A 72,089-nucleotide genomic window follows, 5' to 3' on the forward strand; every position below is an offset into this window, starting at 1 on the left:
TGATCGAGAACACTGGCGTTGGCGTGTCTATCCTCCCAGGGCATTTGCAGGATCTTGCAGAGACATTGTTGGTGGTATTTCTCCAGCGATTTGAGATGTCTGCTTTATATGGTCCATGTCTCTGAGCCATACAGGAGGGCATATATATAACTCCAGTCCTGTAGACCATAAACTTGGTACCAGATTTGAGGATCTGATCCTCGAACACTCTCTTCCTCGGGTGACCAAAGGCTGCACTGGCGCACTGGAGGCACTGTTGGACCTCGTTGTCGATGTCTGCCTTTGCTGATAGTAGGCTTCCGAGGTATGGAAAGTGGTCCACGTTGTCCAAGGCCACACCATGGATTTTGATGACCGGGGGGCAGTGCTGTGTGGCAGGGTCAGGTTGGTGGAGGAACTTTGTCTTACGGATGTTTAGTGCAAGGTTACATACATAATCATGTGTATTGGTTATGCAGTTACAAAGGAGTATATTTTATTCAAGAAAAATAACAAATAAATTGTCTGTGTTTGAACCCATTGATCCTACATGTCGGGGCTGGTGTGTGGGGTCAGATTCACCTCTGACCTTCTGAGCAGTTCGAATCGCTCCCACTCACTGGGTTCTGGACTCTGGATTTATTTGGGGGATGTGATAAAGTGCAAGAGACAACTGGTTTGGTGCAAAAGAACTTCGATTTTATTAAAGGCAAGAAAATACAATGTCAAACTTATAATCACTCAAGTAAAGAACAGTACATCACACATTCAAAGTGGGTTACAGTGAATAATACACCTCCCACCTCCCAATGCCTAACACTGACTAGGTTAAACTCCAGGGCAAACAGGGACTATGCTCACCAATCCTTTACTGGTAGTTGGTGGTGGTTCGCGATTTCGGGATTCACTGGATTCTGTAGGTTCTGCTTGCCGTACCCCGAATGTCGTGGAAGACTTCTTACTGTGCAATCTTCAGTTGGATGGTGTCTGCTGATGCGGTAGGGTGCGTTTTGGACTTATGGGGTAAGTACCCACTTTCTTTCGTTAGAAATAGGTTCAAAGTCTCTTTAGGTAATGTTTTCACCTGCTGGTAGTCAGGCCTAGGTTGTAGAGTGGAAACTTTTGATTCTTCGGTTTCTTCCTTGCGGAGTTTTGTTTCGAGGTTGGTCGATTGCGGTGTTTTTGGTGGTACCACGTTGGCTGTGGTCGGTTGCTGCCGTGATGGTGATGTTCTTCCTTCCTTTTCAGTTGTAGAACATCAAGGCTGAAGAGGCTTGTTAAAATTGCTGTGGTGGTCTCTCTCCTTTCCCCCTCTGATGCATAACATAGCATACCATAGCACTGCATACCCTTTGTTAAAGCAGGGCCCAGTTATGCCTTTGCAGCTGTTCTAATCTTCACGTTAAACAAGTCCTGAGTCTTTGTTTAATTTTGGTGGGCTTGATATTTCTTTGTCATATTTTGGCGGGCCCATTAAATGTTAACTTGTCTCAGATGTGTCGATCTTTTAAATCTGTTTTCTTGATGGAAATATTAGCTTTGGTATTTGCAATGTCTGTCTGTGCTTGGGTTTTCCATGTGGGCTGGATGTGCCATTGTTATTCTGTATATGCTGGAATGGTTTTCCAGGTCAGGATGATGGTTAGCTATCTCTGGGTTAATTGTTGCTATGTTAATGTCTCCTGGGGAGAAGGGTTTTAGAGTATCCACAATTCTCCAGACAATTTGCTTTAGCTTCAATATCCCAGACCGCTTCAATACTCAAACTGGCTTCTTTGAAGGATAGTTCCTTTAGTTTTTAGCCCTGCCCACACAGACCCAATCTGCCTTGTTACATCCCAAATTCGATTAAAGTTTGTAGTTTCTTCCATGTGCACTTTAGGATCTCAAACTTTCTGGTAGATAGTTCCAAATTAAATTTCCTTTCCAATGAGTCCAAACATTGGGCGGGGGGGTCGGTGGGGTGGGGCGTGGGGACAGTGGTTCTCCCACAAATTTTGCAACTCTACAGTCCCCTCTGTGACACTCTACATACTTGATTGTCATGCTAGGTGAGCAAAATTCCTGATTTCCTCAGAGTCAACCTTCCCTGTATTTATCTAGCTAAACCTTTAACATGCACCCCCTTTGAAGTGCAATGCAGTTTATAGGCAAATACAGTCATTCCAATTCTGTTACAGCATAGAGGGGATCCAACACCCCTCCATCACTCCGTTTTTACAGTAAAGATAAAGGTACATAGTCAAACACATTTTTACAGCACTCTCTCTCTGCGTTTTTACAGCAGGTAAAAATTAAAACAAATCAAACATGGTAGTATGGTGTTACCCCTCCCTGTGCGATCCCCAAGTTTGGCCAGGGAGCGTGCAGCACCCTTTGGTGCCTGACCTGATGGCCTCTGCATTTCACTCGGCAAGTGAGACACCATAAGAATAATCGTGAGTTGACAGACAACCAAAACATGGGAAGCTATTCTGATCCCGGCAGGAACTTTTATATTCCTGAAAATATCCCACCAAGGTGGAATTGTGATCTCTAGAATCTTTCTCCCTATCTCAATTGTTTTCTGTTCCAGAGTGTAGAAATATTGTTGTGAGATTACTACAGCTGCTAGCAGAGCGGTAAGATGTTCGGGTAGAGGGGGAATTTCATAGCCAAAATGTGTAACATAATCCTGCAGGTTTGTGATGTTTTCTCTCACAGTGAGGTGAACATTGGAGGGTTCAGGAATGGGGACAATCCATTCCTGGGCCACTTGAACTGATGCCTCAGGTTTAAACCAAAAACTGCTGTCACTCACCAGACACCAGAAGTGTCCATGCTGGTCGTGGGTCACACTGGTGGTGACACAATATGTCCCACCTGCGATGTATGTTACCTGTGGAGGAACATGGTCTTGCGCCATTACCTCCATGGTACAGTTGATAGGCTGTGCGCCAGCAGCTTTAAACCCGCACTGTGGCTTAGAATAGGCATTCAAATGCTGGGGACATAGTATTATGTGTGCACCCTGGCTCCAGTAACTGGAGAGGTCAGTACCCGTCATAGCGTGCTCCCACTTTATGACATACGGTGGACCGCTGTAAAACGAATGTGTGCATCCCCTTGAATGACTCCAATGTTCTCCACCCATGACCTGCATCCTTAGTACTATCCCCATGATGGTATGATTAGAACGCCCGCAATCTACTGGGACAGGATAGGTTTCAGAAGCTAGGCGGAGCTGGCATGGGCTTAGTGAATTACTGTACGGTGGAGGGCTGTGAGGTGCTTGTTACTGATCCAGAAGGGGACTAAACCTTGTTTTAAATCCTCCAGGTTGTTGCAGCCCTCGCCCAACAACCATGCCCCATACAGCATGTACAACTCGTTCTGGTTGGCCTGGCCTTGAAGCGTTCCTATCCTCCCGTATTAGTGCATTCACTGTCTGTGCATGTTTTTCCAGCTCAGCCACAATTTATTTTAAATGGACCGCCATAGCCTGGTCCTGTTGTATCTCTGAGCCTACTGCTGTGTTTTCCTGTTTCAGGATCTTTCTCAGTTGGTTCTTTCGACCATTTATCTGCGTTTGCAGTTCTATATCATCTAGGCTATTTATCACAGAGGATCCTGTATTATAGGCAGTAACAATGTCATTCAAGGTTCTCCTTCTAGGTCTCCCCATACCCATGGTGTCCCGAGCGTATAGGGTGTATAGATTTGCTTTGTCTATGTTCCCAAAGTCTAACTCGTAAAATTTCTTCAACATTTCTCGAAGTAGGACCTGGTATAGCAGCTCTGTTTCCTTCGGGCACCATGCAGGTAAGGTTTAAGATAACTGAAGCTACTGCATAGTGTACCCCCTGGTATAACACCTTTTCAGTCGGTACCAATACTAATCCGTTCCCTGGTCCCTTGGTGGTGGTAAGACACCTTTCTATTATTGTTCGCACTGGCAGGGTTGTGGGCAGGGGTTTCTTAATGTGTGCTCTAAGTTCAGTGGCATTAATTGGGAGTGAGGAATGTGGGACTGCACACCTTTGTAGACTGGAATTCCACCCCATCCCTTCCCCATCATCTTGCCATTGCCTGGCGATGGCGATTGATATGCCTACAGGACAGATCTCCTCTGACCCCCACATGCAAACATAAATTCCCTGTTCAGACTCCCACCACTTATTCCAACACACCTTTACTCCTCCCCGTGTCCCTGTGATGGTATGGTACATATCGTTACCGAGTCTTTCCCAGTCAGATTCCTGGTCCACCGCATCCTTGCTCAGCTTCCTGAGCCACCACCATCTACCCAGGGGAATCTGCCCTTTACAAGTCAAACACACACGTTTTCCCTGTGCAGCAACGACCCATATCCTGGGGCATGGAACGGAGACTTCCCCATAGGTAAACCCTTCCTGGCTGGAGTAGCGAGTGGAATTAGACCCCAGCCACCCTGGCCACCTCCTTTCGTGCGCATAAACGGCGAGCTCTTCCACACTCGGGGTGTCACCCCCGACAATTACGATTGGGGCTTTCTCTCCCGAACACCCATAAATGAAAGATTCTTCCACCTCTCCTTGGCCGCCGCTGCTCATCCTTATCAAGGCAAGCAAGAACAGGACCCTTCTCATGTTGTTCTCCTTCCTGTCGGGGCACATAGAACAGATTGTCCAGCCCTGAGAAATGCTCTCTGGCTTGACAAAAGGTGATCGAGTTCCAATTTGGGCTCATTTCTTCTCGGAGAACACAATTATGTCTTTAATCAACTGGCTGTCTTTTCCCGTTCCCGTAGGAACTAATGTCTGTTATCAACTTTTGTCTCATCTTACTCTTATCGTTCTTGTAGTGCCTCTTTTACTGACTACAAGATCGGGTCTTTTCCTTTCCCCAATAACTAGTATATATGTCACTATTTAGTCACCGACTGTTGGCTGAAACTCTTACATTCTATATTCATCTAAACATTCTTATCCTATTCTAATCATTTCACTCCTTCCATGTGTGTGGTTTCTTTTCAGTCGTAGTGACCTGAAATCATTACACGCATAATCTACACTACGCTAGATTCTTACTAAACATACTTTAACTCATATTGTGCTATTTTTGTACATCTGCTACCCGTCTCTGGGTGGCCAGGTTAATTCCTGTCCTTCTTCTTTCTTCTCTGGCCTCTGGGTTTCTAGCGGGGCCGTTAGTAAGTTGGCCTGTACCACAGGACCCGGAGTGTCCTGAGCGGAGGTGGGTCTGAGTCCCAAACTATTGGGGGAACGTCCCCGCTGGTGCTACAGCACACCACTCCTTTGGGGGTGGCTGCTCGGTCCATTTTGTCCCCTGCAGGTTCTGCCTGGTCGAGGACTGCGGGCTGGGGTCTCCCAATTGGTGGCTGGTCCACCACTATCTCTCCTGGGGGTCCCTTGTCGCCCGAGGCTACCGGCTGGGGGTCCCTGCTCACAGGCTGGTCCCTGATCTTAGGTACCCCTTTGTGGCTGGTCACTCTCCCGGGGCTGAACCACTTAAATTGGGGTGCTGTTGACCATGGTGTCTCAGGCCGTGGCGTGCGGAGAGTCCTGCTCAGGGTTCTGACTACTGGGGGTGCGTCCGAGTCCCAAATGATTGGGGGATAGCTCTTCCAGTGACACAGTCCACCACCTCTCTCGATGCAGTCTGTGGGTCTGCCACGTCCCCTGTGGGATTTCCACAGTCGGGGGCTGCTGGCTGAGGATCCCTGTCTTTAGCATGGTTCCCTGTTTCTGGCTGTCCTTTAAGCTTAGCTGCTATCCCGGGGTTGAAAAGTTTGCACTGATTTATGTGGAACCACTTTGTATGGCGGGGCATTTTCACAGCATAGACCATGAGGCTTACTTTGTTGACAATGTGGTACGGTCCCTTGTACAATGCCTCAAAAATCCCTACTCGAGCATAGTTCCTTACTATGACCTGGTCCCCTATCTCCCATACGTGGTGTTTGCGGGGTTCTAACAGCAGTCGGTTGCTCCGATGCTGATTTCCCATGTTGTTAGCAGCCTGCCAGTGAATCTGTTTAAGGTGTTCAACCAGATTTCTGACAAAACTGTCCCGGTTCGCTTCCCTAAGCTGACCTTCCGTGAGTACCGGGGCTAATACATGGGTGGGGGTTCGCATGGCTCTGCTGGTCATGAGCTTGTACGGGGAGTACCCCGTGCTCTTTGACTGGCTGGCTTGGATCCCCATGAGGACCAGTGGTAGGACCTCTACCCACCTCTTGGGTGAGTCCCCTGTCTCTTTACGCAACCTTTCTTTTATTGTACGGTTTAAATGCTCCACAGGCCCGGATGACTGCAGGTTTTGGGCGACATGCCATTTCCCTTTGATGCCGAGCACTTAAGGGTCTCCTGCATGACCTGCCCGGTGAAGTGACTCACCTGGTGGGACTTCACGTACTGTGGTAGTCCCCATCGGGAGAACACTTCCCTGACCAGGATCCTAGCTGTTTCCAGAGCAGTAACTGTTCAGCACCCATTTGGTGAATACATCCACCAATACTAGGCAGTACTTATAGCCTCCCTGGGCAGTGGGTAGGGGCCCGATGAATTCAACCTGGCTCGACTGCCGGGGTCCCTCTACCCTCCTGATATGTCCCATAGACACCTTTCTTTTCTGGCGGTCAGGGTTGTTGGCAGCGCACACCAGACAGCTGGCGCAGAACTCGTGGACGTCTTCCCTGAGACCCGGCCACCACCCTGCCTGCTCCACCCGTTGCCAAGTGGTCTCAGGCCCGGGGTGTCCTGCTCCTGGATCCCCGTGGGCCAGCTGGAGGAATTCTCTCTGGTGTTGTTGCGGCACTACCCATTGCTGCCTCCTGAACAGCATGCCTTCTTTAATGGCAATAGCTGCGGAGCTGTACAAGCCATCTACCCTTTCCCCTTTAGTTAGCATGTTCAGGACAGTTTTGAGGACGGGGTCTCGGGTCTGAACCGTTTTCAGATCTGGGGGCGATGCCACCCCTGCCCTCCCTGTCGTCCCAATCCTGCCCCTGACTGCTGCTATGGATCCCAGAGCTTGCCCGTGCGGGCACCCTGCTTGGCCAACATGTCAGCCTGCTGGTTTCCCTCGCTACAGGGTTCAGTGGTGGAATGTGCCTTCACTTTATGTATATAGACCTTTCCTTCCTCCCCCACGGCTGTCACGATCTTTTCAAGTAAAGGCTTAATTGCTAGGGGTCTTCCATCTGCAGATGTGTATCTGAGACGGGACCATATAGCCAGGTACTCCGTACACGAATTGCATGTGAACATACTGTCCAAGCAAATCGTGTATGGGGTAGGGAATTCTTCGGGGTGTGTGACCTTGTCCACCACCACTGACAGTTCAGCAGGGTGCTGGGCACTCATAGTACTGGGGAGTTTAATCGCCAGGACAATGCCTGCCTTGGGGTCATAAACTCCGCAGCCTGTGAGTCGTTTGCCTGCAGATACCGTGCTTGAACCATCCACATAGATCTCTCGACTGTGGGGTGTAACCCAGCCCGAAAGCCGATGTTAATTTCTCATACCACTTCTACGGAACACTGGTGGGCTGTCCCTGGATAGATCGTGTTGGCTGCGAGCCTTGGCTCGCAGAGACCCTTTACCCTTAGGTCCATCTGAGAGAGGAGAAGGGTCCAGCGAGCAATGCGGGCACTGCTCACCGTCCCGTCCTTGATTCTCCCGTGCAGGAGCATTTGGGTGGGCGTATGGTGGGTAAGGAGTGTGAGAGGAGACCCCCCTGTGAAGATCACAGCCCAGTGAGTGGCTAGGATGTGCCTCTCACAGTTGGAGTATCCCTTCTCCGCATCTGTGAGTATCCTGGAGGAGTAGACCACTGGCCTCAGCCGGCCGTGCCGCTCCTGGAGCAGTACTGCGCTCAGACTGTCTCCGCAGGCTGCTACCTCCAGGAAGAACTTTTTTCCCCCATCAATAACCCCTAGATCTGACGCAGTCTGCAGGTCTTTCTTGAGTTGGATAAATGCTGCCTCGCAACCTTCGTCTCAATCCCACTCCATTCCCTTGTGTAGGAGTCGGAGCAGGGGGACTGCTGTGGCTGCATAATCCTCAATGAAATCTCTGCAATACCCGGTTAGCCCTAGAAAAGATCTTACTCCTGTTACTGTGTTGGGGGCTGGTAACTTCTGCACTGTTTCCCTTCTAGCTTTGTCAATGGTCCTTTCCCCAGAGCGCACAGCCAGTCCCAGGAATTTTACTTCCTTCTAGCCGATCTGTGCCTTCTTGGGATTCACTTTAAACTCTTCTTCTTTCAGCAGCTCCAGCAGTTCAGCCAGCAATGGGCCATGCTCCTCCCCCTTATCGGTGACTAGGAGCAGGTCGTCCACATACTGTACCAGCTGCTGGGGTCTACTGAAGTTCGTTAAACAGTTGGCCATACATTGGTGGAAAATGCTAGGGCTGTTATGGAAGCCTTGAGGGAGACAGTTCCAAGTGTATTGCTGTCCTTTAAAGCTAAAAGCAAACTTGTACTGATCTTCTCTTCTTAAAGGTATGGACCAAATCTCGTTGGAAATATCCAGCACCGTGAAGGTGGTCGCGGAGGCTGGGATACTTCCAATGAGGTCAGCGAATGCAGCAACTGTGGGTGCACAGGCGGCGATGTTACAGTTAAGTACTCGATACTCCACCGTGGCTCTCCAGGAGTTGTCCGGTTTCTTAACCGGCCACAATGGAGAGTTCACATGGGTAGCTATTGGTCTCAATACCCCCTGCTTAACCAAAGAACCCAAGGCTGTTTCCATGTCTGCCTCCACCTCCCTGGGAAAGTTATACTGTTTCTGCGGTCGGGTCATGGGGTCCCCACCTATGCTAACCTCGACCCCGTTTATCCTCCCGCAGTCGTGTTTGTGAATGGCAAAAGCTGCGAGGTTTTCCCTCACATACTCTTGGTACTCCATCGGAGTGTTAATGACCAGTGATTCAAGGTCGTAACCCTCCTTTGGCTTCATGGTGCACACTGTCCCTTTTCCCCATTTTCCTGGGATAACCATCACCTCACTCTCCTGTCCCGTACATACTGCCCCCCAAAGAAGTGGTTTCTTAAATCCACTAGGATCCTGTGGCCTAGAATGAAGTCAGCCCCCAGGGTTCCCCTCCCTTCCTGTTCCCACTTCATCAGGACACAAGTCCACTTAGTGTGGAGTGTTCCCAAATGAATAGAGAGCGGAACGGAGAATGAGCCAGCCTGCTCGGCACCTGTGAAACCCACCAAGCTGTAGGGGACCCCGCTAGACAGCGGTGAGGTGGCTGCATAAATGAGGGTGCTTGATGCACCGATATCCAGCAGATAAATCCCTTTCACCTTTTCCACTTCCATCTGAACGGTCGGACTCCCCCACGCATCGTACTCGAGGGAACACAGGTGAACAGGCTGCGTCTGTCCTAGTCACTGTTTTGGCTGGGATGGGGCAGATAGGATTTCAGTACCGGTGGCGGGGACTACCCTCCCAGGGCCATCTAGCATTGGTCGGAGCGCAGTCATGAATGTATCAAATGTGTGGGGAGAGATTGGCTTCTCGGTCTTGATCATTTGGGCAGCGGCTGGAGAATTTTTCCCTGCACTACTCTTCCATGGATTTCTACAATCCTTTCTCCAGTGCCCACTCTTTCCGAACCCAAAACAGGTAAGTTTTCTATCGGAGGGGTTACCCCCCCTCCTGGCACCATTCCCTCTTATCCTGACAAGGTCTGATCTCATGGACCCTTCCCTTGGGTGGGTGCTCTTTCGTCCCACTGCCGTTCCTGTAGGTTAGGATCAGTTGCCTGACCGCTCCCTGTTTGGTGGCCTGGGGATCTCTCAGGTCAAACCAGGCCTCAGCCTTTGCTCTTATTTGTGGCAAACCGTTTGCCACCAGGCATCGGAGCCAGTGAGCTCTCTCGTCCCGGCTTAGGTGATCCCGGTTGAGGTCCCCACCACAGGCGCTCTGGTACACAGGCCACAGTATGTCTGCGAAAGCCTATGGAGTTTCCCCTGTGAGCTGCACTATTTTCTCTGGAGAAGGGACTCCCGTTATTACAGCCCATGGCTTTTAGAATGTCTTCCTGGGCGGCGGCACATGTCCTCTGACCCATTTTGCTCTCGGCAGAGAGGGACTGGTACAGCTTGCCGTCCAGTGAGAGGAGAAGAATTTTTGCTACCTCGGCATCATCACACCCATTAATATCCCCTGCCTGTTCCACTTCCATAAAGAGGACCAAGGGGTCTCCCTTTGGAGTGAGCTTTCCTAGGTGACTTATTATAGCCCTACGCTGTTGAGTAGTCTGGGGGAACAAAAATTGACTTTCCAGGGGCCCCTGACCCCCAGCACTGGTGGGCGGCCCCGGCTCTGGCTCTTCCTGCTCTGGCTTGCCCACCCCTCCCTGCTGCCAAACCGAGCTGAACCTCGGCGCCACAGGTGGTGGCCCGTTATCCCTGTCCGCCCCGCAACTCGTTTGCCACTCCTGCTGCTGAACCGGTGTAGTCACCGGTGCCACAGGTGGTGATGGAACAGTTTCCTCCTTCTCTTCTAGGTTTACCCGGGCCGTACCCGGGTTTATGAGGCATACCATGCCTTTTACCTTGGACAGAGCAAGGGTTAAACTCTTCATTTGTTGCTGGCAGGGACCCTGGTCTCCCGACTCAAACCCATTAGTGCTGGCTACTTTATAAGCTGCCTGTACATCCCTTAACTTCTCCTCCAGCTCTTTTACTTGAAGGATAAGGCAAGTGTTTTCCTCCCGCAGTATCTTTTCATTATTCCTAACCTTGGTAACCTGACACTGAAAATAATCCTTGCTGTTCTTAAACCTTTCCATTAGCTGCGCCGTTCCATGTTTTAGCTTACGGAGTTCTCCCCATAACATTTCTCCTGCCATAGCCCTTTCATGTGATGTCTTTGCACATTCCCATAGTTCTGCCTGTAGTGATTCAATGATTTTATCTCGGAGTTGGACCTGTCGCTGTAGACAGACCAACCAAATTGCCTTTTCTACCGATTCTTTATCCTCCTTGCTTGCTGTCCACTGGGCCGCAGCATCTCCCGGACGCTCAGCGCGCAACAGACCAAGCACCCATTCTTTAGTGACATTCACTTTCTTATACACATAGGAGGAATTATTCTCTTCCATCTTGGTTCTTTCTTCCAAAACAGCACTCTCTGCATGACATCCCTTATACCAGAGTCCTGCCGCGGTTGTATTTCTGTAGGGGGTGGTGTGTGGGGTCAGGTTCATCTCTGACCTTCTGAGCAGTTCGAATCGCTCGCATTCCCTTGGGTTCTAGACTCTGGATTTATTTGGGAGATGTGATAAAATGCAAGAGACAACTGGTTTGGTGCAAAAGAACTTTGATTTTATTAAAGGCAAGAAAATACAATGTCAAACTTATAATCACTCAAGTAAAGAATAGTACATCACACATCCAAAGGGGGTTACAGTGAATAATACACCTCCCACCTCCCAATGCCTAACACTGACTAGATTAAGCTCCAGGGCAAACAGGGACTATGCTCACCAATCCTTTACTGGTAGTTGGTTCACAATTTCGGGGTTCGCTGGATTCTGTACATTCTGCTTGCTGTACCCCAAACATCATAGACGACTTCTTACTGCACAATCTTCAGTTAGGTGGTGTCTGCTGATGCGGTAGGGTGCGTTTTGGATTTATGGGGTAAGTACCCACTTTCTTTCGTTAGAAATAGGTTCAAAGTCTCTCTAGGTAATGTTTTTCATCTGTTGGTAGTCAGGCCTAGGTTGTAGAGCGGAAACTTTTGATTCTTCGGTTTCTTCCTTGCGGAGTTTTGATTTGAAGTTGGTCGATCGCGGTGCTTTTGGTGGTACCACGTTGGCTGTGGTCAGTTGCTGCCGCGATGGTGATGTTCTTCCTTCCTTTTCGGTTGCAGGATGTCGAGGCTGAAGAGGCTTGTTAAAATTGATGCGGAGGTTTCCCTCCTTTCCCCCTCTGATGCATAGCATAGCATACCATAGCATTGCATACCCTTTGTTAAAGCAGGGCCCAGTTATACCTTTGGAGCTGTTCTAATCTTTGCGTCAAATCAGCCCTGAGTCTTTGTTTAATTTTGGTGGGCTTGATATTTCTTTGTCATATTTTGGCGGGCCCATTAAATGTTAACCTGTCTCAGATGTGTCGATCTTTTAATTCTGTTTTCTTGATGGATATATTAGCTTTGGTATTTGCAATGTCTGTCTGTGCTTGGGGTTTTCCATGTGGGCTGGATGTGCCATTGTTATTATATATGTGCTGGAATGGTTTTCCAGGTCAGGATGATGGTTAGCTATCTCTGGGTTAATTGTTGCTATGTTAATGTCTCCTGGGGAGAAGGGTTTTTGAGTATCCACAATTCTCCAGACAATTTGCTTTAACTTCAATACCCCAGTCAGCTTCAATACTCAAACTGACTTCTTTGAAGGATAGTTCCTTTAGTTCCTAGCCCTGCCCACACAGACCCAATCTGCCTTGTAAAATCCAAAATTCGATTAAAGTTCGTAGTTTCTTCTATGTGCACATTAGGATCTCAAACTTCCTGGTAGATAGTTCCAAATTAATTTTCCTTTCCAATGAGTCCAAACATTGGGCGGGGGTGGTTCTCCCATGAATTTTGCAACTCTACATACAACAGCCTCGTTCGTCCATTCTCATCTTTTTATTTTCCACTTTTATATTTGCACTAATGAATATCTCATGGCATTGCTCACTGAGATTTGGATGGTATGCTATTTTGTTAAGACAAGTGTGTTGTAATATGTAACTTACGACATATTATTCTCTTTCAGATTTCCAGTGATATTGCAAACAAAATATATTGGGCGGAATGTGCGGTCAACAACAAAGTGAAGGCATTCGCTGCTGGCCCTGAAGTACACTCGGCTCAAGGATCTCGCAACCTCTGTGTCGAGAAGTTTGCATTTTTTCACCTTCAATTCAATTCAATGGACTGTAATGGAGATCACCTTGTTCGAACTATTGTGATGTCAACAGGCTGTCTAAGCAGCCAATCCAAAGGTAGAATTCTCACAGACAGCGAACAAGGTAGTGAGTAAGCCCTTAAAGTTCTAACTTTTTAAAATATTTAGAGAGAGCAAAAGAAAAATTGGGGCCCTCACATGGGGAAAAGGCAAACCTGAAATAAAGATGGTTGAACTGAAAACATTTTTTTTTAATTTTTGAAAACTTCTTAAAAGTTTAAATTTTTACTAAAATGGACAAATTTCGCACTGCACAAAATTAAAATGAATTTCCAGACCCTTAATTTTTTTTAGCGGTCAATATGCTGTTAAAATCTCAGTTGCACCTAATCCCTTTGGATCTAACTTTTAGTTGGGTATTTAACAGCGTACTTCCTGCGGAAAAGCCAAAGTTTTTAGCAGTTGAAATGATTTACGAGAAGGTTGTATAGTGGGGTGGGGAGTGGGTGGGAGCGGGGGTGCGTGGGTGGGGTGGTTGCTCAATGCAGCCAGTTTCGGATCTATCATTGACAGACCTCAACTTTAGAATTTCCACATGCGCCTGTGTGTACGCCTATTCCCAAAGTTGCGGTCCATTTCAAAGGCGGAATGATGGCGAAAGCTAATTGCCATCATCTCGACTGCAAATTCCAGGCCAATATGCCTTGGATTCTCCTCCAAGCAGACTTCTCCCAATCTCTTCAGCCAAGCCACAACCTCAACCCAATATTCTTGGGTTGCAGTCATTTGCTATGTAGGGTGGGTTCCCAGTAGGACTGCCCACCCTGCAGATTATAGAAATTCTGCTGTGTTGCAGTGGAACTGCCACTGCAATACTTGATGAGCTGGGAGAGGGTGAAAGAGGCAGATGTGCACCGAAGATCACTGTGATTATTTCCATTGTGTCCTGGTGCCTCTGTGCATGCGCCACCATTGGTACTGTGCATGCACACTCAATCTGGTCACACATGCGCAGTACCAAAGCATAAAATCCAACCCTATGATTACTTTCCAGCAGGCAGATCCAATTACACATTCCAGACAAACTGTTGGGTGTGTCTTGTCCTCCCAGGGGACCAATCAGAGATCTGGTCTTGTCCTCCAACGGGATCAATCGGAAATCTGGTGTTTCAGATAAATATGTCCCCGAAGATTGGAACAAGTGTCTGATTGAAGACCTCGCTGAGACTGGGGCCTTCAGCATGTTTGGGCTGGGGTAATGGAGGGTGAGAAGGATAATACAAGGCCTTCTCTCTCTGTAATGTATGCACCTGTGAGTATGCTCACAGGTTTGCAGAGCTGTTTGCCTTTCCACGTTGTCATCCTCATCTGCCGTCCAGACACGCCATGGCGCACCATCTTGCTGTTCGGAGGAGGCGGGGGACCCCAATGGAGTGCACTCTAAGCGGGGGTCCTCCCACTATTTATTGGGGACATGGCCTGGAGGGTGGTGCATGGAGCAGTCCCGTGCAATACATTTTTAAGCCGGTTCGTGGGCTCCCCAGCCGGCTGCAATTTCTGCGGTCTGGAGGAGTCCGTGTTCCATGTTTTTACGGAATGTACGAGGTTGCAGCCCCTGTTCCATTACTAAAAGGGGCTGCTCCTGAAATTCTGGTTGCACTTCAGTCCCACGGTCCTGATCTTTGGGCACCCTGTGCGGAGGGGAGCGGGTAGGTCCGAAGACCTCCTCGTAGGACTGCTCCTGGGCACGGCTAAGGGTGCCATCAGCCGGTCCAGGCAGCGGGCGTTCGAGGCGGTCGTTCAGCATGACTGGCTGCCTCTCTTCCGCGCATACATCCGAGCCAGGGTGTCCTTGGAGATGGAGCACGCGGTGTCCACCGGTACGCTTGCGGCCTTCCACGAGAGGTGGGCACCGGAGGGACTGGAGTGCATCAACACTCCCGGCAACCAAATTTTAATTTGATTTTATATGTTTTAAAGTTTAATTTGTTTTGCTTACGGTTTTAGTGTCCCCCTCCCCTTTTATAGGGGGCACTTGTAAAAAAATGTATGCTTTTAGTGCCCAAAAAAACCCCCAAAAAAACCACAAATAGCATAAAAAACCCCCACCAAAATCCCCCCAAAAAAGGGCCTTGATAAGTGTTTGAAGTGTCCCTCAGATTGGGGGGCACTTGATTTAACTGTTTAATTTTGTTTTCCAAAAGAGTTGTAGAGCTGTTGACTCTCCACATTGCCATCCTCGTTTGTCGTCCGGACACGCCATGGCGCACCATCTTGCCATCCGGAGGAGGTGGGGCTCCCCAATGGAGTGCACTGTACGCGGGAGTCCTCCCACTATTTATTGGGGACTTGGCCTGGAGGATGGTGCACGGAGCAGGCCCGTGCAACAAGTTTTTAAGTCGGTTCACGGGCTCCCAGGCCACCTGCAATTTCTGCAGTCTGCAAGAGTCCGTGTTCCATGTTTTTACAGAATGCGCTAGGTTGCAGCCCCTATTCCACTATTTGAAGGGGCTGTTCTGCAAATTCTGGTTGCACTTCAGTCCCACACTCCTGATCTTTGGGCACCCTGTGCGGAGGGGAGCGGGTAGGTCTGAGGGCCTCCTCTTAGGACTGCTCCTGGGCACGGCCAAGGGTGCCATCAGCCGGTCCAGACAGCGGGCAGTTGAGGGGGTCATTCAGCCCAACTGCCTGCCTCTCTTTTGCAGTTACATCCGAGCCAAGGTGTCCCTGGAGATGGAGCACAAGGTGTCCACCGGTACGCTCGTGGCCTTCCACAAGAGGTGGGCGCCGGTGGAACTGGAGTGCATCATCACCCCCGGCAACCAAATTTTAATTTGATTTGATATGTTTTAAAGTTTAATTGGTTTATTGTGCCGGGTTTTAGTGTCCCCGCACAACCCCCCCCCACTTTTAGCCAGGGGGCATTTGTATAATTTGTGTGCTTTTATTGCCCTAAAAAAAAACACACAAAAAAGGCATTTGAAATGTGTTTGGAGTGTCCCCCCTTTTAATCAGGGGGCACTTGATTTAATGATTATTTTGTTTTGCAATGAAAAGAGTTGTAGAGCTGTTGACTCTCCATGTTGCCATCCTCATCTGCCGTCCGGACACGCCATGGCGCACCACCTTGCCATCCAGAGGAGGCCGGGGTCCCCAATGGAGTGCACTCTACGCGGGAGTCCTCCCACTATTTATTGAGGGGTGGAGGGTGGAGCATGGAGCAGTCTCATGCAACAAGTTTTTACGTCGGTTCACGGGCTCCCAGGCCACCTGCAATTTCTGCGGTCTGGAAGAGTCAGTGTTCCATGTTGTTACGGAATGCGCAAGGTTGCAACCCCTATTCCATTATTTGAAGGGGCTGCTCCTCAAATTCTGGTTGCACTTCAGTCCCAGAATCCTGATCTTTGGGCACCCTGTGCGGAGGGGAGCGGGTAGGTCCGAGGGCCTCCTCGTAGGACTGCTCTTGGGCAATGGATGAGAGGGGATCTCATAGAAACGTATAAGATTCTGACGGGACTGGACAGGTTAGATGCGGGAAGATTGTTCCCGATGTTGGGAAAGTCAAGAACCAGGGGACACAGTCTTAGCATAAGGGGTAGGCCATTTAGGACTGAGATGAGGAGAAAATTCTTCACTCAGAGAGTTGTTAACCTGTGGAATTCCCTGCCGCAGAGAGTTGTTGAAGGCAGTTGTTAGATCTCTTAATTTTCAATGAAATACGAACTCCGATTGTAGTTTTAACATAACTTTTATTCTGGCAGCTGCAACAAGCTCTTGGCTTTAAGCCAAGCCTTTGTTCTTCTGAGAATGCATGGCCAAAATGGCTGTTTTTATACCTGATCCGTTTACAAAAAAGAACGCGCCTTCTTTGACCTTATTGGCTCAATTGATATTCTGTTAACCTTTCATTGGGTCACTCCCAAAGGTCCTAAAATGTCAAGTTGTTTGATGACTTAATGCAACATGCTCCCACTCATGTAGCAGCTCTGACTTGGGGTCTGTGAATTCTCACAGCCTGTCTGAATGCAGCCTATTTGAATTCTTTATCAATCCCCCCTTTGATTCTTTCACAAACTGAATCATATAACATCAGCTATCACTGGTTAAACATTCTACAAAATAATTTCATACATGTTAATAGAGTTTCCTTCTAAAATTTGTTGATGTGTTTCACCACATGTCCGGACTCGTAGCTTCCACACAAATTTACACCAACCCGAATTCCATCGTGGCCACAATGGAAGTCTGGTTTTAGTAGGTTCATTAACCTTATTCCAATTTAATCCAAATCAATATCTTAATTCAACCAGTAAACAAACTTCCCTTAAGCATAACACACCCCTGTGCCACGTACAGATGGTCTGCTGGTACCTGCAAGGTGTCTCACCTGCGGGACAGCGGCTACAGCCGCCTGGTTGCAACAACATTTAATCAACATAAACAAACAATATAAAAGTAAAATAACTACAATGAATAGAATTAAACCTTCTACCAATGAAGTTCCTATTGAACCTAAGCCATTCAGTGGCTCTGCTCCACAAAGTGAATGATGGGGGTTGCTTAAGTTTTTCTACCTACTTTTGACTATGCACCGCTAAGTGGGTAATTTCTTCGGAGCTATCTGGGATATACGTGCAACATTCAGTTCTGAGTAGGGCACAAGTACCTCCCTTTTCAGCCAGGACGTAGTCAAGGGCCAGTCTATTCTGTAGGGCTACTGTGCGGATTGCTACCATTTCTGCATTGATTTTAACTAGGGCCTCTGAGGTATCATTGGCTACCCATTCCACAACGGATGCCATATTAATGGATTCCCTTGCCAATCTGGCATTCCCATACCTGGGGATCAGAATGGCAAAGAATCTCTCTGTTTCTGTGATAGCTCTCTTCGGACGGTGTAAATGTTCCGACAGTGACTTTATATGATACATATATGACACAATGTAGGATAAATAGCAGGATTCCATCCAATTCTGGGGCAGCCAAGGGTAGGCCTTGTGGCCACACACCCAATTGGTGCCATTATAGGCAATGAATGTTAGCTGTTTCTTTGTCAGCAACACTCCGGGGCCTGTCCAGGCTTTTCCATCTGTTTTATTCAGAATCCCCGTTACGTTAAAAACTCCCACATCGGCCCAGTTTGGATGGTTCCGTGGCTTGATTATATTATAATTCCGGGAGCAGTTACCATACCCCATATTTTGGCCTCCTTTGATGTTTCTAATCAGACAGACCGATTCCCCCGGTCTTCCTATTCCCGTTGTATTAGTGATAACAAAAAATGGGGGCCGTTTGGAATTATTGTATCACGGTTGGTATCCCCCTTCAAAGGTAGTCAGATTGTAACCTGCTGACTTCCATTTACGTGCCCAGTTTTCTGTATCCTGAAACGCATTGCCTGTTTTGTTTTGATTAATTATCCACTCAGCCATTTCCGAGATATTCAAGGGAACTGGCCTCAAGGGAATCCCTCCCTTTGAGTGAATAGGAATATGCGCACACACCCAACAACTGGAAATGTTACCTTGTTTGGCATAAATGTATGACATATATAAAAAGGTATTTACAGGTAATTACTCTACTATTTCCCTTTGGTGCAGAGGTTCGCCTAGTAAGAAGTCGGCATATGCCGAGAATACCTACAGTCAGTAATACAGTAAATTTATACATTTTGGCAAAAAGTAATTGTCCTTATTAGATTTCAGCTTCAGTTACGGGTGCTCGTTTAACGTGTGAAGCGTGGATCCAGGCTTTCTTTCCTTGGACTTTAACAGCTGCCTGGGTGGTCAATAACACTTGGTAAGGTCCCTCCCACTTGGCACCCAAAGGTTCTTTATGCAACTTTTTCACATACACCCAGACACCCGGGATAATGTCGTATCCTCCTTCGGGTGGATTACCCTAAGCTGCCGAAACCTGTCGGGAAACAGAACTGATAGCATTAGTTAGGTCCTGACAGTATGATAACAAAGTGTCACTCATCAAGTGAACATCAGCTTTCCGTAAATCGATAGTTCCTGGCAGCGACATGGGTCTTCCTGTTACAATTTCAAATGGGCTTAGACCTGTAGTTCTGTTTGAGGTTGGCCTAATACTACATAGCACTATTGGTAGTGCCTGGGGCCATGGTGTTCCTTCTTGGTGATATTTAGCAAGCTGTTGTTTCAGAGTTCGATTCATTCACTCTACTTGTCTGGATGATAAGGACAGTGTAAATCCCACGTAATGTTCAGTAACCTACAGACTTCTTGGCAGACAGCACCTGTGAAGTGTGTTCCCTGATCTGAGTCAATGCTACTCGGGACTCCCCATTGGGGAATGTAATCCTTACACAAGACCTTTACAGTGTGATTGGCTGTGACTCTTTTAGTTGGGACAGCTTCTACCCATCTGGAGAATTTGTAGACCATGACAAGAATGTTAGTGTATCCTTGGCATGAAGGAAGAGATATATATTCAACCTGCAGATGCTGGAATGGTCCGACAGTTGGGGCATTACCGTGATGGGTCCAGAATTATTTTTCTGGCAAGCCACACAGCGGTCTGCTACCAGCTGGGCATGTTTTTTAAATCCCCGACCCCACCAGCTTTTCTGGAACTATGCCGTCATCTGTTGTGAGGCCAAGTGTCCCCACGAGTGGATCTGTTGGGCTAAAAAAGGCATAAGCGTTTGTGGCGCGACTGGCTTGTCGGTAACTCTTTGTCTCCAGACACCATCTTCACACAGTTTCATTTCTGCCTCAATCCATGTCCATTTTTCCTCTCGGGAGCACTCGCCTTGCATTGTTTGAAGGTCTCGTGTCAGAGTCCTGAGTGCTTTCAATCTGCACATCTGTGTTGGTTCTTCTGGGGGAGCGCTCTGTGAGGCGGCATCTTTAGCTGCCTGGTCAGCTAGGGAATTTTCCTGTGCTTCCATGGTATTTTCCTTAGTATGGGCCTTACACTTCAGGATGGACACTTCCTGAGATAATTGTTTGGCCTCTAGTAAGTCTCGGACTTCTCTTCCATTTCGGATAGGTGTACCAGCAGCAGTGAGGAATCCTCTTTTCCGCCATAACAGACCAAAGTCGTGAGCGACTCCAAAAGCATAACACGAATCTGTGTAGACATTAGCTGTCTGTCCTTCTTTCTCATGGTCAAACAGGGTAAATGGCTTACCACTGTCGGGGATTCCAAGAGCCGGTGCCGAACACAAAGCCTTTTTCAAACTCAGGAAGGCCTCTTGCTGTTCCTTAGTGAGGGTGATGGCTTCTTTAGAGGCACGTTCCCCTTTAAAATATCATTCAATGGCTGAGCAAGCTGTGTGAAGGAGTCAATCCAATTTCTGTTAAAGTTACACAATCCCCCCAAAAATCTTAGTTCCTGAATAGTGGTGGGTTTTTTAGCAGCCTGAATGGCTGCAGTTCTATCCTGGGTAAGTTCTCTCTTTCCTTGTGAAATCTTTTGTCCCAGGTATACAACCTCTTCTTGGGATATTTGTGCTTTGTTGATGCTGGCTTTATGTCCTTTCAGCCGAAGGTGGTCCAGCAAAGCTCGTAAATCTTGTTCATGTTGTTCTTCCGTGTTTGAAGCTAGCAGGATATCGTCTACATATTGGATAACTGTGGATGACAGGGGAGATAATTCTCGCAAATGGCTTTGTAAAGCCATGTGGAATACCGTAGGGCTGTTGTGGAAACCCTGCGGTAACCGGGTCCAAGTATACTGTTGTCCTTGGACCGTGAAAGCAAACCACTGTCAAACCTCTGTGCCAGAGGCACCGACCAAAATCCGTTGGCCATATCTATAACCGAGAAATATTTATGTTCCGGTTTGAGGGCATTAAAAATGGTGGAGAGATCTGCGACCAAAGGAGCTTTTTGATCAATACACTGGTTAGCTTTCCTATAATCGACAGTCAAACACCAAGTCTCATTAGATTTCTGTACCGGCCACATGGGGCTATTGAAGGAGCTATGCGTTTTAATAAGCACCCCTTGTTTCTCCAATTGCTGAATAACCGGTAAGATTCCCGCGATGGCAGTTGGACTGATGGGATACTGTTTAGTGCATGGAGGCTTGGTCCCGGTAAATGCCGCAGGCTCCACCTGGAGTAGGCCACAATCGTTCTTATCTTTAGCCCATATCGGGTGTTCCTTCAATTCTTCTTTCTTCAAAGTTCTAATTGACCATGTCACCCGACCATCCTCGAAATGCAACGATGAATCTACTTGGATTAGAACGTCCATTCCCAAATGGGGTTGATTTACTGGGCCTATCCAGACAGGCGTGGTTAGTTCATGTGGACCCTGTCCTATAAGTACTGGTGTTGTCCTTTTAATTTCCATTTTATGGCCCCCAACTCCATAGGCTGTACGTGCCCTACCATCCAACAGCAAAAAGTCTTCATATTGTAGGGGTAAGCATGTTAATTCTGCCCCTGTGTCTAAAAGACAGTCCACATCCTTATCGCCCACCCTCACAGTTATATATAGCCCATCTCCCCTCTGTTGTATTAGTGCGAGGAGGGGGGCCAGGGTGGGCTCTAATCGTTTTTTGCTATCCCAAGTAACTCCTTCTGTTGTTATATTGTCAGTAACTTAAATGCTTCTATGAGGTCATTATCTTGTGACAAGCCTGGTTTGTTGGTTGAATTGTATCCCTGGCTGAGTCCTCTTCCCCGGCCGTGACCTTGCTGTTTTGCCCTGCACATCTTGCCCCATGACCTTCTTTCCCACAATAATAACATTTTCTGGGTAATTTTCCGAATGACCATTTATCGGAATCCTGGGATTTCTATCCCATGGCCTGTACAACTTGGACTTTAGCTCCCAAATCCCGATCTAATTGGTTACATCGATCCACCAGTGCTGCAAAGGTAGTTCCTCTACCTTCCCAGTCCGGTAACACTACCTCAAGCATTTTGGACAGTTCTGGCTTTAGACCTGCCACGAAAGCTGCTTTCAGGGGTCCAAACACTTGTTTATCCATTTCCTCATCCGTATTATTCATACCCGAATGTTCTAGCCACGTGCATCTAAACCGCTTGTCATACTCCAGGACCTCCTCTGTTCCTTTCTGTTGGCAGGCTGCAATTTTTCCCCAGTCTGTCTTAGCTGGACTGAAGGCTTGCAGCCAGTGTTTAATCGCCTCCCATCCTGCGTTTAATTCTTGCTCATCCTGCCCCAAAGCTTCTTCTACCTTGTCATGCAATTTTCTTCCTTGTGTTTTTGGCACCATTATGGTCAAAATTTGCACTCCGTCCCAGGGATGAAGTTGATATATATTTCTTAAGCGGTCCAATTGGTCTCACGTTTTCACTCCCCCTTTCTTTGATTGGGCAACTCGTTGGACCATTTATGAATTTTCTCTGGGTCTGCCGGATCATGAACTAAATATTTTTTATACAGCCTTTTCTTCGTTGTTTTGGTTCCGCCCTCATCCACAGTCTCTTCTGATTTGACTACAACTCGTCTTTTTTTAAACGGGGCAAAGCGAACCCCTTGTTCTTCATCCTCCGACCCTGTATCATCGGAGGATTCCGAATCCGTATCTATTCCTCGGTCGTGTCCTCGGGTTTGCGCTTTTAATTTATCCAAACAAGGGTAACCTGGGAATTGACCGATACATTTTCCTTTTCCAATTACTGTCTCTTGACCTAATGATTTTTTCATTCTTTAATTTCACCTTTAAGATCTCTAACTTCCGCTTCCGACTTTTCAAATTCAAGTCTTTTCTGTCGCAGCTGTGCACAAACTGTTTGCAATTGGTCCTTTGTACTGGTCAGGTCCCTATCATGTTGGGAACACGTTATAATTTCATTCCGTTGTCGGATCTGTCTCATAACGGCTAGGGACCATCTGATTCACTCTTTATTTTTCATACGGGTCGTTTTTCCCCAGACCCTTTTAATCTCGTCCAAGGACCATTGTCCTTTGGAGGTTCCGTACTTTTGTTCGATCTTAATACAGGTTTTAGATAAGTCGAATTGTTGCTCTATGTATTCTTTCAACTGTTGGAGGATTTCATCTATCGAAACCTCAGGTGGTGCCTGCCCACCTTTTACAGTTGTAGGCAATTCTTTGCTCTTATCTCCTGCTGCCATAATACTTATTTCTTTACTGGGATCTCGAGTCGTAGGCTTTCCAGCCGATCAGTGGGTCGGTGATTAACTAACTAACACACCGCCGAAGTTAGACGTCTATGGGACCTCGAGCCGATAACCAACCGGAGGGTTCGCAAACCGGAGGCTTTCGGAATCGCGTAGAAGGAGAGGCGAATTTAGACTTTTGACCGAGGACTTTTATAAATAGGAGTCCTTACCTCAGTATATAGGTCCGATGTCCAAAATTCAGTTTCTTTCCTTAGCGATTGTGTTCGTGACGCCAAAATTGTTAGATCTCTTAATTTCCAATGAAATACGAACTCCGGTTGTAGTTTTAACATAACTTTTATTCTGGCAGCTGCAACAATCTCTTGGCTTTAAGCCAGGCCTTTGTCCTTCTGAGAACGCATGGCCAAAATGGCTGTTCTTATACCTGATCCGTTTACAAAAAAGAACGCGCCTTCTTTGACCTTATTGGCTCAATTGATATTATTCTGTTAACCTTTAATTGGCTCGCTACCAAAGGTCCTAAAATGTCAAGTTGATTGATGACTTAATGCAACATGCTCCCACTCACGTTGCAGCTCTGACTTGGGGTCTGTGAATTCTCACAGCCTGTCTGAATGCAGCCTGTTTGAATTCTCTATCAGCAGTTCATTGGATATATTCAAGAGGGAGTTAGATATGGCCCTTACAGCGAAAGGGATCAAGGAGTATTTAGAGAAAGCAGGAAAGGGGTACTGAGGGAATGATCAGCCATGATCTTATTGAATGGTGGTGCAGGCTCGAAGGGTCGAATGGCCTACTCCTACACTTCTATGTTCTATGTTTCTATGTGAAATGTTGGACTGGTACGGATAGCTGGTTCTTGGAGAGGAGTGTAGAAGTACTGAAGTAAGTCTACTGGGGATAGAGTACCGAAGAAGTCTCGAGGCATTAAAGAGAAAGGTAGATTTTGGGACATTGGTGAAGATATGTGGACTAGAAGCACTGCTAGGAGAAATGGAAGCAATGTGGTGTTTATAAATATCAGCTATTCTATTTCTATTTATTATATAAAGGGACACAGCCCTTGGTGACAAATACACATATTTATATATTTGTGAGCAATGCCATGGAAGATTCACTCGTAGAAAGATAACATTACTGATCTTTGCTTCTGAGGTGAAGTTAAATTAGATCAGAGCACAAGGTGGACTTAAGATTATAACATTATAGGGAAAAGTACTGACATATTTTTGCTTTTCTCTTGTCTTTTTGATGAGGCAGCTATAATTTCACTGAGCACTAAGAATTTAGCCTGTCACAGAATGACTTGTCACAGTCCAAATACATCTTCCCTACTCCAGCTGCCACACTTGGTATAATTATATGCGGCATCTGCCAGTCAGCTTTTAAGGAGACACTACCTGGCCAAGCAAGCTGTCACCATCCATCGAATGCTGCAAACTTTCTTAGATGTGAACATAATGGGAACGGAACACAATTGTCATTTGTTTTACCAGTGTACAGCCTTAAATTATATTGTCTATCTGGGTCCTATTTTCCCAGTGCTTGTGACATTTTACTCAATACAGTATTTATTTTTGTGTTTAATTTTGGAGAAGCTGCAGTGACAATAGCCTGGATTTGAACTCCAGGTGGGAGTCGTGCGTGCAGGTGGGGGGCTGTGGAGGAGAGGAAAATGTCTGGGCCCCCGCAGCTTGCGACTAGGGGCAGTTTAACTTCAAAGCCCCGTCTGCAGGGCCTATGACATTCTCCTCGTCACACCTAGGACCAAGTTTGAGCTGGCCAGCAGGCGAGAATGGGATTTCTGATGGCAAGGAGGCAGGAGAAGACCCAATGGAATGGTTGCCAGCAGTCAGGTAAGTGGTTAAGAGGGAGATCGGGAGGGGATCATGATCGTGTGGAGGGAAGTCCGGGACAGGAGAAGCCCAAAGTTTCCCACAAGGAAACAAACAAAAAAATAGATTTGCTCACCTTTCTAGCCTCTTCTGGCACCACTCCTGTTTGCTGGCCTCCCTGTGCAGCCCTCAGGTTAAAATTGCAGTGCACCCTCAATGGTCTCATTGCTGCCCATTCGCCTGCTAAAAAGAGATTAAAATTCCAATCCACAGGCAAGCAGCAGGTAAATCGCAGCAGCCATTATAAATGGCCCAGTATCAGATTGGCCCGAGAGCAATTTTATAATGTGTAATAAGCTCTGCAAGTGTAGGTGGAGAAACAGGGCATTGGTAGAGATTTCCCATAGTTTCTGGAGACATTTGTGACCATTTCTGCACAGTTTTATTTTAGATATCATAAAATCTAGTAAATAATCAGCTCCTGGAAAAATACTTGTGTCAGTTTTAACTTGATATAAGCCTGGAAATTCTAACATCTGAAATATTTGCTTATGTATATGGGGCAGGGAACTTATCCTCAACTTGCTGCTTCTCTGCCCATTGAACACAGTGCTGGAAATTGCTATGGCACGTCTCAGTGTGCAGTGTGCTTTCTCATGTAAAATGTATATTCCAAGTCTTTAATATGTAGCTCCAATCATTGGCGGTTTGATTGCGGCAACATTCCAGAACAAGACTAACATATTCTTCTCACAATGTGTTCGTCATGTCCATTTAAAATGGACATTGGAAGTCATCCTGTTTCTAGAATGTTGGAAATTAACTGGAACAATGAAGAAAGAAAGACTTCCATTTATGTAGCACCTTACACAATCTCAGGATGTCGCAAAGCGCCTTACAACCAGTGAAGTACTTTTGAAGTGTAGACACTGTTGTATTACAGGAAACATGGCAGCAAATTTACAATGAGTAACTATTTAAAAGTTTGATGTCAAACTATTTTGACTGTTTAAATTTTAACAATGGGGCTAAAATTGGATAAATCTCAAAAATGGACGCCAGGACCGTGATGTACAATCTGCCCACACCCGTTCAAAGGAGTTTAGGCAACCCGCCAAATTCGTGCTGCTGCTACTTTACATGATGGCAGTGCACAGCCCAGCATTGAATGCACAGCTAACAGGCTGTGCGCTAAACAGGGAGCCAATATTTGCATGAGGCCAGCTTTACTGAAAGCTACCCAGCACATCTTAAAGGCAGTCTGCACTTCTTAAAGGTGAGCTGCCATCTGGTGATGAAAAATGTTAAAAGTGTTTCAGCACTAATCCAAATGGCTTAACAGGCGAAGGAAAGGGCATCCAGAATCTTGGACACAATATTCAAGGCCTTTGTGTAGAGAGTGAACACTGGAAGAGAGGTCCTCTACCCACAGGGGACCAGGAAGAAAGAATAATGTGGGACTAGGTCGCTAAGGCATCACTGCAAGCAGTGTTACTCCCAGGATATGGCTCCAGTGCCCAAAGAAGATTCATGAACTCAGACCAGTGGTCAAGGTCAGCGAATTAATCTTCAAAAGCCATCTCCTACCATGTGCACCAGTAGCCTTACACACACTGTTCAATGCACGACTCCCCATCACTCACTTACCAACAATCTCCACCAAACACGAGACACACCTCACATTTCTAGCTTCACCTCAACCTCTTGGAGGAGATGGTGCAGGCCATTCTTGGTGGGGGCATGGCTGAGCCCTTGGCCAGCAGCAGGGCTGAAAGAGTAAAGATGCTGTTATCCTTTTGCATTATCCTCTTTCTCACATCCCGCTTCCCCCTTATCTCACAATCATTTCTGATGTACAAGCTGCACATTTTGTAGGCGTGCACCTCTTGCTTTCCTCCCTCCCCTTACCACAACCCTACCCTTGAGCCTTCCTCATTTCAGATACCAAGAAATCGAGCCTGCCCAACCAGTGAATGAACAAGAAGAGAGAGAGGAGAGTGAAGAAGAAAAAGAAGAAACACTGTCACTGGATTTCACACTCCCAGCCACCAGCTCCTCGAGGTCATCCTGCAAGGCCATCTACAGTCTCCCCTACTGAAAGTCAGCAGCTTTCCACAAACCATGCTGCAGTCATTGGGATTGCACTGAGTAGAAACACTAGGATAGGCAAAGGCACATGCAAGACAATCATCAAGGGAATGAACAAGGGTGATTAGTTAAATATTTTATGTAATATTGAAAGGATATTAGATAAAGATTGATTGGAAAGTTTGCTTTGTGGCAGCTTTCATTTCAACTTTGTGGCCAAGAGGACACTGTGATGGTCAGTAACAGAGGGAAGGCAATTCGCTAAGGTGCCACACAAATGGTTACTGCACAAGATAAGAGCTCATGGGGTTGGGGGTAATATATTAGCATGGATAGAGGATTAGCTAACCAACAGAAAACAAAGAGTCAGGATAAATGGGTCATTTTCAGGTTTGCAAACAATAACTAGTGGGGTGCCACAGGGATCATTGCTGGGGCCTCAACTATTTACAATTTTTGTTAATGACTTGGATGAAGGGACCGAGTGTAACGTAACCAAATTTGCTGATGATGCAAAGATAGATGGGAAAGCAAATTGTGAAGAGGATGCAAATAATCTACAAAGGGATATAGATAGGCTCAGTGAGTGGGCAAAAAATTGGCAGATGGACTATAATGTGGGAAAATGTGAGGTTATCCACTTTGGTAGAAAAAATAAAAAAGCAAATTATTATTTAAATAGGGAGCAATTACATAATGCTGTAGTACAGAGGGATCTGGGAGTTCTTGTACATGAACTGCAAAAAGTTAGCATGCAGGTGCAGCAAGTAATCATGAAGGCAAATTGAATGTTGGCCTTTATTGCAAGGGGGATGGAGTATAAAAGTAGGGAAGTCCTGCTCCAACTGTACAGGGTATTGGTAAGACCACAACTGGAGTACTGCGTACAGTTTTGGTCTCCTTATTTAAGGAGGGATATACTTGCATTGGAGGCAGTTCAGAGAAGGTTCACGAGATTGATTCCTGAGATGAAGGGGCTGTCATATGAAGAAAGGTTGAGCAGGTTGTGCCTATACTCATTGGAGTTTAGAAGACTGAGAGGTGATCTTATTGAAACATATAAGATTCTGAGGGGGCTTGACAGGGTAGATGCAGAGAGGATGTTTCCCCTCATGGGGGAATTTAGAACTAGAGGACATAGTTTCAGAATAAGGGGTCGCCCATTTAAAACAGAAATGAGGAGGAACTTCTCTCATGAATCTTTGGAATTATTTCTTGTGAATCTTTGGAATTCTCTACCCCAGAGAGCTGTGGAGTCTGGGTCTTTGAACATTTTTAAGGTAGAGGTAGACAGATTTTTGAATGATAAGGGAGTCAAGGGTTATGGGGAGCGGGCGGGGAAGTGGAGTTGAGTCCAAGATCAGATCAGCCATGATCTTATTGAATGGCGGAGCAGGCTTGAGAGGCCGTATGGCCTACTCCTGCTCCTATTTCTTTTGTTCTTATGTTCTTACGTAAGATGGGGGACTAATGTTGGATGGGGAAAAGGGGTTGCATTCAACTGAGTGGGTTGCCTCCTTCCTTCCGCTTCCTCCTCCTTCTCGTCTGCTTCCTCTTCATCTGCTTCTTGCTCTTCCTGCTCCTCCTGCTATTCTGCTTCTGCTGCTTCATTCAGTTGCAAGTGCTTTGGAAAAGGCATACATTCGAGCAGCAACGTCCAAAATAGTAGATCGTGCGTCAATTCAGCATTGCACGCTGATTAACGTCACAATCTGACTCATTACTATTTTTCCAGGGAGCGCAGATAACGGCCATGCTGCCGACTTGCCCATAATGGTGTCTGCCTGAGTGTGCAACGGAAATGAGGCGACCGCCATTTTTTTCTCCAAAACTGGCCTTATCATCCGCTGCTAAGGTATCAAATTTCACAGCCAATGTGTCTATGTTCCTTTTGACTACATTACCAGGAATGCTCATGTTGCTTTCCAGCTCCTATAATCATTTAAAAAAAATTCATTCCAAGATATGTGCGTCACTGCTAAGGCTAGCATTTATTGCCATCCCTTATTACCCTTAAGAAGATGGTGGTGAACCGCCTTCTTGAACCGCTGCAGTCCTTGAAATAAAGAAAGAAGGACTTGGATTTATATAGCACCTTTCACAACCACTGGACACCTCAAAGCACTTTACAGCCAATACAGTACTTTTGAAGTGTAGTCACTGTTGGAATGCAGGAAAGTACTCCCACAGTAATGTTAGAGAGGGAGCTCCAGGATTTTGACCCAGCAACAATGAAAAAATAACGATATATTTCCAAACCAGGATGGTGTGTAACTTGGAGGGGAACTTGTGCTTAGACCCAGAGAATGGGGGACAGATGAGGCAAAACGTGAAACTGTCAAGAGTTGCCACGTCCCAAATCGGTCACAGTTATTCGATCGTTCTTGGGATTGACCAGGTACAGTACAGAGTTTATTGAAGGGTATGCAGCTATGGCCGCACCCTTGCTAATGTTGTTAAGGAAAGAGGTGGAATGGGAATGGGATGAACGGTGCGAGGAAGCCTTTGTTCAGCTAAAATGAGATCTGCAGCTGGCACCGGCATTAGGGGCTATAGACCGAGTGAAATAATACTCACTAGAGGCAGGCGCAACAGAAGCTAATCTAAGTGCAGTACTTTTGCAGGAGACTAATGGGAAATGCCGGCCGGTAGCATACGCTTCTAGGGTTCTGTCAGAGGCAGAAAAGGGGTATTCAATTTGCGAACAGCACCTACTTGCTACCTTTTGTACAGTAAAAAATTTTGCGTTGTTTACAGGAACCTAGCCCATATTGTTGCTCACTTACCACACACCCACTCGATTGTTACTAGAGAGTAGAATCAAGGAAGGCATAATATCCAGTACTAGGATAGTGACTTGTATGCTGTTACTGGGAGGGATGGAGCTAAGGGTAAAATCTATGTCAGAACACAAACTGGCCGCAAATTGTAGAGAGTATGAACCCGACTCTCAAGCTAGTCCTTTGGAAAGAATTAGAAGAGCAGCCCAAGAGGTGGGATGAAATGCTTCCTCTGATCCTCATGGGGATATGGAGTAACAACTCGAAAGGGACTGGGTATTCCCCACATGAGTTGGTAACGGGGTGACCCATGCGCACGCCTACCCATTTACTGGTCCCTACTCTTACTGACAAACAGTTGAAAGAGGTAAACAGAGACAAGTTTGTGAAGGAGTTGTGGGAGCTCTCAAGCGAACTCAACCCGAATGCTGCGCATAACATCGGGAAAACATATCAGCGCAACCGGTTGTATTTAACCCCAAGTAAACCACAGGAATGGCATGTTGGAGACCAGGTGATGATGCATAACTATGTGAGGGTGGGAGTGTTTGAACCCCAGTATAAAGGACCATATAGTATAGTGGACAAGGCTAGCCCTATGGTATATGCAGTACAGCTCCCGAAGTGGGTAAAATGGTTACATATTAATCAGATGAAACTAAACCGACCAGAAGGAAGGTCAAAAAGGCAACCATGATTGTTCGAGTTCCACCCGTAGTTTGGGACTGTGAGGAACTGGGGGACCAGCCAGTAGATCACCTGGTCCTGGATAATCAGGAACCTGACAGGGAGGTGGCGGAAAGGAGCAGGACACCCGTCCATAGGAAAGGTCCCCTAATCTGTTCCTAGCAGGAACACAAAGAACGAGAAGAAACGAAAACTTTGACAGCCTTATTGTCCATCATTATTTTAATATGTCATGTATGTTCAGCCTGTGGGAGGTGAAATCCGTCACAGAGCAAGTTTTATTTTTGTTTAATTTCAGATTATCGACTATAGGAACGGAAGGTGTTTTGGGAAATCTTGTACCTGGCAGGGACAGCACTGACACAGCCAGAGATCCAAAGCAAAGAATGCTGCGAGCCAAAAGGAGAGGTCTCTGGGCCTCGACAAAAGCAGGAGGGAGTAATGACCTATCGGGTAAAAATGGTCGCCGGACCTTGACCAGATTGCGACATGTCCTCTCCCCTCAGGAAGGTGGGAGGAATCATTGTATAGACATCAGGAGCACCAGGACTCAGGGTCCATTTGGGTTAAAGATCGCCAGAGGATGGCGAGCCACTAAGGGTGGGAAGAAATCCAGGCACTCGTCACCCCCCCTCTGTAGGACTGATACTAACCTTTCACTTTAGAAGGTTTCCCGCAAAACGGGACAAAAGGGATTAGGGACTGAACCTTCACTGGAAAGAGAGAACCAAAAATACATAATAAAGTTTGAGGGAATCAAGGGTGGATGCCAAAATTCATGCCCAGGACAGGTATCAGTGACCAATTATAAAGTCTCGGACAGAGACCCAGTATATTTGGTCTGTGAAAAACCTGGGGAGGGGTACCCTCAGGCTCAGTGAATGGAGTGGAATAATGGCACTTTAGAGGGGATACCCAAGAAAAGGATCAGTCCTACGGTCATGCATAACTTTACACATTCCAAGATATGCTGGAACTGTTGGTGGTGGTCAAGGGGGCAGAGAACCATTTTTACATGCATACACCCCATGCATGAAATCACATGAGTGAGAGACGATGGTGGCGCGGATAAGAGATACACAATAGACAAAATCAAAATTCTTAGGAAATACTGGTTAAAGATGACAGCCGATTGTAGATGGTCATCGTATGTTTGGGCTGCCACAGAGAAATGAAACCATACTTGGTACACTATTACAAATGGTACCCTAACAGCGTGGGGTAAATTGCACTGTGGGGGAATTAAGGTTGGAAGGGTTTCAATTAATCAACGTTAAGAAGATCAAACCCACCATCCCGCCCAAGCCTAGGGGAGAGGATAAGAGTCCTACTCTCACACCAGGGCCTAAGAACGGAATAGTCCTCATGCCCACACAAAAGGTTTAGTACCATGACGTACATCATGAGGTGATACCCGTGATGTTGAACTTTACAGAGTTAGGATTACTGGAGTGGTGTAGCCTCAAGTCAAGGACATTCTACACTAGACTGTTGAAACAAATGTTGGTAGACAGACAGCTAGGAGGGTTCAGTAGCCACGGAAGTAAACACCAGGATAGTATTTATGGGAAAAAAAACGTTGACACGGGTGGTTTTAAAAGTAGATGAAAGAGGGTGTTATTCAAGGATGTGGCCACAGTGTTTAATACTGGGACATCATTGGTGAATAGTCTGGATTTGGCAACCCTGGAGGGAGGAATTGGGAACTTAAAAACTAAACTCAAGGGGATATTCGAAGGTGCTAATGACAACCAGGATGCTCAGTTAGGGAAAAGATCAAATTATGACCGTCCATTTTCAGGAAATTGTGGAAGGTCTGGGAAGGCATGCTAAGACAATTAACAAATTGGTCAAAGAGGATAGGGCCGCTTTGGATGAAGCCACCAGAAATGACGTTTGCATAATGTATGGATCCTAGTAGGTCGAGCAGGCCCGAGAGAATCTCGAATGTATTCAAGAAGGTAAAATTCCTCCTTGGTAACTAATGAACACTCGAAGCATTAATGGAATACCATAATGACGTTACAATGTGTCAACTTCGAGGTCTAATTCAGGTATATCCTGTCCAAGCTGATTGTAGCAGAAGTAATCTGACAATACTGGGATTGGTAGTATATTTGCCAGTAATTCCCCACGGGACCGTGCTACTCCCAGTGTATCGGATAGAAAATATAGGAGTGTTGCGAGGTGAAAATTATGTAAAGTATCATGGAATCTCTCCATACGCGGTAAACTTAGGAGATCATATGGTGTCGACAAGGTTAGAAGGATGCAATAAACACGGGGACACCATGATGTGCCCCTATGCTATTGAGGAACATTCTCAGCTGACGTGTGGGTTCAATAATTTGGGAACCGAGGTGAATTGCACCATGGAAGCTTTGAACGCTCAGCTGTAGTCCATGCAAAGTGCATATGTGGGAAAAGGGGAATATTGTGTAACAACCAGCCACACAACCTACACTCACAGCACTTGACAATGCCCAATTACACACAGCACATTCTGTTTAACCCCTACGAAGGTGACGATAGGGGCGCCAGAGCTGATAAATGTTTATCAACACAGTGCGACGGGAATCCAAGTAAAAGATGATTAAAACGGGAATTTAAGGAGGTATGTGGAGAAGTTCAGGTATGACATCCCACCATTGCCAGAGCATTTGGCAAAGCTAGAGGAACGGATTGAAAGATCCAGGAAACACTATTATCAGCTACAGCAAACAAATAAGAGATTAGCAGGGAAAATTATTGAAATCCCAGAAACCTCATGATGGGCTACGGCTATCTGCATAGCCTCCCATGTGTTGGTAGTGGTTCAACTAAATGTATTATTATACTTACTAATCAAATCATGTGGAAAATGCCGGAGACAGAAGACCAAGCGAATATTAAAGTTATTCAATGACAAATTGTCGGCAAGAGAAACCGACTGGCTGCTATGCAATAGTTGATTCCTCTGAATGTATTCTGCAATGTCTGTACATGGAAGTGTTACAATTTCTTTTAAGAGTAAACTGTATCACTTCAGGGTGGATATTGTAGGGCTTGAAAACCCAGTGTAAGGCCCAGGAAACCGAACTCTGTGATTAATCTATTTAAACATTCTGTATAAAATGCTTAAAAACCGAAAGCTGTAAATACTGACTTCCTGTAAGATCGAAGAACCTTGGAGATTCCTGTTTAAAATGTGTAATGTTAATCTGTAGAGAAACCCCAACACAATGCAAATGATACTAAACCTTTTGTGGAAACGTGAAACCACATAAACTGTAATCTGTAGAGAAATCCAAACACAATGAAAATGATACTGAACCGTTTGTGGAAATGTAAACAATGATACTGACCAAACCTTTGTAGAAATGTACTGAACATAGTGAGGCCCATAATAGATAGACTAGACAATAGACCAGGTTCTGAAATGCTAAATGTGTGCTCACAAAGAAGATAGATTATCGATGGATCAAAGGAACAATTCGACGAGTGACAGGGAGCCATGGAAACAACACCTGAGAAAAGGCAGGGATAAAACACAGAGACGACAGAACAGCAGGTTGAAGTTTGTCAGAGAAGGTGACGTGATCGATCATCAGAAGTTGAGCTCCATGAACCCATCAGAACACAGGGTTGATTGTGTTATGTATTGTCCAGGTACATTAAATGTATAATATAAGTACAATGGTGCACCACAGAGGGCGCTGTGGTAGGAGGCCTGAAAGTACCTGCAAGAGGTAGTATAAAAGGCTGCTCACCACACCTGAGAGGTACTCTGGAGCTAAATAATAAAGGACCAAGGTCACTGCAGTTATTACAACACCAGACCGTGTGGAGTCAGTGATTTGTGTACTACATACACTACATTGGCAACGAGGACACGAACGAACTTCACGCAAACATGGCTACTCTGGGCTCGCTAAAGGACTTTACCATGGGCAATGTTTGGGAGGCCTTTATGGAAAGGCTCGAGGACTACTTCACAGCTAACGACCTAACGGGGAACACGGACGCAATGAGAGAGAAGCGTAAGGCGATATTGCTTTCCAGTTGTGGCGATGAGGTTTACTGTCTCGTCAGGGATTTGCTGGCACCCGCGAGCACCACGGACAAGTCATATGAGAGCTGTTCGCACTCATTCATGACCAGTTGAAAGCAAAGGAGAGTATCCTCATGGCCAGGCACAAATTCTGCCATCACTGCAGACCTGAGGGCCAGGATGTCACCAAATATGCTGCGGACCTCAGGAGACTCGCGGCGCCATGTGATTTTGGCACACACCTTGACGAGGCGTTGCGGGACGTTTTTGTTATGGGGATTGGCCACAAGGGCCTCCTTCACAAGCTACTATCCACTGAACCCACAGTCACTCTGACAAAAGCCATCACCATCAGCCGAGAATATATGACCTCGACTTGCAGCACCAAGCAAATGATCCACACAGTCTCGAACCCGGCAGGCACTGTCCACAGGATAGCGCCCACCATGGACAAAACTGCAGAACGTGGCTCTACCCGGGGCAGAGAGCATGGGCATCGGGGTCCTGGAACTCAGAGCTCGTTGAGGGGGGCCAATCAAGCAGCACCATGCTGGTGCTGCGGAGAAAGCCATGGGCCTCACCGGTGCAGGTTTGCAGAGTACACATGCAATACCTGCCACCTGAAAGGCCGCCTTCAGTGTATGTGTAAAAGAAACCTGACTCACCGTGTGGCTGAGGAGATGGTGGATGATCCACTGTTCAGCGAGGAGCAGGTAGAAGAAGATGAGGTGTTGGGACTATATACGTGCACCGACGATTCGCCCCCAGTGATTATGGAAGTCAAAATTAACAGAGTCCCAGTGAGTATGGCAGTGGATACGGGATCGGGTCCGTTGTTGATAGAGTCAGAGAACTTTTGAAAAACTGGAGGTCAACCCGGCTGCACGACCCGAGCTGGTCCCGGTCCTGGTGAAGCTGCGTACCTACACCAGGGAAAAGATACCTGTTCTCAGCAGAGCGGATGTGCAGGTATCTCATGGGGGCGAGACGCACGGTTTACCCTTGTGAGTCATTGCAGGCGATGGGCCGACGCTACTTGGCAGGAGATGGATGGGGAAGGTCCGTGGGAGCTGGGAAGATTTCATTCCTCCACAGACTGCTGCTCTCCGGGTTCCCAAAGAGCAGTCTTGGGGTGCGGGCCAGCTGCAGGCGATGAGCGGGAGGTCCATCGATGGCCGACGAACCGGGCGGACCCACGCAGACAAAAAGTCGGGAGGCGGTAGAGACTACAGAGGCAGCCGGAACTGCAGGAGAGGAGGCTACAGCGACGGCAGGAACTGCAGGAGAGGAGGCTACAGCGGCGGCCGGAACTGCAGGAGAGGAGGCTACAGCGGCGGCAGGAACTGCAGGAGAGGAGGCTACAGCGGCGGCCGGAACAGCAGGAGAGGAGGCTACAGCGGCGGCAGGAACTGCAGGAGAGGAGGCTACAGCGGCGGCTGAAACAGAGGAGGCTACAGCGGTGGCAGAGGCTACAGCGGCGGCCGGAATTGCAGGAGAGGAGGTTACAGCGGCGGCAGGTATGACCCGGGAGAACGCAACAAGTTTCATTTCTAAGATCTTTAAACGGGCTTCCTTCTCCGCACGTATAATCGCACAATCGATCCAGCCCCCTTAAAAGCTTCCACTGCTTTGCTATGTGTTACTTCCCTTACATCTACAACAATTACCTGAAGGATGCAATCATTCCACCGCAGTCCCTCCTACCATGATTGTTGTAATGAGAAGGCTCGGATCATCACTAACATGCGGATTGTCAGTGCTACTTGCAATGCTGGAGCCGAGGCCAGAATTACCCCCCTTCAAGTGTGATTTTATACTTTCTTTTTTGTCAGCGAGCTCAAGATGGCGGCGGGCCTCGTGGCAGCAGTGCTCAGCAGACATAGGCCAGCAGAGCGACTAAAATGGCGGAGCCCAAGGGAAGCCTCGTGGGAACCACACGATGGTGTCTTAAAAGGGTAATGCGCCTGGGAGCCTTAAAAGGGCCCTACACCATTGGTGGTCCCCACAAAGAGACTTTTGTAAGGCAAGAGCGAGTCTAAAGGAGTAATGAGACTAGTATGGTGACGTGATAGGATTTTCTTTTCGCTGAGATTTTTTTTTTGATGCTGATTGGTTACTGTATTTAAAAGGTTGAAATGAGGGATATGAAGGATTTACAATGCTGAATGGGTACTGTGTTTAAATATGATGGACACGAATGATTTACGAAAAGAGTCACATCACGGGGTACAAGTAAAACAAGTAAAAGGGTTAACGGACCCGTGACTAATAATGCAAGGGTTCAGCGGCTGCAGATGAACCGCTAAGGCGACTACTGAGCACAGAGGCAACGCACCAGTTGCAATACCCTGTCTCAGCGCAGCCCAGTAAAAAGGGGGCAGTATACTGCCACCGTACCTTACCCAGCAGAGCTGGGATTAAACAACTGTTCAGTGCACCTGTAATCTTTTGACATACCAGCTGTACCACATATTATATGTACCATACAAATGTACCGTCTATGTATACCTGTTTTCTGTTGGAGGTTATACCCGACACTTCATCACCCATGCGAGGACTGCAAACAGCACATGCTTGCAGAATAATCTCTGCATGAGATGGTCATGGACTCACACTCTCTAACACACCAGGACGAACAAGGCCGAGGTTACCGCCAATGGCTTTTGCAACTGTGCGGTGGGGGGAGTGAGATGATATGTATTGTCCAGGTACTTTAAATGTATAATATAAGTACAATGGTGCACCACAGTGGGAGACCTGAAAGTACCTGTAAGAGGCAATATAAAAGGCTGCCCACCACACCTGAGAGGCACTCTGGAGCTAAATAATAAAGGACCAAGGTCACTGCAGTTATTACAACACCAGACCGTGTGGAGTCAGTGATTTGTGTACTACATACACCACAGATCGTGAGTGCACAGGGAAAGTGAGGCAGAGACTCAGCAAAGACAAGTGGGAACACGCCTGGTCAGTCATCAGAAGACCTGCATCATGAAACGTCAGCAGACCACTGGAACAAACGCAAGCATGCAGGGAACTGAGGAGCTGGTAACTATAACATAGCTTATCAGCTCAAGGGACAGAGTGATGGGTGTAATGTTGATAACAGATTGATCAGTACTCGGTAAAGACTGACACGCACAGTGGGAACTATATTTATTGGTGTCCTGTCATTATTTTCCAGTGTCAAACTCTGAGAATTAGCCGGTAGTGTTAACTAATTGTTCTTGCCTGCTACAAATTAATCTGGGACTAAACCAACGACCTACACAGCCCAAGCCTGAATGTCGTCCAGGTCTGGCTGCATGCGGGCATGGACTGCTTCATTGTCTGAGGAGTTTCAAACGGAACTGATCACTGTACAATCATCAGCGAACATCCCCACCTCTGACCTTTTGATGGAGGGAAGGTCATTGATGAAGCAGCTGAAGATGGTTGGGCCGAGGACATTACCGTGAGGACCTCTTGTAGCGATATCATGGTAAAGTTTTTTAATAGGACTGATTTTGATTTTGTGATCTGGTGTTCCATGAGGAAATCATTCCTTATTTAAGGTTGCTGTTGTTTTCATATCTTCATGCTCACCCCTTGGAGAACAGTGTAAAGTAGTGGAAGGATTCATAGGCTGATTAACAGTCTGACAGGCTGTTAATGTTCCTTCCATGGCTATAACCATCACTATACCATTGAAGCATGTTGTACTTTTCATCATTTATTGCCCATCCCTAATTGTCCTTAAAAAGGTGGTGGTGAGCCGCCCTCTTGAACCACTGCAGTCTGTGTGGTGCAGGTACTCCCACAGTGCTGTTAGGTGGGGAGTTCCAGGATTTTGGCCCAGTAACGATGAAGGAATGGCAATATATTTCCAAATCAGGATGGTGCGTGACTTGGAAGGCAACTTGGAGATACTGCTCTTGTCCTTCTAGGTGGTAAAGGTTGCGGGTTTTGGAGGTGCTGTCAAAGACGCTTCGGCAAGTTGCTGCAGTACATTTTGTAAATGGTATACCTTGTAGCCATGTTGCACCAGTGGTGGAGGGGATGAATGTTTAAGGTGGTGGACGGGATGCCGATCAAGCGGGCTGCTTTGTCTTAGGTGGTGTCGAGCTTCTTCAGTGTTGTTGAAGCTGCACTCATCCAGGCAATTGGAGAGCATTCCATCACATGGTTGAATAGGTAGGTTAAATTTAAAACTGAACAAAAGAAACATTTAATTCTTCATCATCATCATCATCATCATAGGCAGTCCCTTGGAATCGAGGAAGACTTGCTTCCACTCTTAAAATGAGTCGTTAGGTGCCTGAACAGTCCAATACGAGAGCCACAGTCCCTGTCACAGGTGGGACAGATAGTCGTTGTGAGAAAGGGTGGGTGGGACTGGTTTGCCACATGCTCTTTCCGCAGCCTGCGCTTGATTTCTGCATGCTCTCGGCGATGAGACTCAAGGTGCTCAGCGCCCTCCCGGATGCACTTCCTCCACTTAGGGTGGTCTTTGGCCAGGGACTTTCAGGTGTCAGTAGGGATGTTGCACTTTTTCAGGGAGGCTTTGAGGGTGTCCCTGTAACATTTCCTCTGTAACGTTTCCTCGTTTGCCATGAAGGAGTTCCGAGTGGAGCGCTTGCTTTGGGAGTCTCATGTCTGGCATGCGAATGATGTTGTCTGCCCAGCGGAACTGATCAAGTGTGGTCAGTGCTTCAATGCTGGGGATGTTGGCCTGGTCGAGGACGCTAATGTTGTTGCATTTGTACTCCCAGGGGATTTGTAGGATCTTACGGAGGCATCATTGGTGGTATTTCTCCAGCGACTTAAAATGTCTACTGTACGTGGCCCATGTCTCTGAGCCATACAGGAAGGCTTACAGGGCACATAATGCAGGGGTGATCTTTCAAACTGGAATACACTTTTTACCTCCAAACATTGAGCACTGAAATGCAGGTCATGATCTTGCACACCTGTATCACACACAGAATTTGTCCATTGCCATTTTGAATCAATGCTTCTTTTAGGTGTCCAGCACACCTGCCTGATTACTGATTTAAGCTAATTAGAGTTATGGGGGCGAAATTGCCCTGCACCCCGATTGGGGGCGGTAACCAGCTGGGGTCAGGACTTTCTGCGCCCAGCACAGAAGTCCCGCTATGCTGCTGAATTGGGTTTACCGCCCCTCAAAGGAAGTGGAGCGCAATCTTGGGCACTCCACTTCCTTCAGGGGTAGTTCATGGGTCGTTACTGGGGCGGGGAGTGAAGGCTACATGGAAGCTCTGCGTAGTGGTGATGCGCTTCAACGCCCCTTCCCTTCGCTTAAAGCGGAGGGCTGCTGCGCGCTCTGCAAAGCCGCTGATGACCTCCACTGGGCCACCAGGGCAGCGTGGGACTGGGCCTGCAACCTGGCAGGCAAAACAGAGTGCCCTTTAAATACCGCCCCGAGAGCAGATGTCGGCCAGCTTCGCGAAGCTGGCATTGATATCCGCTCGCGCCAGCCACGCGACCCATGGGGCAAATTCCCCTGCAAGATAGTAAGGGGTCAGCACGGGATGGAGAGTGGCCTCCACAAACTCCTGGGTAATTTCCCGGGAACCGGTCGAGTCACCACGCCCCCCCCCACCCCCGCACCCCCCCCAACCCCGGGCGAAATGTCACTACCACGTCGTTAGCGCCCACCAACGCTTCTAATAAAGGCCAATTTTACTCCCTGGGCTTGTTTAGGACTTGTACATCCTTTTCAACTTTCATGGTGTTCTGCTCGCCAATTGAAAATCAGTTACAGAAATTATGAGCAGCCAGAAGGGCACCATTTCTAGCGATATCTGCAGATTGTGGCAATTTGACTGCTGCCATGGCCCAACTGGCTTTATGGCACCAAACTGGTACGAATTGAGGGGATGGTGGAGGAGCAGCTGTGCTATCCTCCTGAGAGAGGACACCGTGCACTTCTCCCACGCTAACTTGCATGGGGCAGCACCTTAGCTCTCCTGCTGACCTGAAGAACAGCAGACTGTAGGAGTGCTTTGACATCCTGAAAGCCCCTATCAATTCTTTCCGACAAGCTTAGTAAACTTCACAAAATGGTGGAGTCCAGAACCTGCATGGTCTGTGAATGTGGCCCCCTGAGAGATGCTAGCACTGGTATCGGAAACTCTTGGATAGCAGGCCCAACTGCACACTGCATTGGGGTGACCATTTGTTGCATAACAGATTGCAAACGCCATACCATGCATGACTGTGATGCACAAGCTAAAAGTACACTCATCCACACTCTCCAAAATGTTGCATAGCCCCACTGACAGTCCACTGCATCTGACGATATGCAAAATGGAGCCTACATGATTGTTATGCTCGTTGGCAGGCTGCCCAGTGCACCTCGCATTTCCCGGAGTATACCCATCAGCACTGCCTCGGTAGTTTAAACATTTGAATTCAACATCTGACTCTTCTGCAGCATGGCTTGTATGTGATCTCACCCACCTGTGACACCCTATCCCCCTGCCCTAGCTTATGCACAGTTCTGCGCCATGATTCACCACATGAGGACCCACCTCTAGCCTAGCCTCTAAAGTATGCATGGTGCCGGTATCTGAGCTTGTGCTTGTGAGGGTGAGATGGAGTGATGCTACATCTTCAGGAAGGCTGGCTTCCTCTACCTCAAGTGGAAAAGATATCTCCACATCCTCAGCACCTGAAATGAAAGAGAGGGACAAGGGTTAACTGTTAATGTGGAGAGCAGAGAGAAAAGTGGCTGGTGTAAGCATCCACAGTTTGTCATGCAAAGAGTGTGGGGTGAGATAGAAGTAATAAAGGAAAAGGAGGATAAAGTGTTAAGAAACCCTGCGTGGCTTCTCCTCCGTCATTGCCAGTTGCCCTATCCCCAATGACCACCACACTTTCTGTTATGTCTGTAATGCACTTATGAATGACTCCACAAGGCAATGTGTTGTACTCAAACTGTAGTGACCTTGATCCTTTATTCGTAACTCCAGACTGAGGCACAAGCATCGTGGGCAGCCTTTTATACTGGGCCCTGCACATCTATGCAGGTGACCCTCAGGTTTCGCACCGCAGTGCCCTCTGGAGGACAGCCTCTGCCACAGGGGCAGGAACCCCGGTCTCCACCAGTTGCACCCTCTAGTGTTGCCAGCATAGTATATATACAGTGTAAACCTATTGATAGTACATCAGGTAACAAGTTTCCATCTTATGCAACTATACAGTGACTACACCGAGAGTATAACTATAGTCTACATATATAACATCACTCTCCCCCAAGTCCTTTGTGCCGATTACCTTTGCACTATGTGCTCTGGCTTAGCTCTCCCCAGACTTCAATGCCAATAGCCCTTGCACCTTGGCTGTGCTTTGGCTTGGCTCTCTCCCTGTTAACCCCCAAGTCCTTTTGCCACAACGTTGGCTAGTGGTTAGTGTTTGGATGGTTCGATGATGCAGTGGAGGTTCCAGTGGGTTCTAGGTGTGATCCATGTTTGTGTCCATGGCTACATACATCCATTTCCCCCCACCCCCCACACAGCGAGATCATGCAGCTGGCCCGTTAGATTAACATACAGGATCAGTCACAGTGCAAGTACAAAGAAAGGAAGTTACAGTTTGTATCATGACACCTTGGTTCAGTGACTTACATTTGTTATGTTTTGCGGTCGTGTGCCAGGATTGGGTAGATTGCATTCATAGGTCAGTCATGGTAAGTACTGAGGTAGCAGTACAGGTATGCGAGGACGCAGGTTCCAGAGCAACCGATCGGGATACTCGTCGCCTGAGAGCGGCGCTGCGCCCCCTGCTAGCGGGGTGGGCTTGGTTCGCTCACCTAGCCAGGACTCAGGGCCTTTGCTGTTGCCTAGTGGTGGGCAGAGCCACAAATGTGTGTGGCCTCCCTATCCTCCTTTGAGAGCTGCAGAATCTTCTGCCTGCTCTCTAACGGTGTTGGGAACCTGGCTGTTCCAGGTCCCGTTTGGGAAACTCGTTGGTTGTGACCTTTCACTGCTGGACATGGCCGAGGTAGCGACTGGGTCTGGGGGCTGCGCCGTCTCCACCCGGGTGGTGGGCAACGACGGCCGACTGCGCGTATCGGCGCTGTTTTCATTTCCAGGTCCATGGCAAATAGTGCCATCGGGTGCCTGCAGCGTGGAATAGACCTGGGTGCAGGATATCAGGACCAGAGCCTTCACCGTCCTGAGGTGGCTGGCCTATAACTTGTGGGGACACCTGGGGCAGTGCATCAGGATCAGCGCCTTTATCCTCCCGAATTCGCTTGCTTGCTACTTTTGGGGACACTCTATTCCCGACATCTCGCAAGAACATTTTGTTCTTTACATTAGGAATAGTACCGACATCTCACGACAACATTTTGTTCACAATCTTAATCGGTTCGTTACATTGATTGCCATGCATACAATGGCCCCAAGTTTCCACATGATTTGCTCCTGATTTTTAGAAGCAACTGGTGTAGAACGGAGTATCTTAGAAATCGGAATTCTCCACATTGAGTGTGCTCCAGTTCTAGTCAGTTAGAACAGTTTCACTTTTGAACAGAATTTTTTTTTCAAAAGGGGGCGTGTCCGGCCACTTACACCTGTTTTCAAAGTTTCCACAGTGAAAACTTACTCCAAACTAACTTAGAATGGAGTAAGTGAAGATTTTTGTACGCTCGAAAAAACCTTGTCGACACTTTAGAAAATCAGGCGTAGGTTACATACATAGAAACATAGAAAATAGGTGCAGGAGTAGGCCATTCAGCCCTTCTAGCCTGCACCGCCATTCAATGAGTTCATGGCTGAACATGAAACTTCAGTACCCCCTTCCTGCTTTCTCGCCATAACCCTTGATCCCCCGAGTAGTAAGGACTTCATCTAACTCCCTTTTGAATATATTTAGTGAATTGGCCTCAACTACTTTCTGTGGTAGAGAATTCCACAGGTTCACCACTCTCTGGGTGAAGAAGTTTCTCCTCATCTCGGTCCTAAATGGCTTACCCCTTATCCTCAGACTGTGACCCCTGGTTCTGGACTTCCCCAACATTGGGAACATTCTTTCTGCATCTAACCTGTCTAAACCCGTCAGAATTTTAAACGTTTCTATGAGGTCCCCTCTCATTCTTCTGAACTCCAGTGAATACAAGCCCAGTTGATCCAATCTTTCTTGATAGGTCAGTCCCGCCATCCCGGGAATCAGTCTGGTGAACCTTCGCTGCACTCCCTCAATAGCAAGAATGTCCTTCCTCAAGTTAGGAGACCAAAACTGTACACAATACTCCAGGTGTGGCCTCACCAAGGCCCTGTACAACTGTAGCAACACCTCCCTGCCCCTGTATTCAAATCCCCTCGCTATGAAGGCCAACATGCCATTTGCTTTCTTAACCGCCTGCTGTACCTGCATGCTAACCTTCAATGACTGATGTACCATGACACCCAGGTCTCGTTGCACCTTCCCTTTTCCTAATTTGTCACCATTCAGATAATAGTCTGTCTCTCTGTTTTTACCACCAAAGTGGATAACCTCACATTTATCCACATTATACTTCATCTGCCATGCATTTGCCCACTCACCTAACCTATCCAAGTCACTCTGCAGCCTAATAGCATCCTCCTCGCAGCTCACACTGCCACCCAACTTAGTATCATCCGCAAATTTGGAGATACTGCATTTAATCCCCTCGTCTAAATCATTAATGTACAATGTAAACAGCTGGGGCCCCAGCACAGAACCTTGCGGCACTCCACTAGTCACTGCCTGCCATTCTGAAAAGTACCCGTTTACTCCTACTCTTTGCTTCCTGTCTGACAACCAGTTCTCAATCCACGTCAGCACACTACCCCCAATCCCATGTGCTTTAACTTTGCACATTAATCTCTTGTGTGGGACCTTGTCGAAAGCCTTCTGAAAGTCCAAATATACCACATCAACTGGTTCTCCTTTGTCCACTTTACTGGAAACATCCTCAAAAAATTCCAGAAGATTTGTCAAGCATGATTTCCCTTTCACAAATCCATGCTGACTTGGACCTATCATGTCACCATTTTCCAGATGCACTGCTATGACATCCTTAATAATTGATTCCATCATTTTACCCACTACTGAGGTCAGGCTGACCGGTCTATAATTCCCTGTTTTCTCTCTCCCTCCTTTTTTAAAAAGTGGGGTTACATTGGCTACCCTCCACTCCATAGGAACTGATCCAGAGTCAATGGAATGTTGGAAAATGACTGTCAATGCATCCGCTATTTCCAAGGCCACCTCCTTAAGTACTCTAGGATGCAGTCCATCAGGCCCTGGGGATTTATCGGCCTTCAATCCCATCAATTTCCCCAACACAATTTCCCGACTAATAAAGATTTCCCTCAGTTCCCCCTCCTTACTAGACCCTCTGACCCCTTTTATATCCGGAAGGTTGTTTGTATCCTCCTTAGTGAATACCGAACCAAAGTACTTGTTCAATTGGTCTGCCATTTCTTTGTTCCCCGTTATGACTTCCCCTGATTCTGACTGCAGGGGACCTACGTTTGTCTTCACCAACCTTTTTCTCTTTACATACCTATAGAAACTTTTGCAATCCGCCTTAATGTTCCCTGCAAGCTTCTTCTCGTACTCCATTTTCCCTGCCCTAATCAAACCCTTTGTCCTCCTCTGCTGAGTTCTAAATTTCTCCCAGTCCCCAGGTTCGCTGCTATTTCTGGCCAATTTGTATGCCACTTCCTTGGCTTTAATACTATCCCTGATTTCCCTAGATAGCCACGGTTGAGCCACCTTCCCTTTTTTATTTTTACGCCAGACAGGAATGTACAATTGTTGTAATTCATCCATGCGGTCTCTAAATGTCTGCCATTGCCCATCCACAGTCAACCTCCTAAGTATCATTCGCCAATCTATCCTAGCCAATTCACGCCTCATACCTTCAAAGTTACCCTTCTTTAAGTTCTGGACCATGGTCTCTGAAATTACTGTTTCATTCTCCATCCTAATGCAGAATTCCACCATTTTATGGTCACTCTTCCCCAAGGGGCCTCGCACAACGAGATTGCTAATTAATCCTCTCTCATTACACAACACCCAGTCTAAGATGGCCTCCCCCCTAGTTGGTTCCTCAACATATTGGTCTAGAAAACCATCCCTTATGCACTCCAGGAAATCCTCCTCCACCGTATTGCTTCCAGTTTGGCTAGCCCAATCTATGTGCATATTAAAGTCACCCATTATAACTGCTACACCTTTATTGCATGCACCCCTAATTTCCTGTTTGATGCCCTCCCCAACATCCCTATTACTGTTTGGAGGTCTGTACACAACTCCTACTAACGTTTTTTGCCCTTTGGTGTTCTGCAGCTCTACCCATATAGATTCCACATCATCCAAGCTAATGTCTTTCCTAACTATTGCATTAATCTCCTCTTTAACCAGCAATGCTACCCCACCTCCTTTTCCTTTTATTCTATCCTTCCTGAATGTTGAATACCCCTGAATGTTGAGTTCCCAGCCCTGATCATCCTGGAGCCACGTCTCCGTAATCCCAATCACATCATATTTGTTAACATCTATTTGCACAATTAATTCATCCACCTTATTGCGGATACTCCTTGCATTAAGACACAAAGCCTTCAGGCTTGTTTTATTAACACCCTTTGTCCTTTTAGAATTTTGCTGTACAGTGGCCCTTTTTGTTCTTTGCCTTGGGTTTCTCTGCCCTCCACTTTTCCTCATCTCCTTTCTGTCTTTTGCTTTTGTCTCCTTTTTGTTTCCCTCTGTCTCCCTGCATTGGTTCCCATCCCCCTGCCATATTAGTTTAAATCCTCCCCAACAGCACTAGCAAACAATCCCCCTAGGACATTGGTTCCGGTCCTGCCCAGGTGCAGACCGTCCGGTTTGTACTGGTCCCACCTCCCCCAGAACCGGTCCCAATGCCCCAGGAATTTGAATCCCTCCCTGCTGCACCACTGCTCAAGCCACGTATTCATCTGCGCTATCCTGCGATTCCTACTCTGACTATCACGTGGCACTGGTAGCAATCCCGAGATTACTACTTTTGAGGTCCTACTTTTTAATTTAGCTCCTAGCTCCTTAAATTCGTTTCGTAGGACCTCATCCCTTTTTTTACCTATGTCGTTGGTACCAATGTGCACCACGACAACTGGCTGTTCTCCCTCCCATTTCAGAATGTCCTGCACCCGCTCCGAGACATCCTTGACCCTTGCACCAGGGAGGCAACATACCATCCTGGAGTCTCGGTTGCGGCCGCAGAAACGCCTATCTATTCCCCTCACAATTGAATCCCCTATCACTATCGCTCTCCCACTCTTTTTCTTGCCCTCCTGTGCAGCAGAGCCAGCCACGGTGCCATGAACTTGGCTGCTGCTGCCCTCCCCTGATGAGTCATTCCCCTCAACAGTACCCAAAGCGGTGTATCTGTTTTGCAGGGGGATGACCACAGGGGACCCCTGCACTACCTTCCTTGCACTACTCTTCCTGTTGGTCTTCCATTCCCTATCTGGCTGTGGACCCTTTCCCTGCGGTAAGACCAACTCACTACACGTGCTACTCACGTCATTCTCAGCATCGTGGATGCTCCAGAGTAAATCCACCCTCAGCTCCAATTCCGCAACGCGGACCGTCAGGAGCCGGAGGTGGACACACTTCCCGCACACGTAGTCGTCAGGGACACCGGAAGTGTCCCTGAGTTCCCACATGGTACAGGAGGAGCATAACACCCGACCGAGCTCTCCTGCCATGTCTTAACCCTTAGATACACTTAAACTGGTAATAACAATGTTAAAAGTTACTGACCAATATAAGAAGAAAAAGAAAAACTACTCACCAATCACCAGCCAATCACTTACCCCCGAGGCTGTGACGTCACCTTTGTATCTTTGCCTTCTCCCTGTAGCTGCACCGGTACGCCTCTCGCCGACCCCGGACTCGCGCTGCTCCGAGCTCCCGCCTCCTCGACTGACAAATTAGGCGTAGGGAACGAGGTGGGGGGGGGGGGAAGGGAAGTCATTAAATTCTACAATCAATCCTTAGTTATACTTATACAAATATTATACAAATAAATCAAACCTGAATAAAAATGTATAAGCAAAGAAAATATTAAATAAACCATCTTCCTACCTGTGTGAAACAGCAGCAGCTGCTGTGCTTCAGGCAGGCCTTTCATGTTGGCAGGCAGGGGTGTGGCGTTAGTGTCTCGTCTCGACGGCAGCGGCAGGCAGCAAGCAGCCTTCGAGCTGAGCTGTGGTGTTTGAGGCAGGCCTTCATTCCCCGCGAAGATGCAGCACCCGGACGGACTTGAGGCCATTCGGCCATGGGATTGCAGCGGCGTCAGTGACTGGCCAGGAGCCGAAGAATGAACACAGGACACACGCAGCTGCAGATTTAAAATTCTTTATGCCGTTCGGCCACGCTTATGGGGCGACGTCAGTGGCTCAAAAGCAGCCGAAGAATCAGGAGCGGACGTGAGGCCATTCGGCCATGGGATTGCAGCGGCGTCAGTGGCTGGCCGGGAGCCGAAGAAATAACAGCAGCAGCCTTCGAGCTCTGCTTCCTCATGCAAGAAATTCTTTGTTCTTGGTGGACGTTGTTCCATTGCAAAGTTGAATTGGCACTTTTATTTCTCCAAGCACACAGTCCTTAATTTGCAGGCACCGGTTCTGCAAGTTTAGCAGTGAAAAGCTGAACTCACTGATTTCAGCAGGTGATTTATTCAGCAGTCCCTCACACACAGAAATATCAAGAAAATTAAAATACAAGCCTTTGCAGGGGTCCAAGAAACAAATCTTCACTTTTTCACCAAATGCCAATGTTTACTTCAGACTGCGCATGCGCGAACGCTCCAACGCGCACGCGCAGGGTTGCCGGCACCAAGAAGCCTCATTTCAATTGTTCCCGCCCCCTCCTACTTACAAAATCGGCGCGAGTGGTAGGCTCCGCCCCCTGTGCGCCGCGCCAAGCAGACATCAAGCTCCAAGGAGCTCGAGAATACCGCACTTTTTTTCCGGCGCCGTTTTTGGCGCAAAAAACAGGCGCCCAGCTCTGAGGTGTGCCTTTTTTGCCGCGTGTGGAAACTTGGGGCCTTAGTCTCTTTAAGTTCAGTTGGTTGAAGGTCTCCTTTAAGAAAACCCTGCTGGCTTTACCCCAATCAAATTCTTTGTTAGACACCATGTGTTGGTCCCTCAGCGTTGCACCTCGTGAATTAGCCGCGGCTATCTTTTTTTTCAGCCGTGCTGCACCTCACTGCAGCAAGGATGCCATCTTGCCTCTGTCCTCGAGGTCGACTGCCATGATCCTTCTCTCCTGCGATTCTGCCACAAAAGCTGGAAAAGTGCCTGTGAATTTGATCTTTCTCCCTGGGAGCCGAGAAGGTACTTTTCGGTCATTCCGGTTGGATCATTGCCACGCGGTCGTGATGGACAGTCTGAGCCTCAGGTGCTGCACTGGTCTGTTCTCTGGTGCCTGGCCCATGTGAAGGTGAGGTTTTGTTCTGCCTCTGAGCACGGGGGACATCGATTGCTGGAGTGAAGAGGTCTTCCCATTTCCACTGGATCTTCCCCATCCACCTTCTTCCGAGTAGCGTTGGACCATCACCTGCAACAATCCACAGAGGTAACTTGTGCACCACACCATTATGGATTACGCTTTCATCCGCACTACCAAGGACTGGGATCAGCTCCTTGGTGTAGGTGCGCAACTTTTCCTGTATTGGAACCAGCTTGGGTCATTTTTCATTCCATAGCCTCTCAAAGGCATCCTGGCTCATCACTGACTGGTTCGCTCCCGTGTCCACTTCCATGAAGACTGGAACGCCGTTTATCACGACTTCCATCTTCATTGGAGGACAATCGGTGGTGCAGGTATATACTCCATACACTTCTTCTTGGGGCTTAGCTGCCTCTCTGGCAAAATCATCATTCAAAGTCATCTACTGACTCCTCTGCTAGACGGTAAGTCGTATTTCTTTTACACATACGCTGGAGGTGGCCCTTCGTGTTACAGGCTTTGCATACGTACTCAGCAAACCGACAATGGTGAGCCCTATGGTTTCCTCCGTAACGCCAGCATGGTGCTACTCGATTAGCATCCCTCGGCAGACTCTGAGTTCTGGAACCCTGAGGTCTGTGCTCTCTGCCCTGGGCAGAGCCATGTTCTACAGCCTTGCCTGTGAAAGGCACCATTCTGTGTACAGTACTTGCCAGGTTTGAGTCCACAGGATGAATAATTTGCTTGGTGCTGCAGGTGGAGGTCATGAACACCTGACTGATGCTGATGGCCTTCTGCAGGTTGACTGTGGTGTCGGCAGATAATATTTGTGAAGGAGGCCTTCGTGGCCAATTCCCATAATGAAGATGTCTCGCAATGCTTCGTTGAGTTGCATGCCGAAATCACACGGTGCCGCAAGTCTCCTGAGGTTGGCAGCATATTTTGCAATCTCCTGGCCCTCAGTTCTGCGGTGAGTGTAAAATCTGTGCCTGGCCATGAGGATGCTCTGTTTTGGTTTTAGTTGGTCGCGAATTAGTTCAGTCAGCTCATCATATGTCTTATCCTTGGCCTTCGTGGGTGGCAGCAAGTCCCTGACGAAGGGGTAGACCTCGGGCCCACAACTGGTCAGCAGTGCAGCCTTGTGCTCTCCGCCAATGTGTCCGTCTCCCCTAACAGGTCATGAGTCATGAAATATTGCTCCAACTTTTCCGTGAAAGCATCCCAATCATCACCCTCTGCGAAGTCTTTTAGTGTGCCAAAGGTAGCCATAATCGCGTGAAAATCCATATTCTTGTTGCCAGTTGTTATGTGTGTAATGCACTTATGAATGAGGCAATGTGTTGTACTCAAACTATAGTGACCTTAGTCCTTTATTCGTAACTCCAGACTGAGGCACAAGCATGGTGGGCAGCCTTTTATACTGGGCCTTACACACCTATGCAGGTGACCTTCAAGTCTCCCATCGCAGTGCCCTCTGGTAGACAGCCTCTGCCACAGGGGCAGGAAACCCCGGTCTCCACCAATTGCACCCTCTAATGGTGCCAGCAAAGTATATACACAATGTAAACCTTATTAATATCAGGTAACATATTATGCAACTATACAGTGACTACACAGAGAGTATATCTATAATCTGCATATGTAACACTTTCCTCGAGGGGAGAGAGGGTGTGCAGGCGAGCTTCACTCCTTTACTGGCAGTCTGCTGTCTGGTGTTGTGGGTGACCTCCTGCAAGAAAGAAGAGAACATTGACCTAGAAATGGTGCCGTGTGTTAATGATACTCTTGTGAGGTATTTAGGGGATGTGGCTGTCATAGTTGAATAGCCGATATGATGTTTGGTATGGTGAGGTGAGGGTTTGAAAAGTGTGTGTGTATATAAGGAGGTGTAAAGTGTGGTGCAATGAATTTAGGAGAGTGAAGGGAAGCAGTGAATGGGGTGTATTCTGCGTATTGTGAGTAATGAAGCTGAAGGTGGGGCTGAGAGTAAGAGCAGTATTGTTACCTTGACAAGTCATGAGGGCATTGAACTTCTTTTGGCATTGCAACCGTGTTCTGGGTGCTAAACTGGCATTGACCTCATCTGCAATGTCTTCCCTCTGGTGGTGGAGTTGTCGCTTAGAGGGCTTTCTGCTCCCCTGGGGGAACAGGATTATCCCCCGACTGTCCACTGCCTCCAAAGCAGCAGTGGAAAATCTGGATGCCCTGTCAATGATTCTCCTAGTCATTTTTCTGTTCAGAAGTGTACCTCCTGTCTGCAGCCAGAGTGCACCTCATCTTTAACAGGGTGCAAGCTGCCTTTAAGTTGCATCCGAAAGGCCCAATTGCTGACCTTCCCAAACAGAAGTGGAGTCAATGAATGTGCTGTGCTGCCTTAGGACCATATCAACAGGCGCATGCAGTACAGTGCACGCTCCACTCCCTGCAATCCAATTTCTAGGTCACCATCTGTACAGATCAGCTGATCAATAGCCTAGAAAGTTGCAACCTTAAGATTCCATTTACTATGAAAGTATTTATATTTTTCATGTGTTTATGTCAGCAATATTTTAAGTGTTATTGATCTTCCTAATTTGTTTCTTAAGAACATAAGAACATAAGAATTAGGAACAGGAGTAGGCCATCTAGCCCCTCGAGCCTGCTCCGCCATTCAATAAGATCGTGGCTGATCTGGTCGTGGACTCAGCTCCACTTACCCGCCCTCTCCGCGTAACCCTTAATTCCCTTATTGCTCAAAAATCTATCTATCTTTGACTTGAAAACATTCAATGAGCCAGCCTCAACTGCTTCCTTGGGCAGAGAATTCCACAGATTCACAACCCTCTGGGAGAAGAAATTCTTTCTCAACTCGGTTTTAAATTGGCTCCTCCGTATTTTGAGGCTGTGCCCCCTAGTTCTAGTCTCCCCGACCAGTGGAAACAACCTCTCTGCCTCTATCCTGCCTATCCCTTTCATGATTTTAAACGTTTCTATAAGATCACCCCTCATCCTTCTGAACTCCAAGGAGTAAAGACCCAGTCTACTCAATCTATCATCATAAGGTAACCCCCTCATTTCTCGAATCAGCCTAGTGAATCGTCTCTGTACCCCTTCCAAAGCTAGTATATCCTTCCTTAAGTAAGGTGACCAAAACTGTACTCCAGGTGCGGCCTTACCAATACCTTATACAGTTGCAGCAACACCTCCCTGCTTTTGTACTCCATCCCTTTCGCAATGAAGGCCAACACTCCATTTGCCTTCCTGATTACCTGCTGCACCTGCAAACTAACCTTTTGGGATTCATGCACAAGGACCCCCAGGTCCCTCTGCACCACAGCATGTTGTAATTTCTCCCCATTCAAATAATATTCCCTTTTACTGTTTTTTTTCCCAAGGTGGATGACCTCACACTTTCCGACATTGTATTCCATCTGCCAAACCTTAGCCCATTCGCTTAACTGATCCAAATCTCCTTGCAGCCTCTCTGAGTCCTCTACACAATCCGCTTTCCCACTAATCTTAGTGTCATCTGCAAATTTTGTTGCACTACACTTTGTCCCCTCCTCTAGGTCATCTATGTATATTGTAAACAGTTGTGGTCCCAGCACTGATCCCTGTGGCACACCACTAACCACTGATTTCCAACCGGAAAAGGACCCATTTATCCCGACTCTCTGCTTTCTGTTCGCCAGCCAATTCTCTATCCATGCTAATACATTTCCTCTGACTCTGCGTACCTTTATCTTCTGCAGTAACTGTGGCACCTTATCGAATGCCTTTTGGAAATCTAAATACACCACATCCATCGGTACACCTCTATCCACCATGCTCGTTATATCCTCAAAGAATTCCAGTAAGTTAGTTAAACATGATTTCCCTTTCATGAATCCATGCTGCGTCTGCTTGATTGCACTATTCCTATCTAGATGTCCTGCTATTTCTTCCTTAATGATAGTTTCAAGCATTTTCCCCACTACAGATGTTAAACTAACTGGCCTATAGTTACCTGCCTTTTGCCTGCCCCCTTTTTTAAACAGAGGTGTTACATTAGCTGCTCTCCAATCCGCTGGTACCTCCCCATAGTCCAGAGAATTTTGGTAGATTATAACAAATGCATCCGCTATAATTCCGCCATCTCTTTTAATACCCTAGGATGCATTTCATCAGGACCAGGGGACTTGTCTATCTTCAGTCCCATTAGCCTGTCCAGCACTATCTCCCTAGTGATAGTAATCATCTCAAGGTCCTTCCTTCACACATTCCTATGACCAGCAATTTTTGGCATGGTTTTTGTGTCTTCCACTGTGAAGACGGAAGCAAAATAATTGTTTAAGGTCTCAGCCATTTCCACATTTCCCATTATTAAATCCCCCTTTTCATCTTCTAAGGGACCAACATTTACTTTAGTCACTCTTTTCCGTTTTATATATCTGTAAAAGCTTTTACTATCTGTTTTTATGTTTTGCACAAGTTTACCTTCGTTATCTATCTTCCCTTTCTTTATTGCTTTTTTAGTCATTCTTTGCTGTTGCTGAAAATCTTCCCAATCCTCTAGTTTCCCACTAACCTTGGCCACCTTATACGCATTGGTCTTTGATTTGATACTTTCCTTTATTTCCTTGGTTATCCACGGCTGGTTATCTCTTCTCTTGCCGCCCTTCTTTTTCACTGGAATATATTTTTGTTGCGCATTATGAAAGAGCTCCTTAAAAGTCCTCCACTGTTCCTCAATTGTGCCACCGTTTAGTCCTTGTTTCCAGTCAACTTTAGCCAACTCTGCCCTCATCCCACTGTAGTCCCCTTTGTTTAAGCATGGTACTCTCGTTTCTGACACAACTTCCTCATCCTCAATCTGTATTACAAATTCAACCATATTGTGATCACTCATTCCGAGAGGATCTTTTACGAGGAGATCGTTTATTTTTCCTGTCTCGTTACACAGGACCAGATCCAAAATGGCTTGCCCTCTTGTAGGCTCTGTTACATACTGTTGAAAGAAACAATCCCGTATGCATTCTATGAATTCCTCCTCCAGGCTACCCCCTGCGATTTGATTTGACCAATCGATATGTAGGTTAAAATCCTCCATAACTACTGCCGTTCCTTTTTCACATGCCTCCATTATTCCCTTGATTATTGCCCGCCCCACCATGAAGTTATTATTTGGGGGCCTATAAACTACGCCGACCAGTGACTTTTTCCCCTTACTATCTCTAATCTCCACCCACAATGATTCAACATTTTGTTCATTCGAGCCAATATCATCCCTCACAACTGCCCTGATATCATCCCTTATTAACAGAGCTACCCCACCTCCCTTCCCTTCCTGCCTATCTTTCTGAATCATCAGATACCCCTGTATGTTTAATTCCCAGTCCTGGCCACATTGCAGCCATGTCTCTGTAATGGCCACCAAATCATACCCATTTGTAATGATTTGTGCCGTCAACTCATTTACTTTATTTCTAATGCTGCGTGCATTTAGGTAAAGTGTTTTCATCCTAGTTTTTAAACCATGATTTTTAGTTTTTACTCCACCTGCAGCCCTTTTTTATTCAGTGGTCCTTTTTGTTTCTTGCTTTTGGTTTCTCTGCCCTCCACTTTTACTCATCTCTTTTCTGTCTTTTATTTTTGTCTCCTTTTTGTTTCCCTTTGTCTCCCTGTATTGGTTCCCATCCCCCTGCCATATTAGTTTAACTCCTCACCAACAGCACGAGCAAACACTCCCCCAAATACCAATGCATCATCCCACATCCAGATGTGGGCGTTCACATTATCTGCCCATGATTATGTCATTTGCCATAGACCTGGCACCGAGAATTGTCCCGATGCACTAAGTCATCTGCCGTTGCCCACACCAGAGGTGGAGATGCCACAACCTGCAGACCTACTGTTAGTTATGGATGCTTTTAAAAGTGAAGGAACCCCTGGCACGGCTCAAGAAGTTAAGACCAACCAGGACCCGATATTATCGGTTGTGAAACATTGTGTCCTTAGTGATGATTGGTCTGCCATACCCAAGCAAATGGGTGATGAGACCAAACCTTACAACCATCGCAAAGATGAACTATGCATTCAGTTAGATTGTTTACTGTGGGGTAATCGTGTTATGCCTAAGAAAGGCAGAGAGAAATTTGTACGTGATCTACATAGCACTCATCCCCACCATGAAGTTATTATTTGGGGGCGGGCAATAATCAAGGGAATAATGGAGGCATGTGAAAAAGGAACGGCAGTAGTTATGGGGGATTACTTGGTGATTATCCTTCATTAGCCAATTATGTTAATCACAATTTTACCAGATCAGGTTAATTTTACTTTAAAACACTTTTCAATTGCAGTAAACCATGTTTCATAGAACATGTAATAACTTACAATGAATCACAAGTAACGTCTCAGTTCAATAACAAAAAGAAAGACAGCACTTTTCACGACCACTGAACATCCCAAAGTGTTTTACAGCCAATGAAGTACTTTAAAAAAAAATGTAGTTACTGTTGTAATGTAGGAAACGCAGCAGCCAATTTGTGCACAGCAAGCTCCCACAAACAGCAATGTGATAATGACCAGATAATCTGTTTTAGCAAGGAATAAACATTGGCTAGGATGCCAGGGATAACTCCCACAGCCATTAGGAGAAGGCGATTGAGGAGGATTCTTGCGATAACGTTCCCTGTGGCCGACAGCAGGGAAACTCCTCTGTAATTACCGCAATCGGACTTGTCACCGTTCTTGAAGATGGTTATAATCATGGCATCTCTGAGATCCCCTGGCATACTCTCCTCCTTCCAAATAATAGAAATGAGTTCATGTATTCATGCCAGTAGTGCTTCTCTGCCATGCTTTAGTGCTTTGGCGATGATTTCATCTGCTCCTGAGGCCTTGTTGTTCTTCAGTTGTTGGATGGCCTTTTCAACCTCATGCCAGGCTGGGATGGTGTTGAGATGGTGGTGGGTAGCAGGCTACGGGATGGAGTCAAGGACACTAACGTCGAAAAAAGAGTCTCAGTTAAGGAGATCTTCGAAGTGCTCCTTCCAGCGGGCACTGACTGCCTCTCTGTCCTTGATGAGTACCTCTCCATTCTTGGCCCGCAGTGGGGTAGGACCTTGGGTGCTTGACTGTGCTAAAGAATCCACGCACATCGTGGTTGTCGGCTATTTGCTGGATGTCCTGTGCTTTCTCCACCCACCATCTGTTCTTTAGGTCGCGAGTTTTTTATTGGACCTCGGCCTTCAGACATCTGTAGACCTGCTTTCTTGCTCTTGAGTTGTGTTGCTGTTTCCAGTTCAAGAATGCCTTGTGCTTGCAGCTTATTAGCTCCTGGATCTCCTGATCATTCTCATTGAACCAGTCTTGGTGTTTCCTGGTCGAGTGACCAAGCATCTCTTCACAGGTGCTAATTATGAAGGCCTTGAGGAGAGACCAGGCCCTGTGGACACTCTGCGTCTCTGGGTCACCGGGCGTCGCCAGGTTGGTAGTGAAGCACTAGCTGAATAAGTCTTTTTTAGAAGGATCTTTGAGTGCTCTTGCATTGATTTTCATGTGGCATTGTTTCTGTTACAGCCGCTGTTTTAAAGCTACATTGATGGAGATGACAGAACAGATTAGGCGGTGGTCCGTCCAGCAGTCGTCAGCTTCTGTCATGACTAGGGTGATGCGAACATCTTGCGGTCCCTCACTCGGACAATGATGTGGTCTAGCAGATGACAGTACTTGGAGCGAGGATGTTGCCATGAAGCCTTGCACTTGTCTCTCTGATGGAACAAGGTGTTGGCTATGAGAAGGCCATGTTCTAAGCATTTTGTCAGGAGGAGGGTACTGTTGGAGTTGATTTTCCCGACCCCCTCTCTGCCGATCACACCTCCCCAGAGGTCTGTGTTCTTTCCAACTCTGGCATTAAAGTCGCCCAAGAGGATCAGCTTGTCGCCCGTTGGGAGTCGGGACAGGGATTGTTCAAGGCTGGAGTAGAATTCCTCTATGGTCTTGTCTGTAGCTTCCAGTGTTGGGGCGTACGCACTGATGACCATAACACACTGGTTCCGGGCTAGGGTGAGCCAAAGAGTCATAAGGCGTTCGTTTATTCCGCAAGGGGGGGTCTCAGAGATGGACCACTAACTCATTTTTTATGGTGAAGCCTACCCCATGGAGGCGCCATTCTTCTTCTGGTTTACCTTTCCAGAAGAAAGTGTAACCTACATCTTATTCATTGTGCTGGCCTTCCACTGCCTGCCAAGTCTCACTTAGGGCGGCGATGTCTATGTCGAAACATCTGAGTTCCCAGGCAATGATAGCAGTACAGCGTTCCGGTCTGTCGCTGTTGGGGTTGTCCATGAGGGTCCTGATGTTCCAGGTCCAGAACTTCATCTTAAAGGGTGGAAGATGCCTGTGCATGAATTCTTTAATCGTGGGGTGGCCGTTGTATACCAGCTACCACACGGGCTTGAAAGTATTAGTTCAATGGCAAGGGGATCCGAGACGATTGGAGACCAGGATCTGCTGCATAGGCCTAGTGCACACACACAAACATACACCTACTGTCTTCCTCCCTCCATTCCGCAGGTCCTCTTTCCCTGGGTTTCATGGGATGCAGTGTAGACCTCCTGATCTCGCTGTTGGCCCATGTTGCATCATCTCTGTGCTCCGACCCCACTGCTGGTCCATGCTGCACCACTCCTGGGCCTCGATCTCGCTGCTGGGCTCGACTTCATTGCTGGGCCCAACCTCGCTCCTAGATCCCGACCTCGCTCCTGGTCCCCAACCTCGCTCCTGGGCCCCGACCTCACTCCTGGGCCCCGACCTCGCTCTTGGATCCCGACCTCACTCCTGGTCCCCAACCTCGCTCCTGAGCCCCGACCTCGCTCCTGGGCCCCGACCTCTCTCCTGGGCCCCGACCTCGCTCCTGGGCCCCGACCTCGCTCCTGGGTCCCGACCTCGCTCCTGGGCCCCAACCTCACTCCTGGGCCCCAACCTCGCACCTGGGATTGACCCCGTTGCTGGGCTCGACCCTGCTACTGGGTCCTGACCCCGCTGCACCTGTCCTGGGTGCTGCACCTTCCATCATCATCATAGGCAGTTCCTCAGAATCGAGGAACACTTGCTTCCACTCTTAAAATGAGTTCTTAGGTGGCTGAACAGTTCAATACGAGAGCCAAAGTCCCTGTCACAGGTGGGAAAGATAGTCATTGAGGGTAAGGGAGGGTGGGACAGATTTGCCGCACGCGCTTTCCGCTGCCTGCGCTTGATTTCTGCATGCTCTCGGCGATGAGACTCGAGGTGCTCAGCGCCCTCCCGGATGCACTTCCTCCATTTAGAGCGGTCTTTGGCCAGGGATTCCCAGGTGTTGGTGGGGATGTTGCACTTTATCAGGGAGGCTTTGAGGGTGCCCTTGGAACGTTTCCCCTGCCCACCTTTGGCTTGTTTGCCGTGAAGGAGTTCCGAGTAGAGCGCTTGCTTTGGGAGTCTCGTGTCTGGCATGCGGACAATGTGGCCTGCCCAGTGGAGCTGATCAAGTGTGGTCAGTGCTTCAATGCTGGGGATGTTGGCCTGGTTGAGGATGCTAATGTTGGTGCGTCTGTCCTCCCAGGGGACTTGTAGGATTTTACAGAGACATCGTTGGTGGTATTTCTCCAGCGACTTGAGGTGTCTACTGTACATGGTCCATGTCTCTGAGCCATACAGGAGGGTGAGTATTACTACAGCCCTGTAGACCATGAGCTTGGTGGTAGATTTGAGGGCCTGGTCTTCGAACACTATTTTCCTCAGGCGGCCGAAGGCTGTATTTTTGCACTGGAGGTTGAATCGCGTCATCAATGTCTGCTCTTGTTGATAAGAGGCTCCCGAGGTATGGGAAATGTTCCACATTTTCCAGGGCCGCGCCATGGATCTTGATGACTGGGGGGCATTGCTGTGCGGCGAGGACAGGCTGGTGGAGGATGTTTAGCGTAAGGCCCATGCTTTCGTACGCCTCAGTAAATACGTTGACTATGTCCTGGAGTTCAGCCTCTGTATGTGCGCAGTCTCAGGCATCAGCCATGTACTGTAGCTCAACGACAGAGGTTGGGGTAGTCTTGGAGCTGGCCTGGAGACAGTGAAGGTTGAACAGCTTCCCACTGGTTCTGTTGTTTACTTCCACTCCAGCAAGGAGCTTGTAGATTGTGAGGTGGAGCATGGCAGCGAGGAAGAGTGAGAAGAGGGTTGGGGCGATGACGCAGCCCTGCTTGACCCCGGTCCGGACGTGGATTGGGTCTGTAATGGATCCATTGGTAAGGATCACGATCTGCATGTCGTCGTCGAGCAGGCAGAGGATGTTGACGAACTTTTGGAGGCATCCGAAACGGAGGAGGACGCTCATAGACGCTCGCATTTTTTCAACTGCACCTTCCAACCTCACTCCTGGGCCCTGACCTTGCTCCTGGGTCCCGACCTCGCTCCGGGGTTCCAACCTCGCTGCGCCTCTCTTGGGCCCTGCTCTTCCCGACCTCGCTGCTGGCCCTTGACCTCGCTCCTCCGGACCTTGCTCGACCTTACTACTCCTCCCGACCTCGTTTCAAGAAACACAACCAATCAGCTGCCTGGATTCCGGTGATGTCACACTTCGATTTTGTCCCCCTCTCAGGATGGTTGGCGCTGCTCCCTACTGTGGCCAGCTGCTTTTATCTTTTGCTGCCGGTGGTGCCTTCTCTCTGGTCGGGTCGGCGCCCATTATACATCCGTTATAACCATTATACACCCATTATAATGGCTATAATGGGCATATAACAGGCGTATAATAGTTTATAACATGCATATAATGGTTATAACGGTGCATAACGGGCTTATAACAGTTATAACGGGTGTATAACGGGCATATAACGGTGTATAATGGGCATATAACGGTGTATAATGGGCGTATAACGGTTATAATGGTGTATAACAGGCATATAATGGTTAGAATGGGTGTATAATGGCCATATAACGTTTATAACAGGCGTATAACGATTATAACAGGCATATAAATAGTGTATAACGGTTATAACGGGCATGTAATGATTATAATGGTGTATAATGGCCATTTCATGGTTATAATTGGTGTATAATGGGCATATAATGGTTATAACGGGTATATAACGGGCATATAATGGTTATAATGGCATACAATGGCACCCAATCTGTTGCCACCCGTTTTCTGCACTGCCTACATTGAAAATTACCCCACAGCAAACTTCTATGTCATAATGTTGTAAAAATGATTGATTTTATTTTATTCTTTATTACTTTAAAAATTTGAAATAAAAAAATTAAAAGATTAAAAGATTTTAAAGATTGTCTCCAGTATTCTGTACAAACTCATATATCTGACTAAAATGTCAACTGTGGCTCAGTTGGTTGCACCCTTGCCTTCTGAGTCAGATTGTTGTGGGTTCAAGTCCTACTCCAAAGACATGAGCACATCATCTAGCTGACACTCTAGTGCAGTACTGAGGGAGTGCTGCATTGTTGGAGGTGCCGACTTTCAGAAGAGACGTTAAACCGAGGCCCTGTCTGCTGTCAAGTGGACGTAAAAGATCCCATGACACAGTTTTGAAGAAGACCAGGGGAGTTATCCCGGGTGTCCTGTACAACATTTATCCCTCAATCAACATAACAAAAACACATTATCTGGTCATTATCACATTGCTGTTTGTGGGAGCTTTCTCTCTGCAAATTGGCTTCTGCGTTTCCCACATTACAGCAGTGACTACACCCCAAAAGTATTTCATTGGCTGTAAAGCGCTTTGAGATGTCCAGTGGTCATGAAAGATACTATATAAATGTAAGTCTTTCTTTACAGAAAAATACTGTTGTTCTACTGATGCTATCTTTGAAAAGGATAATCTTTCTTTTATAGAGGGAGGGTGAATGCAGCAGCCAAACTGAATACAACACACGCTGACATCATTCAGACAATGGTGTTTTCGCAGATTAGACGATGCTATCAAATTATTGATTTACAAAACTTTGCCAACCAGATTTAAAGGACGACGATGACTCTTTAACTCCATGACAAAGAATGCCAGCTGTTTGCACAATCTACTACCAGGCATGATGGTAACAAGTTCCTGTTGTCTTGGAGGTGCTTCCTCGCCTTTTTTGACTTGTGATTTCAACTGTGTGAATTTTGCTGACTAAATCAATCTGGCAATATATGATGGAAAGCGCCCTTCTGCTACAAATATCCATATCTCCACTGAAGCGAGCACAATGATGACAAAATTGTGTATTCTTGAAACCCTGAGACACAATATCATTCACAGAAATTGTTATTGCTAGATTTAAGAGAAACTGGCATTACTGATGAATAAGCCCTGGATTGCAGAGGCATACTGCAAGGTTCATTGGGAATTGTTGTGATAGCGTGACATTTGGTTTGCATGGAGTCTTGAAATAATCGAGGTTACTGACATGGCCTGGCAAAAGCAGCCAATCAGCTGAGGTACCTTTGTCACTCCTCTGAGCTCACATAATGGTGCATGATGCATGGTTGAAGGGTGACAGACAGACATTGCTGGAATGGACTGTGGTGACTTATCAGATTCAAGACTATTGCATGGCAAGGTAAATGGGAGCATGTCTGTCAGGACAGATTCATACAATTCCTCCATGAATTATGAGCAAATACCCAGAATTGAATCAGTCATTTGTTTTCCAGTTTAATTTAGAATTTTCTGCAAACTAAAGTCACTTCATGTGTCTATAAAACAATACTTAATATTCACTATTGGAATTGTACAAATACACGTTCAAATTATAAATTTACTGTTAGCGTGAATGTTTTCTTAGAAGAATCACTCAACACTCAGAGTTGGTTCCAACGCCAATGCGGTCTTTATTTTCGCATGCGGGGTGGAAGCCTCAGGACTGGATCCAGGCACTTCTCTCCGACAAACAAAGAAACTCATCGATATTTATATGTTTTACAATAGTTCTTTACAGTTACTCAGCCCACTTCGGCTGGACCCAATCCAATCATAACGATTATAGATTACATATAGGTTTCTTTAACCCAATAGAATTCCCCTGATACCTCAGGGGCTGTATTTTCATTTTTTGTCAGCTCGGGCTGATTAATGACCTCGTTATGTGAGGCAGGTTCTCCCCTTATCTCTGTTCCTCGGGGTTCGGCTGTGTGAAGTCACTGATTATACCAGTGTACTATAATGGTTCGTTATAATTATCTTGTATCCAAGGCATTCCTGGTAGTGGGCCTCACCAGGTCATTGCTCGGTCAGCCTCAGTCAGTAGTTCATTACTTGACTAACTGAACTCCCATCATGCTTGGGCAGCCATTTTATATGTGGCCACTTTAAACTTATATGAGTTTAGATATATTCAGCAGGTGCCTAATGCCTAGTGTTTTGATATATTCAGTAGGTGCCTAATGCTTACAACATTTACACTTTAGAGCCTTTTGTATAATGTTTGAAGATTGGTTTCATTTGAATCTGTGAACCATTACCACCTTATCATAATCTTGGCATAAGTAAAACATTTTAATGATATATTCAGTGTCTTATATAGTGTCCCACATTTTACTGCAACTGAAATAATCTTGAGGTGTTTCTCACTTGTGGGGTCAAATTTATTGTGCGTCCATTTATAAAATGATGATTTGCTCAGAGTCCTGTTTTATGAAAGTCTCTATTGAAATAAGAAGTTTAGATCTGTAGCATATCTAACCTAGTTGTGGCATTTCCAACTAGAACTAATCCTGTAAGTAAACTTCACACACTTGTATTAAATCACTGTGTCCCTTTTAGCACAGGTGTTAGATTAAAATAAATAAGTTAAGCAGTCTTTGAGGTTTTTACCCTGATTTGTTTTAAACTGAAATTCATTCTATTTTCACAAATAATGCTACGGTGGAATATTTACAACTTTATTGTAAAACTTTTACTCTGAAGTATGTTTACTATTCAGCCAGTAGTGGAGCACAAATCTCAATGATAAACTGCATGAACACTGCTATTTATGAATGGAATATTATTGGCCCTGAATTACACCACAAATGTGCACGTTCTTTTGAAATTCCTTTCTCCGCTATTTTAGCAGAGGCAACCCCTTTAAAATGAATGGGTTAAAATAAATGGGTTCATGCCTTTATTGGGGGACCTATATGGGAGCTGAGGTAAGTGGCTGTGAATGTCCATTATGTATAGTATGGCCAGTCCCTCATTGCTGGTCTCAAACTTTACTTTTTCAAGAAATCCCATCCTTCAACTGCTTTAACCTATGTGGTCAATTGCCCCGAATCAATTGCATCGATAGCCCATTAAATCTTAAAAGGCTTCCTCAAAAAACAGGTTACTCAATTACCAGGAACACAATGGCATTGCTAGCGCCCAGCATTTTAAGGGTGCAAATTATGGAAATACATTTTATGATGTAATCCTGCTAATTGCATGTCTTTAGAATATGACTGTCCATATTTGGGCATATGTTCTTACACTATCATAATAATTCACATTGGGGGAAAATGGCGGTTGGAGGCTTCCTTCATACGAACGCCACCGACCCAAAAAAAATCTACGAAAGTGCCTGATGGTCCCGGAGGAATGTAGGATTACAGTCAGAGGCCCAAGTTCACTGTGCAGAGTACAGGGAGATATCTTCGCGGTACATACGTACAAGCTGGAGTCACGTGGGCCTGGACCACCAATCCCTATGCAGTATTCTCATTGATAAAAATGGGAGCTCTGTTTGTATGGACTTCCATAACTATCAACGAGAAAACGCCCTAAAATACCGAAACACAGCATAATAAATAAATAAAACACCTCATATATTTAAAATTAATTGAAGTTAAATGTAATTAAATGTTTTCGAAATAAGAATATTTTGGGGAATGTTTTTAATGTGTTTTAATTTCATTCACAGATAATCATTCACAGAAACATTTACTGGTAGATATGAGAGATATGCTAAAATAGTGGTCATGGCACTGCATTAGTAATCCAGGGGTCTGGACTAATGATCCGCGAGACATGAGGTCAAATCCCACCACAGCAGCTGTGGAATTTAAATAATGGTGACCTTGAAACTACTGGATTGTCATAAAAGCCCTTCTGGTCTTCTGCCCTTTAGGGAAGGAAATCTGGTCGATATGTGACTCCAGACACACAGCAATGTGGTTGACTTTTAAATGACCACCAAATCACTCATTTGTCATCACCACCTTCTCAAGGGTAATTAGGGATGGGCAATAAATGCTGACCAGCAATGCCCAGTCTCAGAATAAGGGTGGGCTATTTAAGATAGAATTGAGGAGGAATTTCTTCACTCAGAGAGTTGTGAATCTTTGGAATTCTCTGCCCCAGAGGACTCTGGATGCTGAGGGCCTGAAACTGATGGCCTTACCGTCGACTGTCGCCCAGTGCCGCCGACATTTCTCTTGAAGTTGCGCCCAGTGCCACTTTCCATTTGGTGTGGAGTGGGCGAGAGGGGAGAGCCGCCGGGAAGTACCCGGTGACGTCAGCGGACGGCTGAGTGGTGCAACAGACCTCCCGCCCGCCGAGATGCCATGTTGATGCGCCAGAACAGGGAAGGACTGCTGGCTGGAGGCTGTTCTATCCCCGATGGTGAGAATGAAGAGCTGAAAAAAAAGGTTAGTAAACATTTTTTACATTTTTTCTTTACAGAGACTTCCCTGGATGGGGTCCCCTAAAGGTGTTCCGATGGGGTTTTCTTCGATGATTTTCCTTTTCAGGTCTTCGACCCTCCATGGGCCCGACTCTATCCTTGGCGGCACTTGGGAGGCAAGCTCCTTTGCTGCCGAGGTTGGGAGCTCCCGCCAGCTGCTGCCCAGATTGGCAGCATAAGTCCCTCTTTTGCCACCCACCACCCTTTCAAGGACCTTTTTGATGAAAACCCCACCCATAGTACCGTCAGGTACCTCAGTGGCCATCGGCGGTCCTTTGGGCAGCACTTGGGTGGGCAGGAGCCTTCACCAATTTCGACCCCTGAGTATATTCAAGGCTGAGATAGATAGATTTAACTCTAGGAAATCAAGGTATGGGTGGAAAAGTGGAGTTGAGGTTGATGTTCAGCCATGATCTTATTGAATGGCAGAGCAGGCTCAAGGAGCCGTATGGTCTTCTTCTGATCCTAATTCTAATGTTCTTATGTAGAAGATGCCCATGAAGATAAGCCTTTTAAACCAACAATTAGGTGTCCGTGTGGATAAGAGGAGTAGGAGATTTGGGCTTCCTTGCTATGGGCTCCTCCTTCCCCCTGATCATGTCCAGAGCTCCAGACCACCACCACTTATTTTACTGCTGGGAACACGCAACTTTATACCTCAGAGGCAAGATTGTACCAAGCTGATACCGATATCAAGGACTTGTAGATGTTTTGATACCGTTGCAATTTAACATCTTGTGAATATATTTGTGCATTCCTGCTGTGTCCGTCCATGACACCCAGAAGAGCTGGAGCCGGAGCAGGAGCCAGAGCCAGCATCATAACATTTCTATCGTAGAGGTGCCTTCTGCTGACTATGGTATTTTTGGTTGTGATGTTGGAATAATCACAGTGAGTACTGAGTTGATACCTGTGCTGTCATTTTGTTGCTCCACGCTCTGGCCTATGCCCTCTCTTAACCATGCACAGTTGAACATGGTTTCAACAACATGAAGGACCACCCCACACCAGCGCTATTTAAAGGGATCATCAACTATTTACAAGTTTATTTCTTCTGGTCGTTGCTGCAATTCTGTGTTTTGGGTGCTTTCTATAGTTGTTTGAAGTTTCAATAATCTACAGGGAGTAGTCTGGCAGGTGCTGTAGTACTTTTTGCTGACTTAAAGGCTTCTGCACAGATCAGTTGCTCCCAGACATGCATGAATCCGTAAGCCTTCCTCTTGGCATTGAGCATGACTGGGAGAATGAGCAGAGGTCATGCAGAGCAGGACAAGCTGCTAGAAGAGGGAGGAGAAGGGGGAGAAGGGCTCTCAGCAGAAGGTCATATCTGCAGAGTGTCTTTAGGGAGCAGATCTGTTGGAGAACAGATTGTTAGAGTGCTATGATGCCCTTGAAGCCGTTTTGCACATGAGTATCCAAAGCCATGATGGCAGCAGTCTGAGTTTCCATGGCAGCAAGCTAAGATTGCATGATATCAGACTGAGTTGCCAATGCAGTACACAGACATTAGGTGGATGCTGTTTGTGCTGCAATCAGACACTATAGGTCATCATGGTTGGTTCCACAGGTGTACTGCTCGAGTTAGCCACCCATTCCATGTTGGAAAGGATGGGCTCCACGCTCTGCACAAAGCCCTGTGACAAGTTAGTGCTGGACTCCTCCATTCTCCTTGACATTGAGAGCAGGCTCTTTGGCAGGGTTCTCAGTGCACCAAGCATTTGACCTATTAAAGAAACTGTTACGTTCAGAATAAATTCACAGGACTATATCGCAAGCTCAAACTGTTGTGACCTTGGTATCTTTATTCCGACTCCAGAGTGAGGAAGCAACATGGTGAATCACCTTTTATACCTGCTTGCCCCAGGGTGCACAGGTGACCTTTAGATCTCCCACAGATGTGCTCCCGAGTGGAAAGTCTTACATTTGGGTAAGGTCTACATACATACATAACATCACTCCCCCCCCAAAGTCTTATTGTGCAAGTTATCTGGCAGCCTGCACCCCCGGGTCGATTGCTTGGGTTGAAGTCCTGACATGGTGAGTTCATCCTCGTGGTTGATGGCGAAGTTGATCATGTTAGTGGGTCGCTGGGGGCCAGGTCATTTCACAGTGGTTCCTGGTTATCTGTAGTTCGCAGTTTGGTCTTGTCCAAATGCTTTACTCGTTAGCCCGGTACATAGTTTCACAATCAAATGCTCCGTTTTCATCACATACACTCCATTCCCCCCGCTTGGCTAATGCGGTGCTAGTGGCCCAACTGGGGCCCTGAACATGGTCTACATCACTTATTCTGATGTCGCGTGGAGGGGCCGTGCAATTATGGTGCATTCTCTGCTGATGGCATACGGAAGGCTCGGTTCTGAGTGATTCTGTCTGGTGATTGCGTAGCACCCGGGATAGCCAAGTCTGTAGGGAGCCTACCGTGGCACACGTGGTGCTAGGTTTAGTGATTTGGGCTACCTGCTCTGGGCTATTGTCGCTGAACCTGATGTCTGGCAAGCCCAGAATGGCTGCAATGGCCTTGAGACTTTCAATAGTGGCAGGAGGCCTCGTGGTCCCATGAATCTTGGGCTGTAGTATGGGGGTCCCGGACCACCGACTGTGTGTAGCCGCCTGCATTGATTTGCAACATTGGGATGGGTCTATCATCTCTGCGACAGATAGGTTGCCACATCCCGTCTAGCAGTTCATCTTTGGCAGGCGGTAATGTGGGATCCTGGCTGGTCCAGGTCCTAAGCTGGGGGGCCGTTACAGTTGACCCCTCGCTTTCTAGCACTTCCATGACTGCGAGTGGGTCTGCAGGCTGCACTGTTTCCGCCCCGGTGGTGGGCAACGGTGGACAACTGAGAACATTAGTGCTGCTCTCAGTGCCTGGCCCGTGGCGGATCATATTTCAGTGCACAGACAGTGTTCGACATTCTCGAAACAACGCATCGATAATGATGCCTCTGCTCTCCCAAGCTTGTGGGATGAGCAGTTTGTCTAACTCGATTACATATTGGGACACTCTTTGGTACGTCTCTTTATTCCGTGAACACAGGCTGCTGCTTTGTCCAACTTATTTGATACATGTTCAATCGTTTGGGGCTCGCCGGCTACTTTTGCTTGCTGCACAACACTCCTGGCCCTGTGCGGTAACATCTCACTTGCTACGAATACTTTGTTAGATACATATACAACTGGTTGGCGTTCGACCGCTACTTTGGCTTGCTGTACAACACACCTGACCCCGTGTGATAATACATCACTTGTTACAAGTACTTTGTCAGATACATATACGACCAGTTGGTGTTCGCCCGCTACTTTGGCTCGTTGTAAGGTACCCCCAACCCCGTACAATGGTACATCATTGGCCATGAAAAACCGCTCACAAGGGTTACATGGTGCACACAATTTATTGGAGCGTAGTGGGTTCCTGGCCTTCACCGTGGCTGCCCCTTTACCTTTGCCCCAAGCCCAGTCGTCTTCCTTGCTGGGCGACACATTCCTCCGTTCCGTTGCGGTGTCCTCCCGTGGTCTGGACGCTCTCTCGTCCCGTGGTCTGGCGCTCTCTCGTCCCGTGGCCTGGACACCTTCTCGTTCCGTGGTCTGGACGCACCTTCGTCCCGTGGTCTGGACGCCTTCTCATCCCGTGGTCTGGGCGCCCTCTCATCCGTGTCCATGATGCCAACTACCGTGATCTTTCTCCCCAAGTATTTTGCCTCTGGTGTCGGGAAGACGCATTCGGATCGTTTTGGCTGGAGTCCCACTCCGCATGGTCGACCTGGAGCCTCTTCCATCATCGCGAAGGGATCATCGACTTCGAGTGGTGGGTACCATGCCTGTACCGCTGCTTGGTTGAACTTTACCTCCCCGTGGTTGTGATGAGTGGCCTGTGTCTTGGGGATCTGCGAATGGATCTGCACTTCGATGCCTGGTTCAGCTGAAAGTGGGGGTTTGCTCAGCCTTTGAGAAGGGGAGGCTTCATTCGCCGGAGAAGGTACGCAGAGGTCTTCCCAGTTCCATCGAATCTTCCCCATCCACCTCCTGCCAAGCAGCGTTGGCTCATCACCTGAAACAATCCACAGTGGTAAATCGTGCACTGCTCCCTCATGGAATACTCTTATCTCCGCATTATCAATAACTGGTATCAGTCCCTTGCTGTAGGTGCGCAGCTTTGCCTGAATCGGGATCAGCTTGGGTCGCTGTGCTTTGTCGCTCCACAGCCTCTCGAAAGCCTTCTGGCTCATAACTGATTGACTTGCCCCCTTGTCCAGTTCCATGGAGACTGGAGTGCCGTTAAGTTCAACTTTTAACATTATCGCAGGGCTTTTGGTGGTGAAGGTGTGTATCCCATATACTTCCTCTTCATCCTCAGGTTCAGTTGCCTCTCCTGCTCGTTCATCGTAATCCTCTCCTGATCGGGCATCCTCTCCTGACTCTGCCACGTGGTGAGTCAGAGATCATTTGCGCATTTGCTGGTGTTCTTGCACTTAAAGGGCTTGAATCTACATTGATGACCTCTATGGCTGCCCCCGCAGCGCCAACATGGTGCTAATGGATACGCATTCACGCCCCACTGCGGACTCTGAGTCACTCTAGGCCTAGATCTGGCCTCTGTAATCGGTTGGGCCCTCCCTGTGCCGTTCTGCCTGCTGCAAACATTATTTTGTGCATGGTGCTTGCCGGTGAGCTTTGATTCTGTGAAGTTATCTGTCATGTATGTAACCATCATGCAACGGTAATCTTCATGTAACTGTAACCTTCACGCAACTCCTGTACACTGTACTTATACCCTAGAAATGCACACCCTGACCACATGAGGTGAACTTGTGGGAGACACTCCTCACCTGGGTTTCCAGATATTAAAGGGGAGGTCCTGGGAATATCGGTCAAGGTCACATAGTGACTGTGTCTGCAATACGTGCCTCGTGTGAATTTGTAGTAAGGTGCAGGGAAACCACATTTGGCGACGAGAAACGGGAATCACCGAACTACGAGGATGGCCACCGGTCGCACAGAGGAATGTTACTGTGTGGGTGAGGACTGGGACGACTTCGTGGAAAGATTCCAGCAGAGCTTTGTCACGAAGGACTGGCTGGGAGCGACAGCGGCTGACAAGTGGAGGGTGCATCTACTGACCAGCTGCGGACCACAGACGTATGCGCTGATGAAAGACCTACTCGCACCCCAAAAGCCAGCGGACAAGTCCTTTGAAGAGCTCAGCCAGCTGATCAGTGAGCATCTCAAGCCGGCGAGTAGAGTACACATGGCCCGGCACCGGTTCTACACACACCGGCGTAGGGAGGGACAAAACATCTCAGACTTCGTTGTGGACCTGCGGCGCTTGGCCAGTCTTTGTAAGTTCACAGACGCCTGCAGAGGGGAGATGTTAAGGTATTTCTTCATTGAGGGCATTAATCATGCCGGGATTTTCAGGAAGCTCATAAAGACCAAGGACTTGACTTTAGAAGGGGTGGCGTTGATAGCACAGACCTTCATGGCAGGGGAAGAGGTGACCAAGCTAATTTACGCACGCAGCCCTGGTCCCAACGTGGCGACGGACCAGGGAGTTAACATGGTGAACGTGGCTCGGGACCCCGCAGGCAGGCAAGGGCATTTCAAAACTGTCCAGGCAACAACAGACTCTAGGGTGGGCCCACAACAGGGACAATGGAAAGAGGATCAGCAATTCACGCCATCACGAGGAACAATGCGTCCCGCGATGGGACCATTAATACCCACCATCAGAGTGCTTAGAAACAAACAAATGGACAATCAGAGAGGAATGCCTGGTAACAGTTCCTTTGTTAACAACAATCTCAGCTCATGCTGGAGATGCGGGGGTAGACATACTGCGAAAAGCTTCAGGTTTCAGCAATATACCTGCAGGATTTGTAACGTCAGTGGACACTTGGCCAGGATGTGCAAAAAGGCTGTAGCGAGGCTAATCTGCGAGACAGAGGAACCAGACATGGGGTCTGCAATGCAGGATGATGCATGGGGAAAAGCTATGGATCCTGAAGTTCAGCGGGTTCATGTGGCTGACATCCACAGCTCATACACTAAAATGCCACCCATGATGATGAAAGTTTTATTGAATGGCATCCTGGTGCACGTGGAACTGGATACGGGAGCTAACCAGTCACTTATGTGCGCCCAACAATTTGAGAAACTATGGCCACACAGAGCTAGCAGGCCCAAACTGGAATGCATTGAGACGCAGATACGGACGTACACCAAAGAGATCATCCCAGTGCTGGGCAGTGCAAACTTGGTGGTAACACATAATGGATCACAGAACCGGCTGCCACTCTGGATCATCCCCGGAAATGGCCCTGCGCTCTTGGGGAGGAGTTGGCTAGCTGAGATGAATTGGAACTGGGGGGATGTGCATGCCATTTCATCTGTGGAGCGGAGTTCATGCTCACAGGTCCTACAAAAATTCAACCCAGTGTCGGAACGTTCAAGGGCACTAAAGTAGTGATACGCATCACTCCGGATGCCAGACCAGTGCACCACAAAGCCAGAGCGGTGCCGTATGTGATGCATGAGAAAATTGAAAGTGAATTGGATAGGCTGCTCAGAGAGGGCATAATTTCGGACGTTGAATTCAGCGACTGGGCAAGTCCCATCGTTCCTGTCCTTAAAGCAGATGGCTCGGTCAGGATTTGTGGCGACTACAAAGCCACCATCAACCGAGTGTCGCTGCAAGACCAATACCCGCTCCCGAGAGCGGTGGACCTTTTTGCCACGCTGGCAGGTGGCAAGCTGTTCTCGAAGCTGGACCTCACTTCGGCCTACATGACTCAGGAACTGGCTGAAGATTCCAAGTTTCTGACCACCATCGCGACGCACAAGGGATTATTTATCTACAACAGGTGTCCGTTTGGCATTCGTTCGGTGGCAGCTATCTTTCAAAGAAACATGGAAAGCTTGCTCAAATCCATTCCTGGAACAATCGTATTCCAAGACTACATCCTTATAACGGGTCGAGACACCGAGGAACACCTCCACAACCTGGAGGAGGTGCTACGCCGAATGGACTGGGTAGGCTTGTGGTTGAAAAAGCCCAAGTGTGTGTTTTTGGCCCCAGAGGTCGAGTTTTTGGGCAGGAGGGTTGCCGCAGATGGGATCCGTCCCACTGAATCAAAAACGGAGGCGATCCGCCGGGCACCCTGGCCCGGCAACACATCGGAGTTGCGATCATTCCTGGGACTTTTGAACTATTTCGGGAATTTCTGCCGAACTTAAGCACATTGTTGGAGCCGTTACACATGCTCCTGCGTGAAGGTTGTGAATGGCTTTGGGGGGACTGTCAAGAACGGGCTTTCAATAAGGCGAGGAACCTGCTGTGTTCCAACAAACTGTTGACTTTGTATGACCCCTGTAAAAAATTGGTTTTAATGTGCGATGCATCATCCTACGGGGTTGGGTGTGTTTTGCAGCAGGGTAATGATTCCAACCGGTGGCTTATGCCTCCAGGTCACTCTCCCAGGCAGAGCATGGATACGGCATGGTCTAAAAGGAAGCACTCGCTTGTGTTTACGGTGTGAAAAAGATGCACCAGTACCTTTTCGGTAGACGGTTCGAGCTAGAGACGGACCACAAGCC

The 72,089-nt window shown here is 47.3% G+C and overlaps 1 long non-coding RNA gene across 1 annotated transcript; it reads right to left on the bottom strand.

Annotated features, from left to right (window-relative positions):
• Nucleotides 1-24,843: 24,843 nt before the first annotated feature.
• Nucleotides 24,844-36,205, bottom strand: LOC139234311 (uncharacterized). Its single transcript, XR_011588317.1, has 3 exons — nt 36,062-36,205; nt 26,457-26,577; nt 24,844-25,052 (listed from the first exon to the last, which is right to left on the bottom strand). It is a non-coding gene; the product is annotated as an uncharacterized lncRNA (long non-coding RNA).
• Nucleotides 36,206-72,089: the final 35,884 nt, after the last annotated feature.

This window comes from Pristiophorus japonicus, chromosome 2 (genome assembly GCF_044704955.1).
Source record: "Pristiophorus japonicus isolate sPriJap1 chromosome 2, sPriJap1.hap1, whole genome shotgun sequence".
Lineage (NCBI taxonomy): Eukaryota > Metazoa > Chordata > Chondrichthyes > Pristiophoridae > Pristiophorus > Pristiophorus japonicus.